This window comes from Ursus arctos, unplaced genomic scaffold (genome assembly GCF_023065955.2).
Source record: "Ursus arctos isolate Adak ecotype North America unplaced genomic scaffold, UrsArc2.0 scaffold_16, whole genome shotgun sequence".
Classification (NCBI taxonomy): domain Eukaryota; kingdom Metazoa; phylum Chordata; class Mammalia; order Carnivora; family Ursidae; genus Ursus; species Ursus arctos.
The window spans coordinates 30,958,553-31,030,641 of NW_026622830.1; the positions used below are offsets into that span (position 1 = coordinate 30,958,553).

The following is a 72,089-nucleotide window of genomic DNA, read 5'->3' on the forward strand; positions in this document are numbered from 1 at the left end:
CCCCCGCCTGTGGGTATGTCTTTGCTCTCTGGTGCTTTTTCTAAAAGGTAGACCTGGGGAAAAAGAGCTCATGATGTCAGGAAATCTAGGGACCTTCAATGGGAAAGGAGTTGAAGCCAACGGTTAAATGAGGTTTCTAAGTCAATCTCACTGGGAAGAATGAGCTCAGATCTTGGAATTGTGAGGGAAAGTATGCCTTAAACCTGAAAGTTGCATTCCTTTTTCATGGGGGAGAAAATATTCACCTTTTTAGAGACAGCAGAGTGGAGAGGACACAACCAGACCACACTCAAATCCATATAAAGCTTTTAATTTAAAAAGTCCTATAAAATAATAATAAATGCAGATTTCCCCATCGAGTGTAGATAGGAAAGGATATGAGGCCGAAAGGTACGCATTAATTTAAAATTTCATCACAGGAAGTCAGATGACCTTTTGCACCCAATATGAAAAAAAGTCCTTAAGTTGCTCTTTGGAATAGCAGCATTTATGGTTTTCTGGTCACACTTGTTTATTCCTTTGGGATGTGGTAGTGCAGATGGGGAAGAAACGTTCCCTGGAAAGTTTGGTTGAAACCAGTTAATTCTTTTGACAAAGTGTTTTCATGGAAATGTCAGAACCATGAAAAGCTAAGGAAGAGGGTCACACTGAAGGCCTAGCTTTGGTTAAATGATGCAGAACGGTACTGGGCAGCAGACGGGTAAAATGTGGCATCGAGGAGCATTATTTTCACGTAGGGCCTGACATACTCTTAAAGACCTGACTTAGGTTCTTTTTTTTTTTTTTTTTTTAAAGATTTTATTTATTTGACAGAGAGAGAGACAGCCAGCAAGAGAGGGAACACAAGCAGGGGGAGTGGGAGAGGAAGAAGCAGGCTCATAGTGGAGGAGCCTGATGTGGGGCTCGATCCCATAACGCCGGGATCACGCCCTGAGCCGAAGGCAGATGCTTAACCGCTGTGCCACCCAGGCGCCCCCTGACTTAGGTTCTAAAATAACAGAGCGCAAGACGACACAGAAATGACCACCACCAAGCTGAACAGTAAAGCTCAGCACTAGTTTCTATACAAAACATTTCAAACCAAGGTCTTTATGATGGGGACCAAGAGCTTCCAAGTGCCCAAGCCACCTCCAAGCTTTAAGCTAGGGCTCGGAAGTTCACCTGGTGAACTGGGGGGGTGGAGGAGGGTTCATGAAACTTCACCTCTAAGAAGAGGCTGAAAGAGGAATTTCCAGCAATAGCTTCCAGCTCAGGGCCTGGGGTTGCCTCGACAAGGCTGTCCTAATGTGGCTCCTAGAGTTATGGAGATCTCTATTCTCAAAAGAAAGTGACAGGTGATGTTCTGGGCCACAGAGCTCTGGCCAGGCCCCCAGAGTTTTGCATCCTAAAAGAATTTCAACAAGGAAACGCAGCCTCTGCTTTACCCTTGCAGCCCAAGGCCTTTCTGTGACAGCAGAACATTTATCAAAACATAATTAAACACCTTCTGATAGTTCCCCCTACCCCGGATATCCCTTCTTTCCTTCCAAAACCCATGCCTCCCAACGCTGACAAACCAAAGCAGAAAGTGACAGCTGAGGCAGCGATGACCTGGCTCAGGTCCATGTCTTGAGGCAGAGATGACAGAGCAAAAAGCAGAGAAACATAAGTCTGTTATTGGCTCCTGATTTACAAACTGGACACAGAAGCCAGTGGGGAGGCCATAGGCCCTTGAACTTGGTGGTCTTTGAGAATGGGCTTGTCCTTCTTTCCCTGACCAGCTGGGAGGCAGTCCCCATGGGAAACCCGGATGTGGGGAGGTGGTTTTTATAAACAGAGAGAACTGTAGCCATCTTCCTCAGCCCCAGCTTAGAGGAGCAGCTGTTGAGACCCGCAGCTAGGTTGAGGAATGGGTTTTCCTGGACCTCTGTGTCACCCCTGTCATCGAGAAACACTTTGGCTGAGGGATCCCTAGGAATGGAACAGGACTTGCAGGTGGCAGAAGCGGGACCTGAGGGGACCAATGTCCGAGACCAGATGGGTCAGTAGTCACCTCTGCAGAAGTCACTGTGAACTGATGACCTTGCAGGTCACTGCTCTGACCCCTTGTCACCAACTAGTACCAGGGAGCTCCACCTCTCCCCTCCCCACCCCCAGGCCTTGACCTATAGGGAAAACGTCTATGGGCATGTGGGCATTCCCTCTGCCATTTTCACAGGATGGGAGCTCAAAGTGGTTCTGTTAGGAAAGACAAATTACTTTTTATACCTGAGTTATGGAATAAAATCTCTCCTTGGCTACCTATGCTTTCGACCTTTCTGTCTTTTGCTGACTTAACGATGAAGCAGAGAAGCACACCGGTGACTTCTAGCCACAGACTTGCATAACTGTGGCTACATGCTGGGCCATAGCGTCGTCGTTGAGTACTAGCCTGTCTCCCTCCCACCCATTTTACAGAAAAGGCAACTGAGGCCTCTTCATCACTGGTAGGACAGGGTGAAGAGAGGAAAAGGACATGCTAGGCAGTGTGTCTGAAATGAGATGAGAACCCTCATCTGAGTGACCAGTGGGGAAGTATGGGTTGTCCGTCAGTCTGCAGCGAACACACTGTGAGAGCCAAGGATCCCATCTGTCCAGGGAGGACCATCCTTGGCTCACTCTCTGTGCGTAGGCAGGTCAGCTCTGCTTCATTCCTGACCACCCGTCAGCTTGTGGAACAGGTCCTCGTCAAGGGTCTCATTCTGGTCCTTAGACCGAGTGGACAAGAAAATGTAGCCACCGATGTATTCATGCACGATCTTGCAGTCCGCACTCAGGCAGGTGAACGCAATGGAGACGTTCTGGTCAAATTCGATTGCCACCTGGAAGAGGAAGGCACAGGTAAGCTTAAACTCTGACAGGGAAAATGGGGAAAAAACTGCCTTGTATTGGCCCCAGAGCTGAGGACTGCTTAGGTGGCTTACAGATGATTTCCCTCCCCCTCCTCCCCCCAAAATCCACAAAAAACCCAACCAAACAACAACAACAAAAACCCCAATCACCACGTCCACTAAATGCTTACAGAATCTTTGCTCTCTGTGCGCCCTCTTGTGGTAGCAACTTTGCCACACACCTGGCAAAGCATTCCAACTTCCAAGGCACATAGTTTTTTGGGTCACTCTTGTTTACGTATAAGAACTTCCTAAGCACTCCCTCTGTCAAGGGGCAGGGTGCTTTGCAGACTTTTTAATGGAGAATAAAAGGGCTTACCTGAATTCTCCTACACCCAACAGCCCTGCACCCCTTCCTAGCTGAAAGTCATAAACTCTAAACACCAGAAGAAACAAACGTCACTGGTTCTCAACCTTAGCTGCCCCTTGGAATCACCAGTGGACCTTCACAGATTGCTGCCAGGCTCCCACTCCCAGAGACTGTGATTTGATGGGTCCAGGGTGTGGCCCGGGCCGTGGTGTGTTTGAGCTCCCAGGGGACCCTAACATGCAACAAGGGTTTAGAGCCGCTGCCTTAGAGGTCACCTAATCTCAAACTTTTATTCCATAAATGAGTGAACAGCCCTGCCAAGAGGAATCCATGGTTCTTTAAAAAAAAAAAAAAAGTGTGTGGGCACCTGGGTGGCTCAATCAGTTGACTGGCTGCCTTCAGCTCAGGTCATGTTCCCAGGTTCAGGGATCGAGTCCTGCCTCGGGCTTCCTGCTCAGTGAGGCGTCTGCTTCTCCCTCTCCCTCTGCTGCTCCCCCTGCTTCTCTCACTCACACACTCTCTCAAATAAATACATAAAATCTTTTTAAAAAATTAAAAAATTAAAATAAAAAAGGGGGGTTTCCTCCCATCCCTCTCGTGGAGATTTTTCCTCTACGGGAAAAATGAGAAAACGAAGGAGGAAAGATTCTATGTTGGCAACACCAGGATGTTTTAAATCCTCTGAATGCTAAGGTGCCTCTGACTTGATTGAGAATTTCCCATGCTATAGCCTTGGCTTGAACTTAGCTCCCGGGGTGCAACTATTGATGGGAGACAGAGGGTCTGGGGGCTCCTAACCCAGGAGGCCAAGCTTTTCTCAGTCATCCCTGCTCATATCACTTCCTTCTCTGGCAGTTTTTCCCTTTGGGGACCGGAATGCTCTCCAGGTGGGCAGCTGGGCCTCTGAGGCCTCCGCCAGTTAGACCTCTTGGCAGCCAAGCAGATGAAACATTTTTGGATTCATTTCGCAATTTCTGCAAAGCAGTTATCAGTGTCTCTGTAATCCTATGCTGAATTCGAGGAGGCTAATCAGAGTGCTCAGCAATTTTAGAATCTGTATGGAAAGTCCAGAGGGAGGCGAAGCCAGCTTGTGGTGTTAATTCAAAACCATTTGGACTGTCCCTGTTAGTAAACGGCCCAGAGCTGCGTGTGATTTTAGCAGACAAGTAGCACGCGCTTGTGGTTTCTGAGTTCTAAAAATATGAACGGAGTAATCTACAATTCTGATGGATCACTCATGTACAGCCTCAACACTGAATGTACCAAGAACTTTTACCGTACCTGCCGGATTTCCCAGTTTACGTTCCACTGTTTCATGTTTGTGAATCTCCATGTTGTAATTGGAATCCCAGTGGCTGCCTCGATTCTAATCAACCTATTATATGAAACTCCCAGAATATCATCTTTCTTGCTTCCTTTAAATCTAAAAAGAAATTAATATGAATTAAAAGAAGTAACTGCTTCCTAGAATATGATGTTCATTCATACACAACTTCTAAAAGAGAATAGGAACATTTCTAAATGATATCCAAAGAACGGACAGTGAGGGATTAAGTGTTCTACAGAAGGGCATTTTTATTGTGATAGGAAGAGAATATGAAGAAAGGAGAGACTTAAGGCTGTCCTATGTGAAATTGACATCAGAGGAAAGCAAAGTAAGAGAGGGTCAAGTCAATGATTTTAAAATAAACTGTGTCGGCCAGGCACCCTTCTAGGCACAGGGAATACATTAGTGACCTAATTGGATAGAAAATGTCTGACTTCATGAAGCTTGTATTCTGCGGATCGGGGGACAGGGTCATGAGTAAGTGAAATATAGATGGAAGATAAGATCATGAAGGAAAATAAAGCATAGAAGGGGGTCAGGGAATACTGGCAATGAGGTGGTTACAGTTTTCAAGAGAGTAGGGAAGATAGCAGCGAGAGAAGACATTTGATTAAAGATGTTTGTGAGGGAATGAGCCACATGGGCTTCTGGGGAAAGAGTACTGTAGGAAGAGGGCACAGCCAGTGCAAGCCTGCAGCTTTCTTTTTTTTTTTTTTTTCTTTTTTTGGGGGGCATGCTCAAGGACCTGCCAGGAGGCCAGTATGGCTGGGCACAGTGAAGGAGGGGCAGAGGATGTGAAATCCCAGAGCTAAGGTCTTATAGGGCCATTGTAAGGATTTGGCTTATACACTGAGTGAGCTAGAAGGCCTTCAGATGGCTCTGGGCAGATGCCTGCTATGGTTTGACTCAGATCTTAAAAGGAGCACTCTAGCAGACAACTTGAAAACTTAGGGGCAACAAGGGGAGAAGCAGGGAGCCCAGGTAAGTATTGTGAAGAGAAGGTATGGAAATTGTTGTGAACAGCCAACATGTGTGGGCCATTTGTGAGAGGACAGTATTTTTTTTTTTTTTTAAGATTTTATTTATTTATTTGAGAGACAGAGAGAGCACAAGCTGCAGGGAGGAGCAGAGCGAGAGGGAGAAGCAGGCTCCCCACTGAGCAGGGAGCCCAATGTGGGACTCGATCCCAGGACCCTGGGATCATGACCTGAGCCAAAGGCAGATGCTCAACCGACTGAGCCACCCAGGCGCCCGGGAGGACAGTATTCTAAAATTAAAAAGAGTTCTATATTCTAGACTGAGAATAAACTGGGCTCCAAGAAAGGCACTTAGAAACAAACAGGAAGTGAGAGAGGCAAGTGAACACCGTAATCACCTGACAAGGTAGTAGGTGAGGCCAAATTCAGGTAGAGATTGCCATGCCTGGATGAACCGCAGCTTGGCTTCGACCAGCGGCATCTGGGCCACATTCTGGTGGGCTTCTAGAATCCGGGCTGCCAGCTAAGCAGAAGTGGAAAACATTGAGCCACCCTTAGCATACACTTAGTATTCTGTAATCATCCCTTTAGCTCAGATCCCCAGTGAGAAAAATAAATGCCAGGCCCAACTGCAACTCTACAAAGACAATTCATTCCCGTTCATTCATCCTCTGTTCCTCTCTGTAAAACACGTCAGTCACTGGGGAGAAGAAGGAACAACAGCAGCCAACACATAAACTCTAAGATTCATGGAGATGGAGAGTTCTGGGTCCCTCTTTCTGGGATCTGTACGGTGTCCGTGGACAATGATTCCTCTTGTATCAGTTGATCTGTGTAACTTTAAACTCCCTCTAATGCAAGCATAGTTTAAATTTTTAATTTGTGGGGACTAAATAACTTTAATGAAATCTGGGAATATCTCTATGTTCAGTTAGCAGTAGTCAGCTCTAACAAAAGGAACAATAATTTCTTAACATCGTCTAATACCGAAAATCCCCATCAGCCGATTTTTCATGATGATGGCCTCGATCATTTTATTTCCTCATATTACCCCAGAAAATACAGAGTTTACTGCAAACAGTCACACCCACAAGATTAGCAGTACCTGCTTTGACTTGTGTTTTTTTGCACACCGAGGTGACACAAAACATTCAGGGTTCATGTCCATGGTTTCAAGATTGGAAGCCACCTGAGATGCCGAGTTCCGGTTTTTCATCCTCAGAAATGAAAGGATGTTGAGGACCTCTGGCTGATAGGAGCTGTCTGCCATGGTTTTGCCCTTCGATGCCAGGATGCAGGCAGCCATCCACTGGGCATACTGCTTCTCCTGCAGCAAACATCAGAGGGCTGAGACACACATTCAAGTGCAAAGCCACCCTGCTGGGAACAGAACAGGATGTGGGCTGGGCTTTCATCTCTATAATACACAAAATTGTCACCCACCGAGCAAGGAACTGAACGATGTGAAGTGCCACATGTTCTGAGTGACTGTCAATCACCTAATTCAACACCCAACAAGAGCTCTTGAGTCCCGTGTTGAGTTTCTCTACGCTAAGGGGCTAGAGAATAGGAATGTCAGTTGCGATCCATTCCATGCAGAGAACTTTGCATTGAAAGATGAACCAAGGACACCTGAGCACCATGGAGGACAGACAGGTGAAAACCCAAGCTACCTGACAGCCTTCCTTGATACCTATTTCTATTTTCATATCATGTCTGATCTCTGTGACAGAAGGAAAGGAGGAAAAAGATCATGAACTGATTTCCCATATTATGTCTACTCTGGCCCATGCTTAGTAAAGATTCTCATCCCAAGGGAGGAATCAGGTCCACCGATGGGCTCTGAACCAGTCAGTGGTGGCCTCTATTGCTCTTGAATGTTGGTGTTTATTTTTTTTACCTCAGGGAGCCAACAGGTGTGGTCCTAGCAGCTGAGGGGATGCGGTTGAAGAGGAATTCTTCAGGGGCAACTGTTGGTGTGGTGCACTGAATTACTGGCCTCAGTCTTCATCCCCCTGGTATCCACACTTTCTGCCATGTAATTTGACAGTCTGTCTCATTGGAGCCAGAGTGTAATTTCCCACCTCTTGACTTTGAACCCCACCATGGACTTGCTTTAGCCAATGGAATGTGGGTGGAAATAACAGTGTACAACTTGCTGGCCCGAGCTTTCGGAGGTCTGCCATGTCTGTCATGCCTCTCTTGCCTTTCTGCCATCGCTACAAGCAGAACCTTCCCAGGCAGCCTGGCACCCATAATAAATACAGTGAGCTTACCTTCCAGCCGGGAGCCAAGCCTAGCCAGACCTACCGCTAGAAGCAGATCTGTCTAGATGACGCGAGGCTGGATCATCCGAGCCCCAGCCTACCCGCCGATGTTTCAGAGGCAAGTGTTTATTGGTACATGTCATTTGATTTTGTGGTTGTTTGTTACAAAGCAATAACTGACTGATGAGTGCTCTGATTGGGAAACTAAACATCTCAGCTGCTTTGTCCTTAGGCTTAGGGAAGGTAAAGGGACTTAGCATTTTTTTTGGATTTACTTACATGGTCACATCTCAGATACACTTCATTCATACCATCGGCAACAGGGATTAGTAACTTGATTCCAAATTTTCTCCCTGCTACATTGACGTCTGGCACAACTTCACAGCCTGAATGATAAAAGGCAGGGACAAAACTGAGTTCGGAGAAATCTGTCCTATAAATCAGACATGCATCTAAAAAAAAACACTTTGAACATAAGCCCTTCAGATTTGAAAAATTGAGGAGCAAGTGGACAACATTAATTAAAGGGCAACTAAAGAAGATTCATGAACAACTCATATGGATAACAAAAAATATCTTCTGTTAGGATTTTCTTAAATATGTCATCGATTCAATTCATTTTCCAGGTCGATTTGGCTATGCTAACTCATAGTAACATGGAGTTATGAATATGAACTTTTAAATAAACCAAAGTAGAGGGAATTCTCTTACTGCCACAACGATAAGGGAACTGAGTGCACTGGTTAATTAAATATTTCAGTTAATGGAGTTGCCAGTACACTCACAGCCACTTTCAGAAATTAGAACAGAAACTAAAGTGACACTGAATTAAACATAACCGTTCTGGAATTTAGAAAGCTTTTCAGGACCCTACAATGCTTCATGTACTACATGGATGACACCAATTACCACCACTTCCTAGACTTGGACACACAGGGGAAGAAGGGACAGCAGACTGCAAATAATCACCTTTATCGCACCACATTGCAGGCCCATGCTCTGTGGGGAAGAGGAGCTGCAGGCAGGCTACCCTAGACAGGCTCCTCCGGAAGTAAGCCCTGCTTTGTTGGGCGGGAGGGGGGGTTTGGCTTTCACAGCTGGGTCATGAGAAGCCATACCCAGATGTGGGACCCTCTTACCTCTGAGATTTAGTTTTTCTACTGGTTCTCCTTGCTCAAGTTCCTTATTTTTAAAGTAGGCTATAGATGTGTCTTTAAAGATGAACCAATATTGTTTGAAAGCCTTTAATATTAGCTTCTTGGGCCTGCAAATTAAAGTACAGTAAGCATTGTAACAGCCATCCAGAAATGTAGGGACACATTGCAAATTTCAAGTGGCCCAGACGGTCTGGAAAACCTGTTCAAACAACATAGTCTCTATTGTTGAAACCAATTTTCCCATTGCTAACTCGTTTCTAAAAACTGAAAATGGGGTTTTTGGCAGGAGATGTAGAAGGTAATGCAGAATCCCAGGATTTAGACCACTTTGGCCTTGCTACTGCCCTAAGATGTGACCCTGGGGAAGACTTCCTCTGCCTGGGCCACATGTACTGCTTCTGTGTGACGGGGACAGTACCAGCCTCCAACTCACGAGGCTTCTGTGACGATGGGAAGAGATTACCTCTGAGAGCGCTGATTGCAGGACCTGGCATAACTCAAGTGCTCAATAAATTATTACTATTATTTGAGAAACATCCATGAATCTGAGGACATCTGTCATTTCAGTATATGTCTTGGAACTGAAAAAGCTGTCCAGATGGACAGCACAGCTTTTAATGGAATCAGGCATAAACACTAGGTCTAAAAGTAAGCAACCTTTTCTGTAGTTTCCTCTTGATCCTTAAGAGAAACCACCAAAGAATTCCCAGTGAGTCATGGAAATCACAAAAACCTACAGCTAATCTATACAGACTCTACTGTTACTAAAAAAACAAACAAACAAACAAAAACAAAAAACCACGTTTTGGGGGGAAGATCTCCAAAAGTGAGATGTGTGGGGGCTAGAACACTTTGTACTCTGGTCTGGACAAGGCTGGTAGTGCCAATGGCAGGTCTCAGTTGGGTCATTCAAAATAGAAAACCTGAGAAAGAGCTGGGGAGTAGGAAAGGGGGTACAGCTGGGCAGAGAAAGGATAATATGAGCTGTCCAAGGTTCCATGGAACAGTGCTGGCCGTGGGGGTGAATCAGGGTCTCTCCTGTTAGAGCAGTGGATTTCTGCATTCAAGAATGAGAGAAAGAGAGGAAGCCTGGTGTTAACCCCACTTATACATAATTTGAGGCAATTTTTTTTTAACATGTCAGTCCTAGACTTTCCTTGGCTAAAAATGTGTTATCCTTAACACAAGGATAAGGGAGAAGATGGTCGTTTAAAAATCGGGGTATTACACGCAAAGTATAAAACAAAATTGGTAAACATTATATGCAGTTAACATTTCCAAGATTTAGAAAACCACTGCATTAAAATCATATTTGTCATGTTGACAGTTGCAGTTATAATTCTAAGGAACATATTTAGAAGGTTATCTGAGAATCAGATTCTCCAAAATTAATAGTATTTTCAAAATAGAGTCTAAAGATAAGCCTAAAACCAAAAGATAGTAAGGTCTTGGTTTAATCCTAGGCATTTAATATTTCTATATAGAATTAAGAATGAAGCTCTGCGTCTCCATTTCAACTGGACTTCGAGAGTATGGAAAGATTCCCTCTGCTCTCGTCTACCAGTTGAGTTCATCCTTCAGGCTGTTTCCATTCCTTCCCAAAGCTAAGGACTATTGCTCCTATGCTATGTCAGAGGCTGGGGCAGGACAGGGTCGGGGAAGAAGTGGAGATGGTGGCCAGCTGGAGCATGACAGACACAGAAGGAGGCCGTTATCTGAATCCTTGGGGAGCCCATAAGGTCAAGAGGGAGATGCACCCATGAATAGGTAATATATGCTAAGGCACTTAACCAGGACATGTAGCACGGTGAGTTACAGAGGACACAGCAGTTAAACAGAGAATGAAGGCTGGATAAGGATCTGGAGGAAAGGGAAGAGCATTTTCAGCAGGTGGCAGCTGCACAGGCCAAAGGTAGAGGTGAGTCAGAGCTGGGCCCTCTGTGAACAAGAGTTGGGTCAAACATTTCTTGAATACCTACCTCCTGCTGGGCACTGGGCTGAGCAATGGAAATGGGGGAGGGGGGTTTCTGTAGCTACAACATTTCCACAGGTGGGGGATGATGGAGACAGGAGAGGCAAGATAGGTTGGGGCGAGGGTGGGACTTCGAATGCTCGGCTAAGGGGTTAGACTTTATTTTCTAGAGTGATGGTCCTCACACTCTGCTGTTCATCAGAACTGGAAGGGAACTTGTTAGATAGAGATACCTAAGCATGGCCCTAGTCGCAGAGACTAATAGTCAGCAAGTCCAGGTAGGGCCCAAGGTTTGCATTTCAACTAAGCTTTCCAAAGGTGATTCCTAAGTTTGAGAAAAACGAGTCTAGGCCAGTAATCTCCACTCTAAAACTGGGTACACTCCATCTTTAAAATATTTTCACTATTTTAATATATGATGTTACCCATATACATTATGTGAATATAATAAATACCCACCCCCAAGATATTTATAATTATTTATGTGTAATATTTGTAATATATATACATTATAAGACCTATACAAATATATAAATTAAAAATGAACATGAAAAGTTCAATTTGTTTCAAAAAGGGAGGCGTTACTCAGTGACATAAATCCCAGTTGGGGAAATACACTATTGGCTGTGCTCACTAAATCACAATGTCCACAACAGAGTGCCATCTACCTAGTTTTGAAGGTTTTTGGTACAACAAATCTACTGAGTTCCATCTTCCCTGATGTCAATCACTCACTTATGCAAATTAATCAGAATAGGCTGCATTTTTAGATTTTTAATAAGTGGGTTTTAAACACACTATATCTTCATTTAGAGGATGTTTAACACAGAAAAACTCTGTTTCTGAGTTTTAAAGGTGTACACACAACATTGTTTTATTTTATTATTTTTTCAACTTTGAAGATCTAATTGGCTTTATTAAGTGATTCATAAATTGGGCAGCATCCAACCTGGCAAGTAGTGGGGAGCTCTGAGGAGGGGGACAAAATGGAAGGTCATAAGAAGGAAGGTGGGGCAAGAAAGTTATTAGCAAAAGAAAGGACTGGTCCAGGCAAGGTCACCTTCCTTCTGGGGAAGGGCAGGAGGTCTTATTAGGCGATTACCTCATCTTCTGGGAGATGGGAGGGCCCATGTGACAGATGACCTCATTGGTGCTGATCAGAAAATTCCCTTCTGACTGGTTAAGACTCATTTCTGGGGGAAGCTGCAATTGTAATTAGGTTAGGTGTTAAGCCCTAGTTTGGGCACTTGGTCTAAGTGATGCTGTTTTGGGCTTAGGTTTTTCTTTTTAACAGTTTCCCTGTTTTGAACAGACTCTCAACTTAGCTGAGAGATGTGATCAAAATTGAGGGCAAGAGAATATTGTTTTAATAGGCAGTATCATTATTGGCAACACTGACAGTGGAAACATTTCTAAATTAGTGCTTTCAAAATGCTCTCCTCACAGCACTAATCTCTTTCAAATGCCAATTGCGTTCTCACTCATTTCACAATCACCTTTTTCTTAAAGGAGACGTGAAGTGTGTTTATTATTTTGAAAGCATCTGCAGGCTGACCACTGATGGCCACTTGTCATCACTGAGAGGTCATAAATTCAGAACACATTCTTTTGAAAAAACAAGAGTGCATAACTCCACTTAGAAGTATTTTTCCATGTGTTAACAGGGTGTCTTAGTGGGACCAAAGATTTTCATGGTCACTCTCTCTTTATGAAGTATTATAAGGATTCCACTGTATTTTAGGGGTCTTAATATTTATAACTTGGATCTCACTGATAATCTCCCATAGCACATTGTGTAAGTCAGCCTGGAACTTCTTTGCTACAGTAACTTGCCTACTTGACTACAGAACTTGTCTGTGAATGAGGCAATGAATGAATTTTATGTGTGGCTTCTCTCTCTGTAATCCTCTAGTGGAGACATTTATTCCAAAGTAGTCTCTCCAGCAGTGGCCACACCTTACAGTTTGGACTTAAATAACTGTTTTTATGAAGTATGTAACTTAGTAGTAGGATTGTATCTTGTCTGGTTTGTATTTAGGGGTTTGCATAAAGTAGAATCTTGAAAGGCTGGTTGGGCAGAAAGTTCTAGATTGACTGTTATTTCCTCTTAGCACTTTTAAGAGATTTCCTAGCCAAGGAGAAGTCTGCTGCCCCTTAACTGTTTTTTCTTGTTAGGAAATCTGTCTTTTCTCTCTGATTTAAAGACATTCTCTTATCAATGATTGGCCTTATTAAGATGTGCATTTATAGTGATTTATTTTGCTTGGGATTTATGATTCCTGAATTTAAGGATTTTTGTCTTCAACAATTATGGAACATTCTTAAGCATTCTTTTTTGAATACTTGTCTCTTTCCCATATATTCTTCTAGAACTCCTAGTGGATGTACATTGAAACTTGTCATTCTACCTATAAAATTTTCCATTTCTACCTTTCTGTGTTCTCTATTCAACTGTGTTTTTATCTTATTATTTATTTCAACTATTATTTTTTTTTAAGAGAGAGAGAGAGAGAATGCACATGTGTGTGAGTGGTGGCGGGGGAGGGGCAGAGAGAGAGAGAGGGAGAGACAGAATCTTAAGCAGGCTCCAGGCTCAGGGTGTAGCCTGAGGTGGGGCTCCATCTCACAACCCTGAGCTGAAATCAGGAGTCAGAGGCTTAACCTACCGAGCCACTCAGGCGCCCCTCAGCTGTGTTTTTAAACTTCCGACATTCAGTGCACCTATTCAATTTTAAATTTCTAAGACTAAATTTTTCATTTCCAGAGTTTCTATTTGGTTCCTTTTCAATACTGCCTCTTCTCTTTCATGATAATTTTTATCTTTTAGTTCCCTTAAGGATTCTAAACATACTCATTTTATGTGTTTTTTTTTTTTAAGATTTTGTTTATTTATTCGACAGAGATAGAGACAGCCAGCGAGAGAGGGAACACAAGCAGGGGGAGTGGGAGAGGAAGAAGCAGGCTCATAGCGGAGGAGCCTGATGTGGGGCTCGATCCCATAACGCCGGGACCACACCCTGAGCCGAAGGCAGACGCTTAACCGCCGTGCCACCCAGGCGCCCCTCATTTTATGTTTTTTTCCGATTGCTCTATTACCTAAAATTACTGAAACTCCTAATCTTCCTGTTTGTTGGGTCTGCTGTCTTTCCTTGATGGTGGTTCATGAACTCACATGGTTAGTAGTTTTTATCGGGAGCTCAGTTTTTAGGGGGTTATCGTTTCCTCTGGAAGGCCCATGCATGCTAGATTATGGATATTTCCCTCCAGGTATTTCTGTAATTACATTTGCTAGGGCTTCACAGGCTTTGTGGTCCTGGGCCAGTTTCTATTTTATTTTTTTCAGAACTCACTTATCATAGAAGACATTTAAATTTAGATCTACACCCATGTGTGGCACAGGACTCGGCTCCAATTTCTCCAGAGAGACTTTTCATCTCCCCACATAGGACCCCGTGCAAGGATGAACTTCCTCACTGCTTCCTGTGGTAGATGGACAGCTCTTCTCGTCCCTGTTAAACAGAGAAGGCCGCCCTTGCAAGTTTCTGCCTTTAGGCACGGGCTTCCTGCCTGTGTCAGTCCCTTACGAGAGGCCTACAGCGTCATCTCCTGTCTCTCACAGGGATTACAATCCCAGCCCCAAACCATGAGTATCTATGTCGTGGCCCAGATCCCTCTCTGCAGTTGTAGAACTAGATTCCCTCTGCATTTCCTGCAAGCTGGACTTCCCCAGTCTCACCTCAGCCGTATTTACAATTCTTCTATTTGTACTCTGTCCAGCACTGAGGCATATTTATAGCAAGACTGCAGTTCTTCTATTTGTACTCTGTCCAGCACTCACGCATATTTATAGCAAGACTGCAGTTTGCATTAGATCGGATGCATTTAAATTAGTTACTGGAAACTGAAGTCCACTGTTTATATAGTGGGTTCAGTTGATTTTGTTTAGGAAAAAAAAGAGCTTCACTGTTAAAAGAAAAAAAAAAACAATTAAAAATGGTCCCCAGGACTAGCTCAATGCTCTTCTACTGATAAGGAAAGGAAGCCCAAGGAAATGAAGGGCCTTTAAGGGTCACCCGTGCTAACAGGAGGAGTGGAGCTCCACTCTCCATTCTCCTTCCCCCTTTTCTGTCTCCTTTCTCCTTTGCTTCTTCCCTCCTTCTCCTCCTCCTTCATTTCTTCCTTCCACAAACTATTTCATCTATTAAAGTCACCATCTTCAGACCTTTGGTAGATATGGTGATTGCTGTGAAGACAATTTTGTGTGTTTGAGCAAAGCATTCACACTAAAGTGAACTGGATCGAGGGCTTAACCCTGGAATGTCCTCTCCTTCGCTGAAAACGTCTATAGAAAGGGAGGGGTCATTACGTGGTTTGTGAAGAGCTGAATTTGCTCTACACAGAGAATATGGCAACTTACTTTCTTCACAGAATGATTATTAACAAATCATAAAGATGTATTCATGGATTTAAATTATTACATTTTTTCTGTAGCTCTGACTATAACTATATGCGTGGTTGCAACCATTTATGCCACAGAAGTTAAATTAATGATCCTATTGTTTGAGACCACATTAAAAAAAAAAAAAAAAAAAGCAACCGGTAGAAACCCAGTGACAAAAATTGTTACCTTTGGTTGCTTCTCATTTATCTCTGATTCACTGTTCACTCTTTCTAAGTCTGTCTTTGCATCATGTGTTCCCCAAACAACTTGTGTTTCTTTTCAAGCCAACTGACCCAGTGAAGTGTCCGTGTGTTAAGAAAAGTCAACGAACCATAAAGTGACATGAGTAACTGCCAGAACATCAAAGGGGCCTTATTCTTTTCATCTTAACACACCCTGGCACCATCATAAATGTTTTATTTCTTTCCACAAAATAAAAAACTCCTCTGCCTTTTTAACAGTTTCAGATTGATCTGAGGTAACTAGGGAGTTATTTAGAAACACTTTAACAGGCAAAGGTAGATAAACCGAGGTGACTACTCTGCATAAGCCCAGGACCAAAGTTCTAGAGACAAAGGATTTTTAAACCATGAAAGAACCTTCGAATGGTGTCCAGTCCCGAGCCTCGCGGATGACCAGTCTAGCGTATACATTCACTCACTGTCGACACTGGCTGTGTTCAGACCACCGTTTATTGGGCACGTACTATGAGCCAAGTATCATGTTCCATGCTTCATACAGGTTATCTTATTCAATCCCCCCAATAAAACCAAGAGGAGGTATGTCCCCATTTTATAGAACAGGAAACTGAGGCTCAGGCACATGACAATGCCCGAGGTACCCCAGCTAGTATGTGTTGTCGAGCTGGGATTCAGCCCATTGTCTGTCTGAGGCCAAAGCTCATGCTCTTACCTTTGAACCAGGAACCTGCCTAGTGAGGGTTCAATTTAAATTCCTGGACTCTTTACCTGTGAGGCTTTGTGAGGAGTAATCCTTTTCCCCTTTAAGGGTGACTTACCTAAATAATCTGAGATTATCTGCAAGTTTAGGGATATCAGTAATGTCCTCCTAAGGAAAAGCAGATAACATTTCATAAGTAGTTAATTAGGTGGTGTTCAAACTCTATACCTGTACCGTCCAACACCGTAGCCACTCACCACATGGGGTTATTCAAATGTGAATTAATTAAAATGAAATTAAATGAGAAACTCAGTTCCTCAGTCACACTAGCCACATTTCTAGTAGTGACCTCAGCAGGTAGGGAGGGTGAGGGAGGGGGATGGGATGGGGCACATGCAGGGGCTTCTGGGTGGCTGGCAAAGTTCTAGTTCTTCATCTGGGTGGTGACTTGGGTGATAGTACAAATTTGTTAAGCTGTATATTTTTTTCCACTTTTCTGTATGTGTCGTGTCACACAAATGAAAAAAGAGATTAAAAAAATTAACCAAGCACTACCATTCAAGTTAAAAATTTGAGTTAGAAACTGCTATTTTTTATGTACAAACAAAATATTTTACAAATTTTACCTGGAGTGGGTAAATCTAGCTACGTCTAGTTCACTGATTAATTTCTCGAAAGGAACCTGGTTCAAAGTTCATTCTGCGGTGTAGGCTGGTGCCTGCTTTCTAAATGAAAAGCCCTATTGTTTAGCATCACATGAGAATATTGAGGGAGGGAGGAGGGAATTTTTCATTTATTCTGAGAAGGATCAGAGGAAGTCGACAAAAAAGAACTCTAATTCAATGAGCCCCGTGTCTCCTATAAATGTGAGACAGGGCTCTGAATCTCGACAGAATCTTGGCATTAAGTTTGTATGAAGTATTTGCTTTTGCATGATACCAACTTCCCATTTTAAGGAAATTAATCATAAGGAGATATGCATTAAATCCATAAGAATATAGTGACTCATTTTTCTCTCTTACTGTTTATATCCAATTACAATAGATCCACCTCTCTGATTCAATGTGCATTAAACGAATAATTACTCCCATGACTGGAGTAGTCAGTTAAACAAGAGGGTGGCACTCAACGGGTGAGTCAAACGGGGGAGGTATTCCGGTTATAAAGCCGCCACGCGGCCACATTGCACGGAAAAGAAGATGATAAAAGAGTTGTATTAGTTTATGTCTCACCGGAAGGTTTTTGTCTATTTCCTGAAGTCAAAAGGGTTCAGGGGCTTTTTAGAGTGTCCCAGAATAAAGGCTCTCACGGTGTCAACCTTGCCCAGTTTGCAGTGCATGACTAGGGAAATAGACAATGGCTTTCTATCTGCAAAGCATCTTCTCCCTTCTCATAGCTTTACAACAGACGGGGTGGTTCTCCCTAGACCTGAGGGGAGGGACCTCTTCCCTACTCCCCGTGCGGGAAGACAAGCTCGTAGCGGTGGCAGTCTTTGCCTCATACCCCACAGCTTCTCCTTAAGAAATACATATAAAAGTACTGCCATTAACAGCACGGAACATATCTCATTGTCCCTTCCAGAACTGACCTGAGGAAAGCCAGTCCGGTCTTGCTAGCTTTAAGCTTGTGACAAGTACGTTTTCTTTTTTCAAAATCAGACACAAGATTCTCTTCTTTCTCATAAAAAAGAGCTCGTTTACATGTGTCGGTTCATCAGAACACAGCCACGGTTCTGAGTTACCAGAAAAGTTCATACCAAAGTGTTGTCCGCTTTTCCGCCTTCTAGGGTCACTTCCAAATTAGAGAGCGCAGCTTCTACCTCGTCGACCTCCGACTCATTTGTAAAATCTTGTGTCTCAGCTGACAGCGACAGTTTGCTAATGTGATACTGCGATGCAAACAGAGGTTTTAGAAATGTTATAAACACACAGGCATCCATCGGCCCTTTCCTCTTTTTGGAGACAATCCCCCCTGTAGTTCCGAACGTCTCCTGGAAAGAGGTCTCCCTCCTCTGAAGGAAAAATGACATTTTAATCTGAATTATTTTGAGAGGTATGGTTAGTCACAGTCAAACTTGATTCTTCTCCATCACTGGTCGAACGTGCAGTGGGGAGGAGCTAGGAATTGTGAGACGAATGCCTTACGTAAGTTGGGCACGTGTGGGGATTATGAGGACTATTTTAAGTTGAAATGGACTCCCCCCACTTTCAGTTCTTTCTTCAAAGAAAAGAAACAGTATGAAGAAAATGACACTTGAAGGAAACAAATTTGCTTTGTTTTCTTCCAGAGAGAAGGTTCTGGAGTACCCATACCTGTAATGCTGCAAAGATCAACATTTCTTCTTCCGTGCAGTCGATTTCTTCCAAGAGAACGGCCCACCTGGCTTGTTCATAGAGCTGGTTGATTCGGACAGCATCGTACTGAAGAAAGAAACAGGTAGGTGTGTATCTGTTGGACGGGGCACATATTCCTTAGGACAAAAACTCTGGAGACACGGAGGTCATTCGTTGTTAATGCAATAAACTTTCGCTCAGGTAAATGAAAGAAATACCTATCTTTCCACTGCCCCAGCTCTTATTTTACTTCTGAACTTAGGACTTGCTTTGTCAAAATATTTTCTAGAGCTTCTTCAAGGGGCCAAACTGATCCATCTCAGATTCCATTATTTCTCCCTCTCTTTTATCACATTTCCATTGCTAGGAGAAACCGCTGTCACCACCCATCTCCAGGACTCTCTTCATCTGGCAAAACTGCAACTCTGTACCCATTAAACCACAACTCCTATTTTTCTACCCTTCCCCGCCTGGGTGTACAATTTACTATATCCTTAAAGAAGAAAGGTGAGGAAAATATGCAGGAGGAATAGAAAGGTAGAGCGCCCAAACAGATTTATCACAGGTTGATTAGCATTTGTTTATTTTTCCTTTTGCATTAATCTTAGACACACTAGAAAAAAAGGGGATAAGGGATGTAAAAATCCACAGCAAGCCCAAACCAGCGAACAGCATTGCTATCAGGTCAGCGGGAGAGGGAACCCATCGCCCAGGCATGCTCCTTCTCAGCAGTGCTGAAGCTGCTGGCAGGGCCAGACCAGTGTGAACCCGCATGTGTGGCCCTCGGGAAGCTGGAGGACTGAGAACATTAAGAGAGTCTGTCTGTGCTCTGTGAACTTTGCCAGGTGGCAGGGCACACCTCAGGAGCTAGCCCCAGGACCCTCCCCAAACAAACCAAAACAGAACGCATGTGAGAATAATCACAGCAGCGTTGTTCATAACAACTCTGAAAGGGAAGCATTCGAGGGTCCTCGGTGAATGGATAAACAAAACGTGGGCCACGGGCACAGGGGAATGGCACTCAGCAGTGAGACGGAACATGCTTCTGATACATACAAAAACACACAAAAAGTACATGCAAAAACTCAGAAACACGCTGAGCGAAAGATCCAGGTGCACAAGATGACATACTGTGTGAGTCCATCTCTAGGAAACTTCTAGAAAAGGCAAACCTGGAGACAGAACGCGGACCAGTGGTGCGCTGGGGCTGGGAGCCAGGACTGACCACAGATGGGGTATGAGGAAACTTTTGGGTGATGCAAGTGCTTTACAACTGGATTGTGGTGATGGTTGCACAACCATATGAATGTACCACAATCATTATAATAGAATTTTATGGCGTGTAAATGATAAAGCAATCAAGATACAACAACTAAAAAAACACACACCACGCACACCGAAAACCAAGCAACCCGTCCCCCTCCCCCACAAAAAGAAGACCCCTGCTTCATGAACAGTTTAAAGACAAAATCTAAATAGTAGGTGTAACCACTAAAATTTGAATTGGACTGTCCTGTCTGTCTGTCTTTGTCCACTAGTCAGTCACAGAGTCTACAATCCTAATGCTGTAGGAGTTTTAGCCAAAGTTAAATCACCCGATAAGGCTTTTCTCTCAAATGCAGTCAGTAAAGACTTCCAAAAATTAATCAAAGCTTCCACACCTGAACAAACCTAATTCCCTGCCACCCCCTCAAAGCCAAATAGAACAATTCCTTGAAAGAACGTTGGTTAAACAAAAGTTGGCCTCCATTTGCAAACTGACATTAGGAGAACAGGCTCGAGTACAAGATGTTCTGAAGGACGGGATAAGGTCTGGCTCCCACTGAGGAACACTGGATTTCTCTGGGGCAGCCAGCAGAGCTCCGGATTTCCTTCTCTGGAGTCCTGTTCACATTCCCCCTGAGGCTCTAGAACAGCACAAGGTCCCAGGTTTTTGTGGGTCATTTATTAACAGCCCAAGAGGTCTTTTTCTCTCTGAGAACTCTGTCAGTGGTTTGTTTCCCCGACTCAGAGACAAATTCTTCCCCTTGGTGGGGACTGGTTACTCTTACCCTTCCTTGGCTCTCGGTTTCCTTTGTCTTCCAGTTTACTGAAAATAGAAACCCATAGACCAATGGAACAGAAGAGAGAACCCAGAAATGGACCCTTGGCTCTTTGGGCAACTAATCTTTGACAAAGCAGGAAAAAACATCTGGTGGAAAAAAGACAGTTTCTTCAATAAATGGTGCTGGGAACACTGGACAGCTACATGCACAAGAATGAAACTTGACCACTCTCTCACACCATACACAAAGATAAACTCCAAATGGATGAAAGACCTCGATGTGAGACAGGAATCCATCAAAATCCTAGAGGAGAACATAGGCAGCAACCTCTTTGACATCGGCCACAGCAACTTTTTTCATGACACATCTCCAAAGGCAAGAGAAACAAAAGAAAAAATGAACTTGTGGGACTTCATCAAGATAAAAAGCTTCTGCACAGCCAAGAAAACAGTCAAAAAAGCTAAGAGGCAGCCCACGGAATGGGAGAAGATATTTGCAAATGACACTACAGATAAAAGACTGGTATCCAAGATCTACAAAAAACTTCGCAAACTCAATACACAAGAAACAATAAACAAATCAAAAAATGGGCAGAAGATATGAACAGACACTTTTCCAATGAAGACATACAAATGGCTAACAGACACATGAAAAAATGTTCAAAATCATTAGCCATCAGGGAAATTCAAATCAAAACCACAATGAGATACCACCTTACGCCAGTTAGAATGGCAAAAATAGACAAGGCAAGAAACAACAAATGTTGGAGAAGATGTGGAGAAAGGGGATCCTTCCTACATTGTTGGTGGGAATGCAGGTTGGTACAGCCACTCTGGAAAACAGTGTGGAGGTCCCTTAAAAAGTTATAAATTGAGCTACCCTATGATCCAGCAATTGCACTACTGGGTATTTACCCCAAAGATACAGACATAGTGAAGAGAAGGGCCATATGCACCCCAATGTTCACAGCAGCATTGTCCACAATAGCTAAATTGTGGAAGGAGCCAAGATGCCCTTCAACAGATGACTGGATTAAGAAGATGTGGTCCATATATATAATGGAATATTACTCAGCCATCAAAAAGAATGATTTCTCAACCAACATTTGATGCAACATGGACGGGACTGGAGGAGATAATGCTAAGTGAAATAAGTCAAACAGAGAAGGAAAATTATCATATGGTTTCACTCATTTATGGAACATAAAAAGTAGGAAGATCGGTAGGAGAAGAAAGGGAAGAATGAAGGGGGGGTAAACAGAAGGGGGAATGAACCATGAGAGACTATGGACTCTGGGAAACAAACTGAGGGTGTCAGAGAGGAGGGGGGTGGGGGATTGGGATAGGCTGGTGGTGAGTATTAAGGAGGGCACGTATTGCCTGGTGCACTGGGTGTTATATGCAAGTAATGAATCATGGAACTTTACATAAAAAACTAGGGGTGTACTGTATGGCAACTAACATAATATAATAAAAAAATATTATTAAAAAAAAAATCCCAGACTGGGGAGCACATGGTGTCTGCCCCTCCATTGCCTGAATCCCTGTTTCTCCTCATCCAGGCAATTTAGTTAACCGTTCTTTCCTTCCACCAACCACCAATACAAACAGATAACAAGACCTGCTTCCCGGAGTTTCGCTCTCTCAAGAAAGGGTGATTATTGAGATCTAATCACTGAGGATTCCCAATTAGCTGGGAGGCAGCTTTCAGTATCCTCTAGGACTCTTATGAAAACTGATGTGCCTTTTCTCTACTGAACGTTAAAAAAAAATACTATGAATTACTGGAGTTGTAACAGTTTTTTAATTCACATATTAAAGTGGGGAAAAGTAATAGATAACAAAGGAATTCAAGGGGCGCCTGGGTGGCACAGCGGTTAAGCGTCTGCCTTCAGCTCAGGGCGTGATCCCGGCGTTACGGGATCGAGCCCCACATCAGGCTCTTCCGCTATGGGCCTGCTTCTTCCTCTCCCACTCCCCCTGCTTGTGTTCCCTCTCTCGCTGGCTGTCTCTCTCTGTCGAATAAATAAATAAAATCTTTAAAAAAAAAAAAAAACCCAAAGGAATTCAATATGAATGAATTCGAAATGGACAAAAGAACGTGAAATAAAAAGTTAGTCTCCTTCTCTTCCTTGTCCCTACAAGTGGTAGTTACTCTACAGACTGTTTTGTACCTTGTTCTTCTTCATTTGCTAATATACCTTGGATAAGTTCTACATCAAAAGAAAGCTGATTCATTCTTCTTAGCAACACAATATGGATGTATCATAATGTATTTAACCACTTCCCTATTGATGGATGTTTAGGTAGTTTCCAATTTTCTTTCTCAAATAATGTAGCAATAACTTGTGGGCAGACATATTAATTCACATATTTGAGTATAACTGTGGCATAAATACCAAGGAGCAGATTTGCGGGGTCAAAGCTACGTAGAATTGTAACTCTGAGAGAAATTGCCAAATGGCCTTCCAGAAGGATCAGATTAATTTGTACTTTGATCTACAAGCATGGTATGAGAGAGTCATTTTCCCCGCACTCTTGCTAAGATAGTATGTGAAACTTTTTGATCTTCGCCAATACAAGGCTAAAAGCCAGTCTAGTTCCTTTTCCATGAACTATGTGTTCATATCCTTTGCTCATTAGGTTACTGGGTTGTTGGTCTTTTTTTTTTGATTGATTTCTGGGAGCTCTTAGGGAGATTAGCCTTTTGTTTGTAGTATGTGTTGCAAAGACTTTTTCACTTTTTATATAGTTTTTTGGCATACGTAAAATTTTAATTTATGAAAATATACAAATCTTTTTTTTTGGATTCTGGATTTTGTATTTTTAAAGTATATTATTTTTGAAATTTTGTATATTCTAGTATTTTTGTATATCTGAGATTTTAATCAGTACTTGTAACCCTGGTGCCACCATCTGCCTGCATCTCTCTTCTGAAAGCTGGAGAGGAGAAGCTCCTTGATTCTACGCTACAACCTGGTTTCCATCTGTAGGATGCCTTGTCGGCTTTACAGTGGTTTCATGGGTGCTATTTTTGCTCTTCTTGATTTGACTGTAGAGTCTATGAAAACATGAACCGCATCTTAAGTTTCTGTATCCCCCTATCTACTCAGCACCTAGTAGAAACTTGGAACTAAACGTGGTTCTATTTATAGCATTCCATACTTTTGAAGGGGGGAGAAGGGAGCTCTAAAGTGGTTGAGGATCATTTTTTTCTGTGCCCCAAAGCCTGAGTCTTCCGGTCACCTTTGGGTTGACAGCTTCTCTTTGGCTGTTAGATTCAGATAGGTTTCGTTCATGAGCCATGTGGAGAGAACTCCTTACCAATTAAGCAAATGCGATCATTCACAGCACCCTTGAAAAAAATCAAAAGAAAACAAAAAACCCCTCCCTTTTGGGAGAAGCTCTAGTTTCTACTGAAGGTTTTATCAAAGAACCAAAATTTGCTCGTTTGCCCTAATTCAGTGGAAGTTAGGCACTCCAGACACAGGCTAGGTCCAGGGGCATTAAGTTGGATGTAAACCAAAGACTGCCCAGGAATTAAGGCTTATTTTGAAGAAGATGCCAGTTAAGGAAACAGTGGGACCCGAGATGCACCTTTGAAGACCAGACTTAACATCAGCATCAAGGAGAAGACAGGGCCATGAGAGGCAGAATCACCGCTGTGGGTGACAAAGGGGTCTACCCAGAAGAGGTGGCCTGAGGCGGTCTCCTCCGACAAGTGCCCGCCAATGAATGGAAAAGAGCAACAAGCACGACACTGGGATAAAATCACCCTGTGCACTTGGAGGGCCCGTGACTCAGTTTCTATTCCCGACATCTGGCAGGTTAAGTGCTGACTCGCAACTCCACGAACAGGCCAAGCAGGGCGAAGGAAGGGGCAGAAATTCAGAGGACTTATTTCGCCACTCAGTTGTCCCAGTAAACTTCGGGTGGCAGATGGGCACTTACTGGGAGTTGCTGACCAGCTGGGGTCTTTATTTATGCAGATGGTCCCTCTTTCTCATCAGCAAAGACTTATTCAGCCCTGCAGTAGGGAGTGCGGGGTGCAACATCCTGGGGTCCCGGGTTATTCATGAGAACCTGCTCTGAACCTTGGCTCGGACGCTCCTTCCTTCCTAAGCATTGAGGATTCCAACTCTGTGAGCCACTCTCCTCTTGTTCCTTATTCGTGTGAAAGGAGAGGGGCGGCACACACCATGCTGGGCGGGAAGACCCCGAGAGACTCCTGCTAACTCAGGGGCAGCTGACCATGCTTGTTAGAAACTAAAAGGTGAAAATCCAAGGACAGTATACATTCATTGGTCTAACCCTGTGGAGCTAAACAGATTATATAAATTAACCCTCATTCTGAGAACTAAATGACTCAGTTCTCCACTTCCAGGACTTCACATTGAAAACAGGAGAGAAAGAAGAGCCTTGGTGGCTCAGTCGGTTAAGCGTCTGCCTTCGGCTCAGGTCATGATCCTGGGGTCCTGGGATGGAGCCTGCATCTAGCTCCCTGCTCGGTGGGGAGCCTGCTTCTCCCTCAGCCTCTGCCTCTACCCGGCTCCCCTGCCCCCCGCACATTCTCTCTCTCTAATAAATAAATAAAATCTTAAAAAAAAAAGAAGAGTAAATGTATCTTACTTTGGGATTCAAGTCAAAGAAGGTGTAGTATTTAAATCGTAAGAGCAGCTGCTCTTCCTCCTGGATGCCCTGTTCCATAAGGGAGCGTGAGGAGTCCAGCCAACTAGAAAACAATGGGATGAGTTTTAAAAGTTAATCAATTTGACACACATATATTATAGTACTACCTAATATGTTCATATACATATTTACATTTATATACATGTATTTACATTTATATACATATAGATGCAGATGTACACATGTGTGTGTGTGTGTATTTCCTTGAACAAAGTCCGAGTAAGTAATATAACCAAAAACCTGTAAGGGAGAGGACTTGATAATACCTTATATCTGCATTTTATTTTATAGCTTTTATAACTTTCCAAGTGCTTTTTGTACGTATATTTTGTTTTCACTGATACTTTAAAGTAACCCCGTGAAGGAGTCAAGGCAGTTTGTATTTTCTCAGTTTTATGGGTGAGAAAATGGTGTCTTAGGGACATTAAGTTCTGTGTTCAAGGTCATGTGCTTTGTCGTGGAACCAGAATGAAAACCTGTACTTGCTGACTTCCCCACACCCCCTCTCCTCCCCACCGGCAGGTCTGACTCAATGCTGGGACTGTCTTATTGGCTAGAACTTCTGTCGCGATGGAAATATTCTCTACTGCCCTGTCCGACAGAGTACCCCCTAGTCACACGTGGCTACTGAAGATTGAAATGTGGCTAGTGCCACACTTTAATTTTAATTAAATTCAAATTTAAATGGAACTGTGCACCTGTGGCTAGTGACTCCTGCACCGGCGGGTACGGTTCTAGAGGTGAAAAATGAAGGCTGGGCAGTGGTGAGGGGCGGAGGGGTGCAGAATAAAAGTGAGCCCCAGAATGAGGCAGGGATGAATGCCATCCAGTCCCATGGAGTGAAGATGCTTGAATGTCTATTACACCAGGCCTTGGGGGGAAATAAGGGTGGCTGAAATACAACCTCTGGACAGTCCCGTGGGGGACAGTGAGCCTCATGATAGAGGAACATGGTGAGAGAAAAGCGAAACAGAGCCAAGTCCTTACCCTGCGTTAAGCTTGGCTTTGTCAACCAGAGACCGAGGCTGGTACATATCAGCCAGCGCTTCTGGTGACTGGGGGGGTTGGCTGAATGCGAGGATGCTGCAGTTTTGTTCCGTCAAAGGGCTGTCGCTGAACCAAGTCATGGTGGAGGACGCCGGCGTTCCGCTGACGGGGTCGTACGTGGGGGTCATGGTTTTACTGTATAAGCCAGGACTTACTGCAAGGCAAAGGGAAGCGTGCACTAGGATATGAGATTCAGGGGGTGGGATCTTTGGAAAAATAGGTAATAATATTGCTTATACTAAAATGGATTTTGAATTTAGATATTTGTAACATTTAAATGAGTTATGACTGATGGGAGAGGAGTTTTTAGCTCCTGGGAAGGCAGAGAACTCATAGGCCGCAAAAGCTCCGAAAACCAACCCAGACAAACGTTGGGGACTATCTCCTTGTCAATAATTCAAAATTCTATTTCAGCAGTGAGCTTTGGCACTGTCAGAAAACAGAAGCTCTCACAACAGTGCATGTGCAGACTCTATTTTGGGGCAAATCCTTTAAACAAATAAGAATACTTGCCAATTTTAAGAACCCAGCTAGTTGCTGGTTTATAAATCACCTGGTCTGTGTAAGGAAATGCAAAAAATGCCTTTTATTCTTTGCACTGGAATCTACTATGCAAGAAGACATTGTTGCAAGTAAGCTAGAGACTGATTTGCTTTTATATAAAAAGATAAGGATAATGTCTTTCCAGATTTTTTACCTGCCCTCCTGTTACATGCCCGACGCAAAATTTAAATTGAATTCAGGCAAGAGTCACATGAAGATAGAATCAGGAAGAGAAAAATATTATGTGAGTGATCCAACTAATGTCTTTTCCTCCCAAATTCACAGCCGATTCCCCTAAAGTTTTGCGTTCGTCAGCAACATAATATACACAGTTAAAACGTCAGTAGAACATGTGATTCTTGATCTCAGGGTCGTGAGTTCAAGCCCCACGCTGGGCATGGAGCCTACTTAAAAAAAATAATGAGCTCTAAAACAAACCTTATTAAAAAAATTCTGTGAGTCCTAAAATTAATTGCATATCCTTTCTTCATCACAGGAATCCTGCAATTTTAGTCCTTTGGGGGCAAGGGGAGAGGAGGGAAGGGAAGACAAGGGAAAGAGGAGCAGAAGGAGGGAGATTTCTTGGGATTTAAGAAATCCTTGGATTCAAGAATGAAACACAATAATAAAACGCCTGTCACAAATCATACCTGTTGGACCTGAAGTCGTTGGGGAACCCTCCAGGTTTAATATATCTTCAATTATGGGCTCCTTGTTACTTTTGTCTTTTTTTTTCTTCTTTTTAAAATAGTCACCAGAAGGCTTTAACAAGGAAAGTTCTTCTGATCTTCTAATATCTAACAAATAAATATAAAGAGCAATGAAAAACTACCAAAGAGTAAAAAGAGGGGGCGCCTGGCTGGCTCAGCTGGAGGGGCATGCCACTCTTGACCTTAGGGTTGTGAGTTCGAGCCCCACGTTGGGCATAGAGATTACCAAAAATTAAATAAAATAAAACTTAAAAAAAAAGGTAAAAAGAAAATTCCTTCTAAGACTCAGAGTCATGCTGGGCATCTGAAATCATTTCTCAGGAAATTCCTGAGAAGTTAACAGAACTAAATTATACCCGTTTGGAAGAAACAGAAGGGGACTAGAGACTCCTAAAATGGGTATGTGTGTGTGTGGGGGGGTGTCAAAGAGTGGAGGGAGATTTAGTCTAATAAAATTCCTCATTGTTTTTTTATTTTTATTTATTTATTTTTAAAGATTTTATTTATTTATTTGACAGAGATAGAGACAGCCAGCGAGAGAGGGAACACAAGCAGGGGGAGTGGGAGAGGAAGAGCAGGCTCCCAGCAGAGGAGCCTGATGTGGGGCTCGATCCCATAACACCGGGATCACGCCCTGAGCTGAAGGCAGGCGCTTAACCGCTGTGCCACCCAGGCGCCCCCCTCATTGTTTTTTTAATTTATTATGAAAATATTTCAAAGATATCCAAAGCAAAGAGAATTGTATAATGGCCCCCTTATGTTTCCATGAGCCAGCTTCAACCACTACCAGCACCTAGCTGTTCCTGTGTTATCTATTTACTACCAATTTTTCCCTCCCTCTCTTTTTCTCTTCTTTCAGTTTTTAAAAAATACATTTTTTTAAAGATTTTATTTATTTATTTGAGAGAGAGAGAGAGTGAGAAAGAGCACAAGAGTCGGGTGAGGGGCAAAGGGAGAAGCAGATTCCCCCTGAGCAGGAATCGATCCTAGAACTCTTGGGATCGTGACCTGAGCCGAAGGCAGACGCTTAAACGACTGAGCCACTGAGGCACCCTTCAGTTTTGTTTTGTTTTGTTTTGTTTCCAAATAACAACCAAGAACCCCACTTTTCTCTTTATAGAACATAGATCCTGAAAGCCTTTCTTTTACACTGCGCCCAGTCGCTAATTTCATCCCTACAGCAGACAGCATCGGTACCCTGACTCTTCGTGGCCCTCACCACTTCTTTGCACTCTGAGGCAACTTCCCGTGGCAGCTAGGACAAGGGTCTCTCTGCCTGAGGGCTTGCTCTGACTGCCGCAGTCCGCACTGCCCAAATGCCGATGTAACAGGCCACACAAGTTCAGAGAATTAACACTCCCCAAGAGCAGCCCTCAGCGACTGACAGGAGTGGTATAGTAACACTCCTGCTCCCGCACCCCTTGGGCGGACTAGTTCTGAGGCACGTTGACGTTGTCTCCCAGAAGCCCCCAAATGCAACTGGATTGGTGACACTCTCTTATGGGTGGCCTTCTCCTTCCAGTCTTAACTTCCTCACCTCCAACCAGTGTTTTCTGGAATCACCTCCCCCCCCCAAAATAAATGTTTGTCCTTGAATTCTTATCTCAGGGTCTGCCTCTGGAGCACTTAAACCAAGGTGATTCCCAGTTTTCTCTATTAGTCAAATACAATTAAACCCGCATTGCCGATCAGAACTCCTGATAACCATTAACCACACGGAGCTGCTCTGTGATTCCAAGTAGGAGCCAAGGAATGTGGATGTTAGAGTCTGAAAGCAGCTTTCCTGGAGGCAAATGCACCGATTCCATAGGTGCTGCCATTTTCCAGTTCAAACACTGCTTCGTGCTGAGGCTGAGCCCAGCAGTTCAGCTCCATCCTCTTCCCCGTAACCAAGGATGCTTGGTTGTCAGGTTGCAAACACACCTGTGCCCATTCCAAATGCATAATTTATACGTGAGACCAGGAGATGAATCAGAATTTACAGTAGGAGCCTTAGAAACAAAACAACAAAACCAAACCAAACCTCCATTTCCAAGTCCAAGATTGGTGTCTTGTCTTTTCTTTGTGAGAAAACCCATCATATTGCTAAATTTGATTTAGTTTCAGTTGAACAGATATAAAAAAAAAAAACAATGATTAGAAATGCCAGGTTGAGCCCTTTAGAACAACTATCAAGATATGATCTGGAAAAGAGAAGAATTCTGTCTGACTGCTTCTATATATTTTGTAGCCTCAAGCTTTTGGTCCCGGCCACGTTGTGTGTTTCCAGTCTACTGTGGACTGGGTTTTATTTAATTGTTTCCTTTGTTTTCCAATCCTCGTTGGAATATTACTGGAATTGTGTCTCGGTGCTTGCCATTTGCCCTCCATGCACCAGGGGCAACTGCTGGTGAGCTGTGTAATGGAAGGTTCCATTTACTTGTTCACTTTACAGTTAATGAGCAGCGAACATGTGCCAGGCGTTGTGCTATGTTTTAGGAACCCGGGCATGCTCAAGTAATGGTTTTTTCTTCACCCTATATAATACCTAGCAGTCCCCACCGCCCAACATTGGGCATATACTGTTAGCGCTTTTCTTTTTTTCTCTACCAAATATCTCCTTTTAACATCTTATTTTTAAATTCTTTTTACATTCACTCTTTCTTTTATGTCTCTGTATCCCAGAATGTAAGTTCAAGAAGGGAAGGGGTTTTGGACTATTTTTATTGCTAACCAATAATACCTAGTAATAATAACCTAGTACTAACCACCTAATAATAATAGTAATAATAACTTGGTACCAATAATAACCTAGTACTCGCCACAATGCCTGCCTAATCGGTACATATTTATTGAAGGAATTAATGAACGGTTTAATGAGGAAGATAGAGTTTAATGGGGAAGACAGATCACTCAATCATATACTGTAAACACTGTATTCAAATGCCAAATCTTAGCCTTGGAACCAAAGAATGTAACTACACACTTTCAAAAAAATATAAAACAATAAAGCCTTCATGACGCAGAGTTCGCTTCCATTATGGAAGTTCCCCAAATACATGGTTTGGGCAGTGTTGTCCCTAATGATTGTCAATACCATAAGAATTAGTTTTCAATCCATAATTAAGTGTACCTTCCTGCTTAAAATAAATTCCACAAATACAGATATTTACTGTAGTGAACTGTTAGTAAAGCAATTAAGACATTGCAACACCATTATGTCAAAAACAATAAAGATACATCAGCTCTTTGGTGATGATGATTGGAACTCTTTCTTGTTTGTCTTAAATATAATGATGATATTAGTATGGCTTAGAGGAATGGATTTTTGGGGGGGAATCTTAACGGGTTTGTTTCTTCTGTTTACAGCTCTATTTGAAATAGTGTTAAGCTCTGTGGAAATGCATCTGATTTACTACAATAATGTCCCATTTGGTTTAACTCTACTTACATGGCTTAAGTTCCCAGAAAAAGCTTGTAAAGTATGCCTCCTAGTAAGGGAAGTGTTCTGTAAAGCCAACCGCTTGTAGGCAGAAAGCACACATAATTTTCCTGTCCTCCTTTACCAACAGTCCAAAGGGCACGGGGCCCTCCAGGGTACTCACTCAGGATTTTGCAGATATCACTGACGGCTTTAAAGACCACAGCCGAGAAGCTGACTCGCAATCTCACCGTCTTCACATTGGGCAGGCGGAGGCGAAGCATTTTGTGCTGAGGGGTGAAGAGAAGCTTTGCATCTGCCTGGACTCCATACTTGTCCAGAGTCCAGTGCGTTTTCAGAAGCCAGCAATGTTTCTGTTCCCACCAAAGGGCAAAGTCTGACCAGTCTTGGGCTATGTCTGCAAAAATGGAAAATACAATGAAGTGAAATGAGCGAGAGCGGAAACATACAAATGGTCTTCAGCTCCGCATCTCCTTTTACAACCCAAGGCTCACCAAGCCTTGGACTCTCTTCAAAGTCTCTAAGGTGGGGCAGGTAGAAAACAGAGACTGAACCTTATCATGATTATATTTGAACACAGTGAAAGGAACAGAATCACACACATTTTGTTCTTGATAAAATAGCTGGAGTTCTTTTCCCTAAAGTCCCTTCAGTGCCATGGTCCTTTCTGGGAAAGCCAGGACCATTTGACTTTAATCAAGATTATTTCCCTACTAGAAATGAATCTTTACACCGTTGGATCACAAAGGAATATCATTTACTCCCAAAGTCTGTACAGAAGGACTATAAAGTCGACATACCCCCCCCACTCTATAATGTCCAGCTCTCTTATCAACACCACCAGATTCCCAGTTTCCAAAGTATCTACACTGAGATCAGCTGAATATTTTCTCTCTCCCAATGTCAGCGTCAACATGGACTCTGTTCCCTCCTTCCATGCTGACATCAAAGTTGAATCTTTTCCCTTTGTCAATGTTGGAATCAATATTCAATCTTTCATTTGTTTTTTAAAAAATGTTTCTTTTTCTCTCATTCTCTCACTTTATGTTAGAAAACCTTTCTTCCAACGCTGTTAGAAGTATAAATGGTGTAACTATTTTAGAAAGTCTATTACGCAGTAATTCCTCTCTGAGCTATACTCCAACAGAAATGCCTCTATGTACTCATGAAATACATGTACCATAGCAGCCCTATCTGTAAGAGGCTGAAAATGGAAACAACCCAAATGCCCATCCATAGGTAAATGGATAAATTGTGGCATCATCATATGACGGAATATCAGACAGTCATGAGAGTAAATTAACCAAAACTATATGCAACAATATGGGTAAATCTCACAGATACAACCTTAAGTGAAAGAAAGCACATGCGTAAGAGTATGTCCTACATGAGTGCACCTATGTACAGTTTAAAAACATGGAAAATTATTCCTATGGTGTTGGAAGTCAGGATAGTGGTTTCCCTTCGTGGGGCAGTGACGGGGCGGGGGTGGGGGTCAGGCATGATACTTGGGTGGGGGGAGTCAGTAACATTCTATTTCTTGATCTGAGTGGAAGTTACATGACAGTGAAAATTCGTTGAGCAGTACATTTAATGATAATTGCACTTTTCTGTGTACATAATATACTTTAATGAAGACTTACTTTAAAAAGTCTCTATCTCATCAGGGTAATGAAAAGCCAACATCTGGCCAAACTTGGATAGAAGGTAAAAACAAGTAAGAGAAAATAGAACACTATTAAGTTCTAGGTTGATCATGTTGATTCCTGATATGAAGACTGACACTTACGACTTCTCTTTCTTTGCTTAAACAGGGAGAGTCACAAATGGTGGGTATGTGTTAAAAGACACATTAGCACTGAGCTGACTTCATCACTGAGCAAGCAAACAATAACAAAGAGAATCAACACAGTAATCTAATGCCATGCCACCTAAAGTCGCCTTAGATGCCACCAGTGGGATGAGCCTGTGGAAACATGGTTTCATACCTACTGGGGAGCTTTCGCTTGCCACCAAAGACTCCAGTTTGTACAAGAGTGGTTAGGGGGTTCAGTTTATTGCTTTTGCAGGATGCTCAATTTCTCTTCTTCCTGTGGGAAGGGGCTTGTTCTCTGAGCCATTACAAGATAAATAAGCAGAAAAACTTAGATGAGCAGACAACCTAGATGAGCCATTTACTGTTAATGCAATAGACAGGGTTTCAAATACAGGGAAACCGTAAAGAAGCAGTAACTTACTGATCTGTTCTACTAACTTGAGCATCACCCCCCCAATGTGCAGGTCTCCGGACACTCTCAGGGTGACATCTTTCTGCTCCTCCTCGTTTGGATGGTCAACTCTGACGACAAGCTCCCAAGAACCAGATGCAAAGTCGCTGGATGAGAGCATCATGGCAAAGGCAGGCGTCTGCCGCACAAAAAGGCAGACAGAGATCAGAATGTGAGCAGGAAGCTGGAACTTGCCAGTAGACCCTGCGGGGCAAAACGTTTCCTCATTTTAGCCTCTTCTTCCAAAACTCTGCGGGGTTCCCAGGGCTCCATATTAAATTCAACATCTTAACTTAAAGACAGAAAGTCCTATAAAAATGGTCTCGAGCCTTCCAAACTTATGTAACTTTATCTTTTCACAGCCACTTGCCTATTTATTTTCTGTGCCTACCCAATACATTCATCTTCACTTTCTGTCTCTATTGACTTCTCTCGACTTTCTCTGAACGATTGTGTCAATAGGCAACAAATCATGGGAATCCTTGAGATCTTAAAAAAAAACCAAACCAACTTCATTGAAGTGTAATTTGCATATAACAAAATGCATAGATCTTTTTTTAAGTAGGTTCCATGCCCAGCATGGAGCCAAACATGGGGCTTGAACTCACGACTCTGAGATCAAGACCTGAGCTGAGATCAACAGTCAGACGCTCAACCAACTGAGCCACCCAGGCGCCTCTGCATAGATTCTTTTTTGAGTATAGTTGACACGCAATGTTACATTAGTTTCAGGTGTACAATATGATGGTTCAGCAACTCTATATGTCATGCTGTGCTCACCACAAAAATGCACAGATTTTAAATATACAGTTTGATGCCTTTGTTATATGCAAATTACTCATTGATAAAGTTTTAGACAAGGACGCTGTTAAAATTTTCCTCTATCTATATTATTACATTCCTCCCATAAATATTGATGACATCTTCTGGCATGAAAATTCAAAAAATGGAAGTAGAGCAAAATAGTTTCTATTTCAGTCATATATAGTTTTGCCTTGAATGCATATGAAGATACACATCGTTAATTACTGTCGTGTATTTGACTCCTTGAGCTACCATTTAATATAAAAGTTGATAAGTTAAATGCATCAGTTTAAGTTTTCGGACATACCTCTGGCAAAAGATTTAAAAAGGAGTGACAGACATACAAAGCCCACTCTTCAAAATACAGACGGGGTGAGAACTTCAAAATCCAAGTTTTCCTCTTATTGGAGGAAGGAGTATTAAGTAAGCTACGCACTATTGAGGCTGAAATGTGTCAGGGGGTAATAAGAACACAGGAATCTGAAATTGGCAGAACTTTAAATGATGGCTCTGTCTTACTTTTAAACAGAAAACACATGACACTACCACTCCTGACTATTTTAATATTTAAAAGAAAAATCAGTCATTTAAACGTTAACACATCTTTTTCACTTCACTATGTAAAGACAGTGTATGAGACGTCCATGTTTTCATAAGGCCTATTTTTGAGAAACATCAGTGCACTCAAAAATCCTAGCGAGGGGCTTCTCCAAGGGAAAGTGCATGAGTCCCCTGGGGTCTTATTCACCCCAGGTTCTGTTCAGCAAGGTGTGTGTGGGGGTGGGGTGGGGAGGTGGAGACCCTGCACTGATAACAAGCTCCAGGTAGCACTGGTCTGTGGCTCACACTTCGGAGTCCAAACAGCTATGTGAAAAATTAGCTTCAGGACTCCGTTCTGCCCTTCAGTCTACCCAAGTCAATATTAAGCCAGGGGCTGTGGTGACACCTGAGGAACATTATTTTTAATGATCCATAATTACACCACCAGTGACATACCAGTGTTGTGTGCATTTGAAACTGTCCACATGTGAAAGCATAAGAGAATCTCAAAATACACAAAAAAGATACACTGCAAATCTGGACGGGTTTAGGGCAAATTTTATTTGTTCAAGTCAAATTCAAGAGTTCAGAAGTCGCTCCTTGTGTCTGTATGACCAGAAGGATATAATGCTTGTACCTCCCCATGCACAAAGCCACACGTGGAGACCTCCCACGTGGGCAGTGAATGCTGTGTAATGACTATACTGGGCCTAACCACTTGCTTCACTGTCATCATCAGCCTCAAGTATCATTTGTTATATACCTAACCCAGTGATATACTCTGTGTGAACCACTATTTTGTGTTATCTCCTTCATCTGCTCAGCAGTCCCATTAGAAATGAGGAAACTCGGGCTCAGAGAAGTTAGGCAACTTGTTGGAAGCCACACAGCAAGTTAGATGGTGGAGCCCAGACAGAAATCCACGTCTAACTCCAAATTCTTAACCATTACTTTGGGCCCATCCTTGATAAAGTTGCAACACCAACGTGAAATAAAACTCTTAAAACCACATTAGCTAAACTCTCAGGAGGCTTCACTGAGCATTTCTAGTCACATCTTTCCCAGTGAGGAAGCAATAAAGATAACTCCGTAACATGGCATTGAATTATTTGACTTTAAGACCCTCACAATTTCTAAACTGCTATGGTTAGAGGTGTAGTTGTTTTAAAAGTTTATACTTTAAAGTGACTCCTTACTGCTTGTTTCATGAGTATCAGACATTAGTCTTTTCCTAACTTGGGCAATCAAAACACTTCTCAAAAAACAAACAAAAAAAGAAAACCCACTTCTCATACAGGCAATCTCTGGTGATTCCCTCACAACGAAATCCAGGCTAAAACTGGACAATCTGGTTTCCCCGCATTCCTCTCCTATCTTTCTGCACCTTCATTTTTGACTGAGCTTCTCATTCGCAGCAAGCTGCTACTTGCAGAGGGGAGCAGCAAACTCCAACCGGGAAAGCACATCGAAGGAGACCAGAACAGAAAGCAAAGCGCGCCGCTGACCTGCCTTCCCTGGGTGAAGCCCAGCTGTCCCCCTCCTGTCCTCCTTGACTACAGAAAATGCAACAACGTACAGACAAACAGGCAGACAGCCAACCAGACAGAAAGATGAGGGAAATAGCCCCTGACGCTTCCCCTGGAAGATCAGAGAGTGTGCCTGTCCAAAGGCCACTCCGCCTGTCGGTTGCCAGTCCTGCAGGGTCCTGGGACCAGGGGGAGTGGGGTGGGTGGAAAGAAACCTGCCCCTTGACCCATAGGGCAGCCCCCGCGGCTAAACGGAGAGTTTATTTGGCCAGGCCAGAGAGGCAAGGCCGGAGAAAGTGGCCACACGCCGGGGGGCGTTATTTTTAATTCAGCAGCTATTTATGTGCAGGGGGCTGAAGAAAGGAAGGGGCAGGGGTCTCCAGCCTGGGCGGTGCCCATCACAGCCTCCCCGCTCCCCGCCCCCAGCCCTAGCCCTCGGCACCCACCTGCTTTCCCGGCGCGGGTGGCGTGCAGTCTCGCCGACGCGCACGTGGACGCCTGCGCCCCCGAGGCCGGGCGGAGGCGCCCCAGGCCGGGCGGGCGCGCGAAGCGGCAAGAGGGGTGTCGGGGTCCGCGCTCCCGGCGGCCGCTCCGCTAGGCTGGGCCGGCCGCTACGGGGAAGCCGCCCGGGACCTCCCGACGAGGCTCGGCGCCCGCCCCCAGCGGGACGCGGGGCGCGGGGTGCGCGGTCTCCGCCCTGCGCGGCCCCCGGAGGCCCGGCCGAGGCCGGCGCGCGGCGGGCAGGTGAGGGCACGCCCAGCCCGGGGCCTGCCGGGTCTCGCTCCGGGAGGGGAGACGCGCTCCGCAGAGCGGGAAGGGCTGAGGGTGGCCGAAGGGCTGCGGCGCGGCGGGAGGGCGGGGAGAACCGGGGAGGACGCACACCGCCTGCGCCCCTCTGGCGAACTCTCAGGCGGCCCCTCGGAGGCCGCCTGCAGTTTCTCCGGTTCCCCGAGGCCCTTCGGGGACTGGCCCAGGTGCTTGAAATCCGGCTACGTGCCCTGCTCTCCTGGTGTAGCCATCACTCACACCTCGGGGTGGGTCCAGGTCCGGAGACTCCCTTCTCCGCTTTAAAGAGCCTGGGGGACCTGCGACCGTCGGCTAGAAGAAACGAGAGCGGCTCATCTCTGAGTAATAGGATGATGTAAACCCCCGACGAGGGCGTGGCGCCCAAAGTATGCACGATGCAAGACCCCGAGGCAACTCAAGGCCACGCCGCCGGCCGGAATTGGGTGGCTCACCTCAGATTCACCACCTGGTCTCGCCGGGCACCTTCCTGTAGGATTTACTCCGGAGGAAGCCTGGGCCACCCTGGAAGGGTGGGTGACTTTGGGCAATGTACACAACTTGTCCAAGCCTCCTGGGTTCATATTACACACATCTATTGCTTACTACATGCCAGATATGGGGCTGAGCTCTAAGGATGCAGTGGTTTAATGAGACAGTCAAGGCAATGATAGTTTCCTCATCTGTAAAATGGGTAGAGATGGAATGTCCGCCACCATTCCAGGGTGGGATTTCATTCAGTCCATGGCAGAATTTCATGCGGTATAATATAGGCTTTAGCGATTTACACCAAGTACATAAGGCGTGTAACAACTTAATTTAAAATGCTATCAAATTTAGAAGTGGGATCCTTGTTTTTGCTGGCACATTACTATATTCAGCCGTTATAATGGTTTTGAAAGTATTTTACATTTAATTTTAAAAAGGTCAGTTGACTTTGATTTCGGGGCTGTAAATTCAAGCCCCTACTGGGTGTAGAGATTACTTTAAAAAAAAAATCTTTAAAAAGATCAGTTGAGGGGTGCTTGGGTGGCTCAGTGGGTCTTAAGCATCTGCCTTCAGGGCAGGTCATGATCCCAGGGTCTGGGATGGAGCCCCCCCCCCCCCCCCCCCCCCCCCGGCATTGGGCTCTCTGCGGGGGGGGGGGTTGCTTCTCCCTCTACCCCTCCCCCCTGCTCGTGTGCTCTCTCTTTCTCGATCTCTCCCTCTCAAATAAAATCTTTTTTAAAATGTGGGATTTTATAATTAAAAGAAACTAATTGAAACGTGAAACTGAATTTCCTAATTTGGTAAAGTTTGTGCATTGTGGGAATGGCATCAACTGTCATCTGGTCCCACTTCCCTATGGGCACAATTATGTTATCTTGGGCAGAAGGTGTCTAAAGGCTTGCTTTGTGACGACTGTTCATGACTGCTTAGAACATAGACATTCTTTAATATGTCCTGTGTGAACTTGTAGTAGTAATGGTTTTATTTATACCAAATTGGTGTCTCATAGTAGTTGAAAATATCTGGATTCTGCTGAAGAATTTAACTGGCTTTAAGCTTTCTGCTTGGTCTACATTGTTTTTTCAGCTTTTCATTAAAATATTATATATTTTAAATTTATATGCAAGAGCACAAATCATGAATATATAGCTGATGAGTTTTCACATACTGAACACACCTGTGTAATGAGCATCCAGATCAAGAAACAGAACTTATCGGTCCCCAGAAGTTCCCTAGTCCCCCCTTTTAGTTACTACCACCCCCACCAGCATAAACACTTCCTGACTGTTAACTCCTTACCTGGGTTTTGTTAATCTCTGTACTGTATATAAAAGGTACCAGATGGTATGTGCTATTTAATGTCTGGTTTCTTTTGTTCAACATTATGTTTTCGAGTGTCATCCATATTGTGTGTCCTGAGGTTTTTTGTTTTTACTACCTAGTTATTATCATTCTTTTTTTGTGTGTGTGAGAGAGAGGGAGAGAGGGCGAGAGAGGGAGGGGGGAGGGGCAGGGGAGAGGGAATCCCAAGCAGACTCCCTGCTCAGCATGGAGCCCATCCCAGGACCCCGAGGCCATGACCTGAGTGAAAAGCAAGAATCAGCTTAACCAACTGAGCCACCCAGAACCGCTGGTTATTATTATTCTTGTGAAACAGGTCTAACACATTCCTTAAGATCCTGGGTTAGAAATGAATTAAAAACTGTGTTCTGGACTTTAAAATTTCATATGTCAATATATATATTATATACATATATATATAAACAAGCAATATTCACCCTTTCTCTCTCTTAAAAAGCAAGCAGAATCAACATTTTGAATCAGTTATTTAATTAATTTACACATATCAATCAAGTAATGATTTAGTTTATTAATTCATTCAGCCATTGTATTACTGTGTGCTAGACACTGTGATATGTGCTGAAAATACTCAGATTATCTTGGTATGGACTTTATCTTCAGATCATAGTTATGATGCTGGGGAATACAGATGTGGGGTATTTACTTCAGCCAACTTCGCGGAGTTGGGAGAAGTGTGAGAAAAGATTTTGGAAAGCAGATGATTTTTGAGATGGATTTTGAAGCTTTGGGTAAGAGCTTGATAGTTACCTATAATAATCTGTAGTCTCTAGAAAACTGTTTTAAGATTTTTAAAAATATTTTATTTATTTATTTATTTGAGAGAGAGTGAGAGTGAGCGAGTGAGAGAGAACACAAGCAGTGGTAGGGGCAGAGGGAGCTGACTTGGGGCTCGATCCCGGGACTCCGGGACCATGACATGCACCGAAGGCAGACGCTTAACTGAGCCACCCAGGCGACCTGTTTTAGGTTGTTTTTAAATTAGCAAGTAGTTGTTGTTAGCTTCAGTTGGCAGAAGGTGGAGGATAAAGAGGAGCTGTATCTCCTGGCTCAACATGTTATGTGTTCATGGTACAAATAAATATTGAAACAGTAACTGTTATCAGACACCCATATGCTGAAAAACTGACGTGAGGATTAGTATCCTCCAGTTGTAAGTTAGTCATGTCTGCATTATTGCATGGGATATGAGTGGATTGGACTGGTTGGAGCTGTGACCACATTCTTACTCACTGAACAGGAAGGGGAAGTAAACAAGTAGAGGCCCTCTGAAGGTCCTGGTTGTCTTGTTAAACACTAGCAACTTCCTTCCTCTAGCACCTTACCACTTCCACTAGATGAGCCTTCAGAGCTTAAAAAAATTCTCTATAATTAATTGAGAGAGAATGAGAAAAAGCTGAGAGAAGGAGAAAGGGGTGGGTTTTTCCCCCCTGGATTGATGATTTTATTTGACCAGACAGGATGTTGTCCAATGTAAACTTCTTTATTAAGTATTTAAGTATTAAATGTCTAGCAACCAAGAAATGACAACGGACACCTAAAATGCATTTTTATTTTCACCCAGTCATTGGGACTCAGGAGCTGTGTTCATATTTGTGGTGAATATGTTCTGTTCAGCGCAAAGAAGCCGAATGTGCCTATTAAAGCTACACCCTCCTTTCCAGCTGGATGGATAATGAGCACCTTCTATGCCCAGGCAAGTTCTATAATTTTCTCCTTGTGAGGGTGGAGAGGGTGTGTCCTGATGTATCTATAGGCACAAGATGGAGAAAGAAAATAAGCAGGCCTTGCTGGAGGCCGCACTAGAGCCCACCATCAAGGATGAGAGGAGCAAGGAAGATGGTCACTCCCTCCCTCGTTCCCTCCCTTCCTCCCCCTTCTTTCTTTCTCCTTCCTTCCTTCACATCATCTCAGTCAAAGGGTACAAAAGATTATATACTGATAATCAAGTCTTCCTCCTCTTTGATGATAAAGTTCCCTTCCCCAGAGACAATGGACACCTATTTCCTCTAGAACCTTCCAGAGATAGTCTATGCATGTAGACTATTTTTGCTTTTTTACAAATGATTGTATCCTATACATATTGTCCTTTTTTTGCGTTTTTTTTTTTTTTCACTTAAAATAGCTTGGTGATTATAGTGGGCATCATGACTACCTACCACCCTTGGAAAGTCCTCTTTCTGTTTGTAGAAATCCTTATGTTAGTATCCCAGTCTAGAAATCGGAACTCAAATTCTCAACCTCCCCGGCAGCTGGGGCACAGGCCTACAGCCTGGATTCTGTCACTCAGATACAGTCAGACTTTAATTGGGAAGTGAGCGAGATGTGGAAACAGGATGCATTTGGGGTTTCCATCAAATCATCGCAGCCCAGAATCATTGATAGATTTAAAAATTAGTGAGTAAAAATATGACGAGAAACAGGATATTTGTAGTTTCAAAGTATCTTCCTGCAAAGTATTTGTCAATGACCTAGAGAAAGATAGGAACATTAGTGTGGAAAAAACTGGCAGATATCCCCTTAACCAAGTGATCAAAAATGAACATGATTGGTGATAATGCATAATGATCTCGCAGGCCTCCTGATATGATACACGGAGGGGGGCACAGCATCACTTCCACGGTATTCTTGCCCCAAACGTTATGACTTCAGTTGAATCATGAGAAAATATCAGACTGACTCAAATGGGAGGACAGTCTACAAACTAAATTGCTAATACTCTTCAAGAGTATCAGGGTCATGAGAGCAGGTACCCTGAGAAACTGTCTCAGATCAGAGGAGACTGAAGAGACGTGGGAACTGAATGCCATGTGAGACCCTGGACTGAATCCTGGAGGAGAGAGAGGACATCAGACTTTTGGAAACTGACAAATCTGGGTTTACCTGCTTGCACTGCTGACACTAAAGAGATCAGAGGGCTCGCGCATATTTTAGTTTGTTTCTCTGAGCCTCAGTTTCTGCTTCTGTAAAATGGGAGTAGTAATACCCACTTCAGAGGATGCTATGAAATGAGAGAATGTTTGTAAAGCACTGAGCACAGAGCCTGAAACATGGCATATGTTCAATAAGTTTATTTAGAGAAGTCAGTGGATAAGAAAGAGTGAGGGTGTTCTCAGGGAAAGGGGAGGAACTGGAGACTCCTGGGGGGTTGTATCTCATGTCAGGGAGGTAGGACTGTGCTCACCTCTCCTCTTTTCCTGCTCACATGTACGGGATCAAAGAAGGGGAGGAACAGTCATTTAGGTGAACCCATGTAAATTTATTGACTTTCTCAGACTGCACCGCAGGAAAACTGTGACAGTTTACACCCAGGTTAGTAGGAAAAGGGTCACAGTAAACTCTTTCCAAATCCCAGTGCAGTTGCAGGGTGCACCAGAAACGTAGGAATGGCTATGTGTTACTTTCTGGTAATGGATGTTCGATAAGCACTGGTTACTGTTATGGTAGCAGCTATGATTTCAAAAAAATCTAGAATGCTGAGTGTGAGAATGCTCATCTTTCTTTTTTTTGAATCTAACTTAATCTGATTGATTTTTGGTTAAAGGTGGTTGATTGGCTACTCCTATTTATCATTTCTCCCTATTGAGCTCCCTGCTAAAATAGTAGTATCGGAATAAAAAGGTATAAACCTACCATGACAAAGGTTAACAGAAGAAAGGTCATCAGTCAATGAGAGATTTCAAGGATTTTCTATAGGATAGAAAATTGAAGGAGGAGTGGTTGGTAATGAAGAAGGGTAGTAAAATCTGTGTCTAGGAGTTTGTGAAAATGGGGATGTCCCCGAGGCTTTCCAGAATATTTTCGGAAGCATTTAGGTTAGGTGTGTGAATGCCAGATCTCCACTGCGCTAGCCCAAATCCAGAGGGCTCTACTCTGTAGAAATTAACTGTCTCTTTTGAAGGGTTACCTGGTTTAAAGACTAACTCTCCACTCATCAACCCTAAAGAAAACCTTATCAGTAGAACCTTGAACACTGAGCTCCCAAACAGATTAAAAAAAAAACCCTTCCCATTCTCAAACATTATCAACCATTTAAGGAAATCCTCCAATATGCAAGAGAGACAAAAAAATTCCTTTGAATCTTTGTTTTACTTTTTTTTCAGTTTTATGAACTATAATTAACATGACAAAATTTAACATGGAAACAAATGAACAAAAAGATAAGAAACCTGGAAGATTAATACAAGGGAAGAGCAAAAATTGAGTGGAATTAATTATCACAGAAATAATATGAGAAACTGCTCAGAGATAAGGAATGTGAACCTCTTTTAAAGAGTCTACTGGACACCTAACAAATGAATAAGTAATTACACCAAAGAACAGCATTATGAAATGTAAGACCACCATGGGAAAAAAAAATTCAAAAGCTTTTAGTAAGAAAAACCAGGTTAATAATTCAATTCTCATATAACTTGCCTTAGAGATGTTTTCAAGGATGAGCTCTAGAAAGCAAAAGCGAATGAATCAAGAAAGGGGAATACCCAGGATGCAGAAAACAGCGAATCCAATCCAAAAAGACTAGACAGGGAGAATTGAGGGCCCTGGAAAGAGGTCTCTGTGGCAAATAAAGACCTCATAGAAAATCTGGTATTATGAGAAGTTTGGAAAAAAACCTGGGATATGGTGAAAAGAAAATATGGCAAAAAAATAAGGTCAGTTAGAAAATTCAGGAAAGCAAATGGCTGTAGAAAAGGAAATAAAATGATACCTCTTTCAGTTTCAAAAAGTAATCTATAAACAAAGCAAATATGAATTATAGTTATGAAACAATGTAAACATTGTCATTGTGGTATAATAAGGAAGATACTTGGTCTTCACCTGGCTCCTGACACACATCTCCTAAAACCCGTGGAATTTCTCATATGATAAAAGTGACAGGAGTGTCTCTTGTTCTAAGGTGGTGACTCTTGGTGGGGCTCTAGATAGCTTCAAGATGGGGGTTGGTGGCCAGAAGGACCAGACCTTGATTAAAATCTTGGAACTTTCAGCACCACTCTCTAATCTCCGGGGAGGGGAGAGGGGCTGGTCATTGAGTTAATCACTAACTGCTATAATCCCGCCTATGTTAAGAAATCACCATAAAACCCCTTAAACTGTGGGTTTTGGAGAACTTCTGAATTAGTGAACACATCCACATGCCAGAAGGGGGGTGCACCCTAACCCCAAGGGAACAACCCCAAAGGGGACAACCCTTTGGGACCCTTCTGGACCTCACTCTAAAAGGACTTTCTTCATCCGCCTGTTCACTAGTATCCTTACTAATTAGCTGACAGAGTAAAAACACCATTATTCTGAGTTCTGTGAGTTGTTCTAGCAAATTATCAAGCCTTGAGTCTCGGCAAACCCCTGACTTTGTAGCCAAATCAGACAGAGTATAGGTAACCTGGGGACACAATTCTTGCAAATGGCATCTGAATAAATTCAGCAGTGAGTGAAACCAAGCCCTGGCCTTTGTGGAACTTGTCTTCTAGTGGAGAAGACTGACAGTGGGTCCGTAAATACATACAGATAAAACATAATTTCAGGTTAGAGAGGAAATTAAAGCAGGATAAGGGATTGATTTTTAACTGACGGAGTCTTTTCAATCTGAAGTTTACTGCTTGATACTCCTCATTTGAAGATATGGGCCTTCATGATGGTGTCACACTTTGTAGTTCCTGTTTTTCTTTCAAATCTGTTTCCCCTTTCTATCTATCTATCTATCTATCTATCTATCTATCTATCTATCTATCTATCTATCTGACAGAGAGAGACAGCCAGCGAGAGAGGGAACACAAGCAGGGGGAGTGGGAGAGGAAGAAGCAGGCTCCCAGTGGAACAGGGAGCCCGATGCGGGGCTCAATCCCAGGACCCTGGGATCACACCCTGGGCCAAAGGCAGATGCTTAATGACTGAGCCACCCAGGCGTCCCTGTTTCCCCTTTTTAATTGTCACAATAGCCCTGTAATAAGCTTAGGCAAGAATTCAACATAATCTAGCTGGGGAACCATCCAAGCTTCTTGAACTAAAATACAGAGGGAAGAGGTACCCTTGTGAAATAAAAAGTCACTTGAAAAGTCTTTCTGTTTTCTTTTTTTTTTAAGTGTTTAAATTTATTTAAGTAATCTCTACACCCAATGTGGGGCTCAAACTCACAACCCAAGATTAAGAGTTGCATGCTCCTCTGACTGAGCCAGCCAGGCGCCCCAATGTTTTGTTTTCATTTAAGTTGACAAAGGAACCCCTTGGCCTCGTCTTGCCAAGCTCACTCTTCAAGGTCCAAAGGGAAGGGAGATGGGAGAGATGATCCTGTGTGTGTGTGTGTGTGTGTGTGTGCGTGCGTGTGTGTGTCTGTGTGCGCGCGCGCGTGTGTGTGTGCACCACACTCAGCCCTTTTGTGTTGAAGGACTGAGTTTAGCTGTTAGGACACTTTGGTTGTAGGCAGCATGAATAGATTCTGTCTTAAAAGGGTAAAAAGAAAAATTAAAAAGAGTTTATGGTAAGAATATGAAGGTATAGTTCATTGAATCAAGGAAAATCTCCCCATTAGACTTTGGAAAACATAGGGACCAAAGCACACCAGGGATCCTGGGAGTCTCTTCAGGCTCCTCTCTTCAGATGAATGAATTCCATATGGTTTTAGACTTCCTGTCTATTATGGGTTGGACTCTGTCCTCCCCCAAAATATATGTTGAAGTTTCAGCCTTCCATACCTGTGAATGGGATCTTACTGGGAAGAAGGATCTTGGCAGACGTACTCAAGATGAGGTCCTGCTCATCCAGTGGCGATCCAGTATAACTGGTGTGCATCGAAGAGGAGAGTCAATGACATACGAGGGGAAGATGATGTGACGATGGGGGCAGAGACTGGGTTGATGCATCCAAGACCTAAGGCATGACGAGGATTGCCAGCAAACACCAGATGCCAGGAGAGGCAAGGAAGGGTTCTTTCCTACAGATTTCAGAGAGAGCATGTGGGCCCTGCCAGCTACTTGATTCTGGAATTGTAGCTTCCAGAATTGTGAGACAAAAAGTTTCTGTTGTTTTAAGCCACCACTTTGTAGTGTTTGATTATGGCAGCTCTAGGAAGTGATTAGTGTTCTTCTGCTCCAGGTTCAAATCCCAAGGGGCAAATATCTGGGTAGCGCAGCTTATGTCATGTGCCCACCCATGAGATGATATTTGGAAGAAGTAGTTCTTCCAAGGGTGAAGAGATGCTATTGTCAGGAGTAGGGAAAATGGTGAAGATAGCAAAACCAGGAGGTGTTCCTGGCACTGGCCCACATGTGTGCCTGGACCGTCATGACGTGGGATGACGATTCAGCAGTGTGCAGGCCACTTCCTGGCCATGGGCTGCTCCAAACCCAGTGGTGTTTCTGTGATATCTTCCTGACTGGAGCAAATTCAAACCTCTCCAAACTGAACATTATCATAAGTATCCCGGTCACTGCACTGAAACTTGCAATTTTAAAAATCACGCACCCACATAAGCACTAACCCAGCCATGCAGCTATTCATCTGCTCGTTCCTGTCCCATTAACCTACCCCACCTTCTACCTGTCCATCCATCATTAACTCACCTATACGCTTACCCACTGATCTACTCTACCACCTGTTCACCCATTTCACTATCCACAAATGAGCCGGCAATTTTGCCCGGCAATATTTCTAGGTTCATTCATTTCTTCATTCATTCAATAAATTAATATTTGTTGAGTGTCTCCTAGGTGCCAGGCATTGTCCTAGGTGCTGGAGTTAAAGCAGTGAATAAAAAGATATGGCCCTAGGGTGCCTGGGTGGCTCAGTCGGTTTAGCTTCTGCCTTCAGCTCAGGTCATGATCTCAGGGTCCTAGGATCGAGTCCCATGTCCAGCTCCCTGCTTAGTGGAGAGCCTGCTTCTCCCTCTCCCTCTGCCTGCCACTCTGTCTGCTTGTGCTCTCTATCAAATAAATAAGTAAAATCTTTAAAAAAAAAAGATATAGCCCCTGTTCTTATTGCAAAGGCAGATTTTAGACCAATAATTAGGAAGATAAAATGTGAAGCAACTTCTTTTCTCCTAATGCCTTTCCCCCTGGTGCCTCTCTCTCTTCAATTTGCATGGGAAGCTTTGATTTTGGAAAACTTGCAGAGGATTTAGCATAGAAAGATGGCAAAAGGAAATCACTTCTAGAGGTGAGTGGGATTTAAGTCTACTAGATTCTAAGCTCCTGTAGGGCAGAAAGAGTGTATGTTTTAATTCATCACCTTACCCCCAGGGTCTGTCACATATAAGGCACTGAACAAATATTTGCTAAATGATAAAGAGGGGTCAGATTTGAGTTTTTACCCATTGAACTGTTTAAAGACTTAAAATTTTTTTTTTTTTAGAAATTAGGGAAGATCTTAAGTAATATCTTTATAGATTTCACTGCTGTTCTGTGCCAGCCATTGTGGAGGTAGGAAATCAGCCAGGAAACTGAGAGGATGTGTAGACTAAAGAATCCAAATGGATGATTCAAAGTTGATTGAATTTTAAGGACTCCCAAAGAGCAAAAACAAATGCTAAGGAAAAAATATTCTCAGCACTATGAAGCTTGGCAGGATGCAAACCACTTCTTCCAGTATATTTCCAACATATGTTTTAATGCTTTTATGGAACAAATATTTGCTTTTAAAAATGCATTTTTTCTCTATTATAAGATGCATGTTGGTGGTAGAAGATGTAGAAAGGAGAGCCCCTACGTGGAACCTCACCCTTTTCACCTCAGAGGACCACATGAGTTCTTCCACACGGAAGAGCTGCCAAGTGAGCGCTAACCTTTGAGGGCCCCTCTGACCATACTTGACTGAGAAGACACCAGATGGAAGGAAGAGGGAATTTTACGGCACCATGGGGAGCCTTCACTCAAGCAACTTGGGACCCACTGGGGAACACTGGGACAGGGCGCCACACCGAGGGGTATTAGCAAATGTAGATTCTAGATTCGAGAAGATTCCCTCAGTCTGTTTCCAGTTGAGGTGATTCCTGGGAGCCTGACAGCTCTCCAGTAATGGGGGGTGGGGAAGGATGGAGACGAGCGAACCCTCGCGCCTCACATCTGCCAACTATTGAGTCTTTGGAAGTCTCAATTAAAATCCCAGACACACGTACAAAGGTTATCCATCGGCTTCCATTCAGAAATGATAACCTTGTTAATATTTGGGTATAAATTTCTTCAGTCATTTTTTTCTGTCTACCTGTAGAAAGATGTATACAGAGAACTATTTTTGACAACAACAGGATTTCATATATATGCTGTTTTGTATTGGTATAGCAATAAGATAGTTAAATAACACAAGATAGCATTAGAAGAATCCACATTACAGTTTGAGGAAGAATGTTGACATTATCTCAGTACTGTTGTTCATTAAATGATTCTGTCTTACAATCATTTTCTGTCTCCTCATCTACAAAATGGGAATGAAGATAAAAATAATAGCTTCCCTGAGAGGTTGTCTTGGGGATAAAATAATAAAAAAAAATAATGATAGTCACGGTAATAGTAGGCGCTTCTGTGGATCCTGCCATGCGCAGGGCACTGTTGTCAGAATTTAACATATGTTAGTCAAACATCACAGCAGCCCCATGAGTCAGGAACTATAATTATCCCCATTTTACAGATGAGGAAATGGAAGCACAGGGAAGCTAAGTAACTGGCCCAATATCATACAGCTAAGAAGTGTCGAAGGTGGGATTAGAACTCAGGCAGTTTAGCTCTTGTCTTGACTGTGTATCTGAAGGAGGCTTTGCAACTGAGAAGTCTAGAGGTGTGGCTAGATGCAGGATTTCACCAGAGCCCTGCCTCTTTCTCATCATGTCTTGGCTATGTTTTCTTCTGCGATGGTGTCATTCTCAAGCTGACTCAACATGGTGAAAGGATGACCTTCACCATGTTCATTATAAATGCGCACTTGGCAATGCCCAAGAGTTCTGACAATGTCCTGGGAAGGCTTCCCAGGCCTGGCTTGGGGCATGTGCCTGCTCTTGGGAGGGTAGACCCAGCTTCAAGTGAATCACTTGGAATGAGGAGGATTCCTATGAAACGGGAGTGGGATGGGCTCTCCAAGAAAATGCAATACCAGGCAGATGGAAATTATGTCTCCTATAGCCTTGCTCCTCAAAGTGTGCCCACAGATCATCAGCAGCAGCAGCCCCTGGGAGTTGTTAGAGATGCGTGTTCTTACTCTCCCTCTAGACCCACTGAATCAGAATCTGCATTCTGACAAGGTGCCAGGTGATTCCTGCACACAGTGAAGTATGAGAAGAGCTGCACTCCATAGGGCTTTTAGGAAGAGAGGTGTGGTTGATCTCTCCCCCTCCTCTTCCACATTGACTGTATGAGTGCTTGAACAGTTGCTGCAGTCATGATAATGGCCCCAACTGGGAAATGCGAATGTAAGAGTAATAGTACCCTTAAATCTTGGCAAGAGCTCCCTTCCCTCCTCCTTGGTTCTCCCTTGGCTTCTCACTGGTTGACGAGTCCATGGAGGCTAAGAGGAGTGTCCACTTGGAGTCCACCTCTGCCCTTGTAGACCTTGCTTTGGGTACCCGAGAGTCAGGAATTCCTTGTACAAATGGTCCCAAGCATATCTCTGCTTGGGCCTCTCCTCCAGCCATTGGACTCTGAACACCCGGGTTCCAATGGATCTCCAGTCCGCCGTGCGGTATAGACCTCGGCACAGAGAGGAACAGTGCCTGGGGCTGCCCTTCCTCTGCAGAGTGGATCTGCCATGAGTGTGTGTACCTTTAGGTCCAAGGGCCAAAGAACCTTACTTTCCTCCAAGCCCTGTCTATTTACTTCTTCCCCTTCCTTTCTTCTCTCACAGCCCTTGCATTATCTCTAAGGCCCTTTGAGTTTGTTGGAGGAAGGAAACAGGAATGATCACAGGGGACAGAACATGGAAGTAGTTTGTGAAGTGTTGAATGACCCCACCCCTAGGGTCAACATCATAACCTACCTGAGCGCACATGTTTTTCTTTGTCCCCATGAACAAATATCCGTTGCCTAGATTTGGTAGTTTCATACCTGCGTGAGTTTTTACTTCGGCACTGAATCTCCAGTCAGTATGTTTTAGAAGGTTTCGAATCGCCAGAATCATTTTCTTTACCTACTCTGTGTCTGGGACTTGGCTGAGGTATGTACATGTGAGGCTATTATGGTGTGGAATAGAGCCGGGGGCGGGAAGAGAACACGAGTGGGCTGCTGGCCTGGGCCTAATGAGATAGTAATCTGTAATAGGTGCTCAATAAATGTTTGATGAGTGTGGCTCTCTGCTTGCTTCCATCTGCAGCATTTCTTGGTAGGTACTTGGGGTGCTTTAGCATATGGTACCCACTAGATGTCACTGTTGTCATGTATGCAAATCCTATCCCTCTGGGTTCCTCCTACCCCTCCCCCACCCGGGTCTGATTTCATTAGATTGAGAACACAAATATGCCCATTTTTAAGTTAGAAGGCAGATTTTCCTCTATAAATTACCAGAATCCTTGCTTTATTTGCATCTCGTCACTGACTTTGCATTACGTTTGTTGTTTTTCTTGCTTATATTGGGTATATGAAGGTCTCTGTACACAGTAGGTGCTAAATAAAATTTGAATTGAATTGAAAAGGACAGTTTCCAGAAATTTGAGGAGAGAGTGTCCTTCTACTTTAACTTACTGAAGTACTATTTATTTATTAAAAAGATTTAATTTATTTATTTATGAGGGGTGGGGGAGGAGCAGAGGGAGAGGGACAAGCAGACTCTGCTGAGCTCAGAGCTGAAGAGGGTCTGGATCCAAGGGCCCTGAAATCATGACCTGAGCTGAAATCAAGAGTCAGATGCTTAACCAACTGAGCCCCCCCAGGTGCCCCCTATTTATTTCTTTTAAATTAAGTAAATTCCTGATCCTACCCGGGTTCTTAAACAGAGCTCAAGCCAAATTTGGTGTGAATTTGAGTAGGAAAAAAAAAATCACTCACCTCTAACAGAAAAGTAGCCTTTCCTTTGAGTATAAATGTCGGCATAAGTGTAGGTAGTAGTTGTACCACCTAGGACCATGCCACCAACAGAAAGCACAGATTTTATAATACATGATTGCGGATGATTTTGAAGTAGCGTATATACCTCATCTCCACTTTGAAATTAAGATAGTGACTAGATTCACCGTTAGATCTTCTGTGTTAGAAGAGAAGCGCACGTATTCCTATATCCCACATTTGTTTTTAAAGTATTTTGATAACCATATTTAGTGGGGTTAGTTTCCTTGGTAGTCATATGCGTATTGTTGAATGTCTAAAAGCATCATCCCGAGAGGGCCTCCATAGATTTCACCAGACTGACTCATGGTAGGCAGAATAATGGCTCCCCAAAGACAGTCACAACCTGCTCCCTAGAACCTGTGAAATGTCATGTTACATGGCAAAGGGGGAATTAAGGTTGCAGGTAGAATAAAGGTGGCGAATGTTCTGACCTTAAAATAGGGAGATTATCCTGGAGAGTCCAGGTGGACCCAATGTAATCACAAAGGTCTTTATAAGTGAAAGAGGAAGGCAGAGTTGGAATCAAAGTCAGAGGGGAAATGATTTTGTGACGATTGAAACAGATTAAAGGGATTGCTTTGAAGATGGAAGGGGCCACGAGCTGAAGAATGTGAATAGCCTCTAGAAACTGGAAAAGTCAAGGAAACAGAGTCTCCCCTGGAGCCTCTAGAAGGAAACACCCCTGCCAACACCTTGGGTTTAGCCTCGTGAGTTCCATATGAACTTTTGACCTCCAGAGCTTTGAGACAATGCATTTGTGTTGTTTTAAGCGATTAGGTTCATAGTCATCTGTTACAGCAGGAATAGGATGGGAATACAGTAACAAAGAGGTCTATGGCACAAAAAAATCTAGGACACCCTGTGTCTAGACTAAGGATCAGTTAAGGACAGTTCTTTCTTTGGTGGAGGTAGGTGGTGAACTATGGAGTTGTCTATTGCTACATAACAAATTACCCAAACCATAGCAGCTTAAACAACAAACATCTATTATCTTATAGTTTCTGTGGGTGAGGAATTTGGGGGTGAGTTAGCTGGGTGGTTCTGGCTCTGAGCCTTTCAGGAATACTGTGGTCAAGATATTGGCAGGGGCTGTAGTTGGCTGAAAGCCGAACTGGGAATCTTCTAGATGGTGCACTCACATTGCTGTGGGTGGGAGGCCTCAGTCTCTTGCTGCATGGACCTGTTCATGGGGCCTCTGGGGTATCCTCCCAACATGGGGGCTGGCTGCCTTGAGAGTGGGTCATTTAAGAGAGAGAGAGAGAGAGAGGAAGGTAGAAGCTGCATGCCTTTTACAACCTGATCTCTGAAGTCACACCATCACACTTGTCACATTTATATGTTAGGAGTGAAGGGACAGGAATTAGCTCCACCTCAAGTAGCAAAGAACTTTAAACAACTTCCATGAACAGATCTGTACCAAGAGCTGAAACCAAGAAAATTGGGATAAGGAAGGTAAATGACAGACAAAACTATGTATTGAAAATTTTATTCTTAATTTAATTCATTAAAGCCCTCATTTAATCGTATTAATGGTTGAAGTCTTTTTTTTTTTTTTAAGATTTTATTTATTTATTCGACAGAGATAGAGACAGCCAGCGAGAGAGGGAACACAAGCAGGGGGAGTGGGAGAGGAAGAAGCAGGCTCATAGTGGAAGAGCCTGATGTGGGGCTCGATCCCATAACGCCGGGATCATGCCCTGAGCTGAAGGCAGACGCTTAACCGCTGTGCCACCCAGGTGCCCCTAATGGTTGAAGTCTTAAGCCAAAGAAATAGTGTCCTTCCTTGTAGAAATTCTGTGATTACCAACTTGGCCTGGAATAGTATGTTTTTTAAAAAAATAAATTTTCTGTTTTGGAATAGTTCTATGATTACAGAAAAGTTGCCAAGATAGCATAGAGAGATCTTGTATACCCTGCAGTCAGTTTCCCCTATTGTTAATATCTTACATTACTGAGGTACATTCATCACAACTAATGAATGAATATTGGTTCTATTGGTTCAATACTATTATTAACTAAAGTCTATAGTTTATTTTTGTTTTGGATTTCCTTTGTTTTGACTTAATGCCTTTTTCTCTGAGCAGTACATTTTTGTGTAGGTTTCTCCCATGTGTCTCTGGTATCTTCCTGGTACCAGCCCTTTTGGAAATGGCTACAGAAACAAGTAGGTATGATGAAGAGGACAGAAATTCTGGAAATGGACTTGGATTTGAATCTTGCCTTATTACTTACTGGCCCATGGTCTCATCAAATTTTTCTTCATGACCTCAGTTTCCTCATCTGTAAAACTGGAATGCTGATCCATCATAGGAATGTTGTGAAAATTAAACAAATCCATTTATGTAAAGCACTTGGATAACACTGGGTGCATTAGCCATTTGGGGAGAGCTGTTTCTATTGTTACGATCATTACTATTGTTACCTCAGCATCTTGTGAGGTAATCTGACCCAGAAGAAGACACTTCCTATACAGCATGGGAAGTGCAGAGTCCCCGTTAGTGTTTGGAGATGATTATAATGTCTCCTGCAGAAGTGACATGAATTGAGGCTTGAAGAATGGAGGGGTGTTGGTGGAGGAAGGGCCCACGGGATAGGAAGGAGGATTTTGAGGAAGAAGGGTGGTGGTGTGATCCTTGCTGAAATGGTGTGAGTCAGCTGGGGAGCTCTAGAGAAGGCGAGCAGCTCTGTGTGTGAGGTATGAATGGTCAGGAGCTGGGCCAGAGAGACTCATAGGCTGTGGTGGGGAATGTGGACTTTTCTCTTTCCTGGGGACAATGGGGAGCAATGGAAGGGTTTTCAGCAGGGGAGTCCCTCAGATTAGGGTCTTCTAGAAATGGGTTTGATGGGGAAGCAAATCGGAGATAGGCCATCTACACCTTTTATGTATCACCATGGTTTTTTTTTGTTTTTTCTTTCTAGTAGACTGGCTGGAGTGGCGACCACCCCCAAATAACTTTTAGAGACTAGATGTTGAAGACGGCAGAGATGAAAATGCCTGACCCCTACCTCTCCCCTGCCCGGGAATCGTTGCTTGGAGTAGAGATGCTTAATGATAGGAAACACCTGTTTTGGAGTTTACATAAATGAGAGATACTTCTATTGTGTTCTGGCACTGATCCTTAGGCTTATTTGTTATAGCCATTAGCCTACCCTGAGAAATACAGCTGCTATGGATTGATCATGTGGCAGGAGAGAGTTTTGAACACTAATGGATTTGGGGTTTTAAACTTCTGATGTAAATTTATAAAACCTTGGGAGGTAGCTTTACCTGGCCTGTTATGAAGGTCTCTAAAACAAGACATGGTAGCTGCAGGGATCACTGCTGGGTCATTCTAAAGCATTTTCAATGGTTCACAAGTAGAGAGAAATGAAATGCAGAGGGTTCATGGTCAAGCCTAATATAGTTCATCAAAAAAGACTTTAAGTACGTGAAGTTTTCCTTGAAAAGAAATTGAAGTATAGAAAGAGCCCACTTCCTCATGATGCATAATAAACTTAAGAAAGACCACATAAAGAGACCAAAAAAGACTTTTTTTATCAGACCAAGTCACTTCTTAATGCTCAACTTTGCTTGTCACAAGTGGACAGGTACATATGGTTTTATTGAGCTTTCTTGAGAGAGCTTCCAAGAACGCTTACTTGATTATTTATTTTCAAAGATTTTATTTATTTTTTTGAGAGAGAGAGAGTGCAGAGGTCAGAGGGAGATGGAGAAGCTGACTCCCCGCTGAGCAGGGAGCCCTTCAAGGGGCTCAGTCCCAGGGCCCTGAGATCATGACTTGAGCCAAAGTTGATGCTTAACTGACTGAGCCACCCAGGTGCCCCTCAAATCTTAATTTTTTTAAAGAGTAAGGAGACATTTTGTGTTTAGAAATGTATTAGATTAACTTAGATTAGATTAATTTAACTTAATATTTGGTGTCCTAATTCTAATCTCCTCTCCTTTGTATAAAGAAATTCTTTTTGTCCAGGATAAAATATAGAAACAGAGTATAGATAGTAAACTATACCATTAGTTAAAATATAAATATAAGTATAAAATATGCAATATAAAAATAAAATACAAACAATATTAATATACAAAAATAATAATATAAAATATATTTTAAATTGAGGTATAAAAATAGAATATATTTTTTCCTGGTCATGAAGTTATTCCATCATCCACTGAAGTAATAATTTAATAAATGCTTTCTAGGTGAACTGAGGGGAAAAAAAATGCTTTCCTAATCCTATGTCCCTTCTGATGGGGAAGTTCATTGAAATCTATTACTTCCTGTTTACTGACTTTTCAAAGCAGGAAACAAACTTCCTGACAAAACACATCCATAAAGACTGTAAATAATATATGTTAACTTTGTATATAATGGATCTTTTTTGGGATAACATACATAAAAATGAATGAACTGTGTAAAATTTTAACAAAAAGAATTTTTTTAAGGCTGTTTAAAAACTAACCTACCTGGGGCGCCTGGGTGGCTCAGTCGTTGAGCGTCTGCCTTCAGCTCAGGGCGTGATCCCGGCGTTCTGGGATCGAGCCCCACATCAGGCTCCTCCGCTATGAGCCTGCTTCTTCCTCTCCCACTCCCCCTGCTTGTGTTCCCTCTCTCGCTGGCTATCTCTATCTCTGTCAAATAAATAAATAAAAATCTTTAAAACAAAACAAAACAAAACAAAAAAACTAACCTACCTTATGCAATTCACAATTTTTTTCTGTGAAATTCAGAAGTTTTAGTTTCTGACCTTATTGTGTATTTTTTTAATTTCCCTTTTGAAAACTGATCTTGTGGAGAAGGTTTTAACTAAACCTTCCCTTGAAAAATACTTGAGCAAAATTTCCTTTTTAGTATCCTAAATTGTAATAACAACCAAAAAATAAAATAAATTGTAGTAACCAAATAATGTGGTGTAGGAAAAACCTGGAAAACTAATAAAAGGTACCTCCAGCCTTTATTGGCTGCTAAGACACCATACACCCCCATCACCTTTCTGAACTCGCCTACCACCTCCTCTGAAGTTCACTCCCATCTAGCCCATCCTGCCTTCCTTGCTTTTCTCTGAGCATACCAGTCCCACACTTGACTCTGGGCCCTGACTCTGCCTGGAAATCTTTCCCCCTTGTCTCCATATGACTGCCCCTATGAACTTTTTTTTTTTTTAAGATTTCATTTATTTGACACATAGGGAGAGAGAGATACACACAGAAAGTGAGAGAGAGAGCACAAGCAGGGGGAGCTGCTGGCTGAGGGAGAGGGAGAAGCAGGCTCTCTGCTGAGCAAGGAGCCCAATGTGGACCTGGATCCAGGACCTGAGCTGAAGGCAGACGCTAAAGCGACTGAGCCCCTCTGGGGCCGCAACCTCCCCAACCCCCCCCCCCCCCCCCGAACCTTTTTGTCTTCATCTGTAAAAGGCCTGTCAGATCTGTAAAGGCTTTTCCAGTTCCAAAGTGCTAGGATTTTGTGACGTTTCTGGCTGCCCTTGTAGCTTCTAGGGGACAAGTGATGAGAGAGGGGTCTTTGCTTGTTGTGATTGTATTTCACAAATCTGATACCTAAGAATTCTTTGGTAAGTACCTTTTAATGTACTTTTTCAGCTCTTGAGTATTATAGCCAGTGTTCCTTGGTTAAATGGTTTCCTGTACCCTTTCATTGGGGCATACTGATGCTGGTTTAATCCTTGGAGCTTTAGTGACCATGCTCTCCTCAGCTCTGCCCATTACGTACTGTGTGACCTTGGAAAAATCCATCTGACTTCTCTTCTGAACAATGAAGGGGTTATTTAGAGTTTTTCTTTTTCTTTTTTTTTTTTTAAAGATTTTATTTATTTATTTATTCAACAGAGATAGAGACAGCCAGCGAGAGAGGGAACACAAGCAGGGGGAGTGGGAGAGGAAGAAGCAGGCTCATAGCAGAGGAGCCTGATGTGGGGCTCGATCCCATAACGCCGGGATCACGCCCTGAGCCGAAGGCAGACGCTTAACCGCTGTGCCACCCAGGCGCCCCTAGAGTTTTTCTTTTTTTTAACAGGACCTGAATGGAGCTCCAGGGGTATTCAGGGGTGAATACCATAAGGACTAAAATTGTAAATTGTATGTTCTGCCTACCTCTCCCATGGTGGGAGCTGTTTTCAAGGACATGATCTTCAGAGAGCAATGTATTTGGTAGCCCCCAAAGTCTGTCTTTATTGAACCCTGAAACGTCTCCACTGAGAAAAGCTGTTCTCCAAAACGGAATGACCTTGGATGTTATTATTGCCTTGAGAGGAGGCCCGTGTGCTATTATCCAAATACAACATTGTGTGTTCATACCTGACAAGTCTCCTAGTGTATCATCTTTGTTAAATCACATGTGGACACAAGGGTCCGCTCTGAGGGATCCAATCCCCCGCCCAGGGGACCTAAGCAATCAGTGGTTCAGATCCTGGGGCCCTTGGTGGAAACATTGTTACTTATTTTAGGAAGCGTTATCTTAATCCGTGTTTTTACTCTGCACGTGCTCGTATTGTTGCTGGAGCATCCGCTTCCCGTGCAGCGCGATCGCTGCCGCCCAATGAACCACCTCCATGCTAACGAAACTCCAACCCACAGGGCACAATATTGAAGAGGGGGCATCTGAGATTGTAGGAGCTTGCCGCCAGGGGCGGAGCGTTGGAGGACTTCCTCGTGAGCACGTGACTGCTTGTTCTCCCTGGAGATCCGGGCACTTGGAGGCTCTTTGCCCCCGCCCCATGCTGGAGTGTATGTCCGGCTCACAGTGGGAGCCATTTTCCAGGACGCCGGTTTTAATTTTTTTTTTTTTAAAGATTTTATGTATTTGAGAGAGAGAGAGAAAAAGAGAGCATGCGCATGAGTGGGGGGAGGGGCAGAGGGAGAAGCGGACTTCTTGCGGAGCAGAGAGCGTGCCTCGCGATTCCAGGCCCCTGATATCAGGACCTGAGCCACCCAGGCGCCCCGAGGCCGCAGCTTTGAGAGCAGCGTGTTATTTGAGGACATCAGGACCACATATATGATTGAACCAAGGTAAGACCTCTGTATAAACTTTTAAGATTCCGGCGGCCGCTGAGGAGATCTGCTCTTCTGGCGGCTGCCTAGCCCAAGCCCCGGAGGGTCCCCCGCTTTTTTAACCTGGCACTTAACTGATCTGAAGGGTTGGCCCTCGTTTGGGGGCCAGTTCCAGATTAACCCCCAGGACGCTCCTGGGGTAATGCACTGACACTAGATATGGATGGGACACAGATCTTTTCTGCAGCAGTCGCAGGATGATGTTCACAGTCACGAAAGGCGGATTATGAAACATTTAAATAGCATCTAAGGCTATAAGCTAGAGGCATCGAATTTGTTCTTTGAAAACTTCTAGGATGCTGCGTCTTTGTTCCCCAACGTCCCATTTCTTTATCTTAGAAGGTAATAACTTGTTTATTGTATAGTAGCACTTAGCTTAATCCAGATAATTGAGACACAGGTATAGCATTATAATTTTATTTTGGTCACCGAGGTGGGGGGAAAAATAATCCAAAGATTAAAGTAGTCACTAATGGCTTCAAAGTGTTTTAGCCTTCCTCTCTCCCCCAGTCTACAGGGGTTGTATGACTTTCATGAAAGGTAAGGCTGCCTTCCATCTTCTGTGTCTGTCTGACATTGTTGTTGGTGAGGTTCTAAAAAGCCAAAAAGTAAGCCAAGAAAAGCAAAAGAAAAAACCTGGAAAGGCATGACCCGGGATATGCAATCAATTTAAAAAATCTCCTCCTGAACGCCTGGAAGTTGACTGTATTCACATCACTTTTGCATTGTGTAATGAAGCACTGCATTCTCCTTGGTTTTCTAAAGCACTGCTATTCAAAATGTGATTCCTAGACTAGCAGCATCAGGGTCACCTGAGAATGCCTTAGAGATGCAGAATTTGAGGCCCCATCCTAGATCTTCTGAATCCTAATTATTTATTTATTTAATTTTTCTAATAATATTTTTTTATTATATTATGTTAGTCACCATACAGTACATCCCTGGTTTTTGATGCAAAGCTCGATGATTCATTAGTTGCGCATAACACCCAGTGCACCATGCAATACGTGCCCTCCCTACTACCCACCACCAGCCCATCCCGTTCCCTCACCCCCCTCCCCTCTGAGGCCCTCTGTTTGTTTCTCAGAGTCCAAAGTCTCTCATGCTTCATTCCCCCTTCTGATTACCCCCCCTTTCTTTATCCCTTTCTTCCCCTACCGATCTTCCTAGTTCTTATGTTCCATAGATGAGAGAAACCATATGATAATTGTCTTTCTCTGCTTGACTTATTTCACTTAGCATTATCTCCTCCAGTGCCGTCCATGTTTCAGCAAATGTTGAGAAATCGTTCTTTCTGATAGCTGAGTAATATTCCATTGTATATATGGACCACATCTTCTTAATCCAGTCATCTGTTGAAGGGCATCTCAGCTCCTTCCACGATTTAGCTATTGCGGACAATGCTGCTATGAACATTGGGGTGCATATGGCCGTTCTCTTCACTATGTCTGTATCTTTGGGGTAAATACCCAGTAGTGCAATGGCTGATCAAGATTAGAGCAGAGATCAATGAATTAGAAACCAGGGGCACAGTAGAGCAGATTAATAGAACTAGAAGCTGGTTCTTTGAATGAATCCTAATTTTTATTTAAACAAGATGCATAGAGGACTTGTGGGTTCATCAAGATTTCAAGGAATCAGTTCATTTAATTCATCTAAGTTATCAAACTCGTGAGCATAGGGTTGTTTATAGTATTCCTTATTATCCTTTTGAAGTCTATGGGATCTATAAAGATGACCCCTTTTTAGTTTCTGATGTTGATAACCAGCTTTTGGTTTTGTTGATTTTCTTTTTTGTTTTCCTATTTTCAATTTTGTTGTTTTTTGCTCTAATATTAAAATTATCTCCTTGTTTTTATTTGCTTTAGTTTTAATTTGCTCTTCTTTTTCTAGTTTCCTAAGGTGGTTATTCATATTAGATTATTTGATTATTATTATTTATTATTTCATATTAGATTATTAGGTTATTCATATTAGATTGTTTGGCTTTCTACTGTGTGCATTTAAAGCTGTAAATTTCCTTCTAAGCTCTGCTTTAGCTGCATCCAGCACATTTTGATCAATTGCAGTTTAATTTTCACTTAATCATATTTGAAAATTTTCTCTTAAGACAGCTACTTGGGCTCATGAGTTATTTAGAAGTATGTTGTTTAATTTTCAAATATTTGGGAGATTTTCTGGCTATCTTTCTGTAATTGATTTATAATCTAATTCCATTGTGGTATGAGATCATATTTTGTATGACTTTTGTTCTTTTGAATTTGTTAAGGTATATTTTACGGCCCAGAATGTTCCATGTGAGCTTGAGAAGAATGTGTATTTTGCTCTCGTTGGATGGAGTATCTACAAATGTCAGTTAGTCCAAGTTGTTTGGTAGTGCTATTCAGGCCATCTATACTATTCTCACTGACTTTCCACCTGCTTGATATATCAATTGTTAACAGAGATATAACTAATTATAACTTTGGATTTATCTCTTTCTCCTTCCAGTTCTATCAGTTTTTGCCTCATTTTGATGCTCTCTTGGTAGGTACATACACATTCAGGATTGTTATGTCTTCTTGGAGAATTGATTTCTTTATCATTGTGTAATATCCCTCTTTATCCTTGATACTCTTCCTTGTTTCAAATCCTGCATTGTTTGAAATTAATAAGGTGAGTCCAGCTTTTTTTTGATAGTGATAGTATGGTGGATCTTTCTCCAAGCCTTTACTATTTATATACTATTTGACTTTGTGTTTAAAGTGGGTTTCTTGTAGAAAACATACAGTTGGGTTGTGTTTTTATATCTGCTGTGGCAATGTCTGTCTTTCAATAGGTATGTGTAAACCGTTCACAATGAAGTGATTATAGTTTAATATCTATAATCTTTGTAATATTTTCTGTTATTTACATGTGTTTTTTGTTTCTTTCCCCCTTCTCTTGTCTTTTCTGGTTTTAGCTGAGCATTTTATATGATTCCATTTTATCTTCTTAGCATATCTTTTATATTTCTTTAAAATTTTTTTTAGTAGTTGCCCTGGAGTTTGCAGTATATAGTTTTAAATAATTTAAGTACATTTTCAAATAGCATTATCCTACTTTACAGGTATTGCAAGTACCTTAGACTATCCCAGTTCCATTCTCTATCCCTTGCGATATTGCTGTCATTCATTTCTTTTCTCTACATGCTATGATTAACAAATATGTTGTTACCATTATTGCTTTGAACAAACAGCTATATTTTAGATCAATTAAGAGTGACAAAAATAAAATATTTTACTTTATTCCTTCTCCAACAGCTACCCACCCTTCCTCTTTTCCTCTTTCTTTCTTTCTTTCTCTCTTTCTTTCTTTCTTTCTTTCTTTCTCTCTCTCTCTCTCTGTCTTTTGAGAGAGAGCACGAGAGAGCAAACAGAAGGGAGGGGCAAAGGGAGATGGAGACAGAATCTTAAGCAGGCTCCACTCTCAGCAAGGAGCCCAGTGCAGGGCTCACTCTCACAACCTTGAGATCAAGATCTGAACTGAAATCAAGAGTTGGATGCTCAACCCACGGAGCCACCCAGGTGCCACCACTTTCTTTCTTTATGCAGTTTCTGACTGACCTAATTTTTCCTTTGCCTGAAGAATTCTTTTGTTAACATTTCTTGCAGGGAAGGTCTGCTGACAATAATAAATTTTTTCAGTTTTCTGTTTTCTATTCTTTTTTTTTGTCTGAGAATGCCTTCATTTCTTCTTGCTTTGGAAGGATAATTTTGCTGGATATAGAATTTTAGATTGGTGATTCTTTTCCCCCAGATTTAAAGATTTCACTCTTTTCTTGAATGTCTGACTTCTGACGGGAAGTCCGTAGTAATTCTTATCTGTATTCTTCTGTAGGTTAGGTTTTTTTTTCCCCTTCTGTCTTCCTTCAAGATTTTCTTTTTGTCTTTGTTTTATTTTTCATTTTGAAGGTTATATACTATAACATAATATATAATTTTTATTTTGTATTTATTTTATGTGGTATTCTCTGAGCTTCCTAGAGCTGTGGTTTGGCATCTGTCATTAATTTAGATAGTTCTTGGCCATTATAACTTCAGACATCTCATCTGCTCCATTCTCTTTTTCTTTTCCTTCTACCAGAATTGGAAGACCATTCCAATTACGTTAATGTTATACCTGTTGAAATTGTCCCATAGTCCTTGGATGTTTTGTCCTTTTTTTCTTCTTTCCATTTTTTTCCCTCTCTGCATTTCAGTTTGAGAAGTTTCTATTGATCTATGTTCAAGTTCACTGATTCTTGTCCCAGTTGATGCTCTTCTGTTGTTAGAGACATTCTTCATTTCTTTGACTGTGTTTTTGATTTTTAGCATTTTCTTTTGACTTTTTCCCAAGAGTTTCCATCTCTCTGCTTACTTGACCCATCTTGCATGCTGTCTTCTTCTTTTTTTCTTTTATTAAAGCCCTTAATGTATTAATCATAGCTATTTAAAATTCCCTGTCTGATAATTCCAACATCTGTGTTTTATCTGAATCTGGTTCTAATGATTGCTGTGTCTCTTTGGACTGTGTTTTTTCTTGTCTTTTGAATGCATTGTAGTTTTTATTGAAAGCTGGACATGTTGTATTGGGAAATAGGAACTGAAATAAACCTTTAGTATGAAGTTTTGTGTTAATTGGGCTTGGATTTGGCCTGTGTTGAATATTTGTTGTAGCTATAGGTACCAGAGGCTTCAGATTCTTCTAGTGTTTTTGTTTTGTCTTTTCTCTTGGCTTATGGCATGTCTACATTCATCCGGAAGGGATCCATGCCTTATGGCTCTCTTCGAGCTGTTACCCACTGTTTTTATCCTTGAGTCTTATAGTAAAAAGTTGTAGCAAGGGGGGTTTTCTATCATCTGCCAGGAAATCTCCATTGTTAGTGGACCTATGGCTTGTGGTCATGACCTCCACAGTGTGACCTCCTCCAGTGGCACAGCTCCCCCACCTACAACGTCCCCCATACCCTTCCAGGACTGCAGCATTCCCAGTCTATTTCCTTGAACCCGTATTCCCTGTTGAATATTTTTTTCCCCCTTTAGATGAGACAGGAGCAGGAGGGCCTGGAGTATGTTGGAAAAGGCTCTGAGTACATTTCCCTATCATGACTCTCCCCACCCCTGCAGGAGCCACAAGGAAGTCCTGCCCAGATCCTCAGTCTGAGACCCTGGTGGGGTTCCCGGAGAGAAACCTCATGGCAGTGTAGGGGTCCCCCTTGACTGCAGCCCCAGCGGTTTCCTGCTCTCATGCTGGTCCACACTCAGTCTCCAGGAATTCATCAAAACTGTCATTTCAGTATTCCTACCAGTTTCTGCCTCCGCTGGCTTCTGTTTCAGTTAAGCATCCCTCAGTTGCTATATTTCTCTGGATGTGTCTATCTCTTCTTTTTTTAAAAAAAAGACTTTATTTTTTTAAGTAATCTCTACGCCCAGCATGTGCTCGAACTTACAGCCCCGAGATCAAGAATTGCGTGCTCCACTGACTGAGCCAGCCAGGCACCCCCGTGTCTTCTTATTTTGAGGTGGTAGTTTGCCCTATGACTTCAGTTTCCTGATGAGTCTAAGAAAAGTGTCGACTTTCTGTTTATTCAGCTTTGTCTTATAAGAACAGCAGTGATGTCTTCCACGCTGTTTTCACGTCGGGGCCGAAATCAGAGCTGCGTTAAGATTGCAGTAGCACAGCGGCGTAGACGTTTAGGTCCGGGGACCCAGAGTGCGGTCTGATGCATGTGCTGGCACCATGTCAGGGGACTGGGGTCTGGCTTGCGGGAGCTCTTGCTGCTTCAGGGGCCGTGGTTTCCTTGTTTGTTAAATGGGAGCAGTTCCACCTGCCCCAGAGTGCTGGGTGGGGACAAATGTGACCCCTGAGAAGTGTTGCAAGGTCCTTCTGTCAGTGTTAAGACAGCCACAGTCCACTCCCCTAGAACCTGTGGCTCGAGCGTGGCAGAAAGGACACTCAGCTTTCTGGGCCATATGCTGTCTCTGATGTCCTTCTGTCTCTCCTGACGTGCCTTCTTGTCACATCATCAGCCCCATGTGCATAAAACATCAGCTTGGGACCTGGTTTCTCTCAGGCTGCTTCTCTCTCTCTCTCTCTCTCTCTCTCTCTCACACACACACACACACACACATACACACAGCTCCAGCATTGGCAGGCCTCCCGTCATCAGAAACATGCATCCTGTCAGTTTAAAGGGGAGTTGGCAGGAATCACTGGGAAAACACACTTGTTCTGGGATCTGGGCTCATTGGAATTTGCTCCTGCTGGACATTCCCTGGCCCTGGAGCGATGCCAACATAAGGCAGGGCCACAAGCCTCCCCTCTTTGCCTGACCTTTTCTCACTCCATGCCTGTGGGCCTGGGAGAGCAGCTGCAGGAGACTGGTTGACCTCCAGAGGCAGCTCCTGTGAGTCAGCTGCCAGGGAATTCTCTCAGATGGGGCCTTCCAAGGGATGGACATGTTTCTTGGTCCTAAAGCAGAGAAATTAGAAACAGAAAGAGACATGGAAAGATACTCTGTTTAAAATAAGCCCCCTCTGTCTCCCCAGGCAGTTGAATAAAAGTTCTTTCATTTGGGTATATTTTATTTTTAAAAGTTCAATTTAACAGTTTTTAAAAACAAAGTGGAATAGGTCAGAAATTTGGAGGGGGAAAAAAAAACAGTGGAATTTTCTTCTTTTTCTACAAGTCCCTCCTGGTGAGGCTGCTCTTTGAAACACGTACAGAGTTTCTCACAATTCTACTTGGACCATCTTTCCAAAAGCAATAGCCCCCAGCTGACCCAGTCACCCCCATCTCCTTTATTTTCTGCCTTTGTGTCATTTTCCCATGTCCGCCACCTCAAGGCAGAGTAAGGGCAGTAGGATGCCTCAACTGACACCATTTAGGTGACCAGCAGACTTCCTCAAGGTCCAGGCGAGAATCTGACATGGCCTGTTCATGTGGTTTGAGAATAGGTGTGGCCTCTTCAAGATGTTCTACTCTTGGGCGAGACTCTTTTTTTTTTTTTTTTAAAGATTTTATTTATTTATTTGACAGAGATAGAAACAGCCAGCGAGAGAGGGAACACAAGCAGGGGGAGTGGGAGAGGAAGAAGCAGGCTCACAGCGGAGGAGCCTGATGTGGGGCTCGATCCCATAACGCCGGGATCACGCCCTGAGCCGAAGGCAGACGCCCAACCGCTGTGCCACCCAGGCGCCCCTGGGCGAGACTCTTGACCAACTTTCTGGGAGGCGTTGGGATAAGAACAAATCGTGCGGTTGCTGATATGATCCATCCGCAATTATGGGCCCTACCGGCTTACTGCTTCTCCCAGAGAAAGCATCATATGGAAGGAAACATGGCTTTCTTGCTGCCTCTGCTTTGCACACATGTTCTAAAAGTTCACACTAGCATTTTTGTCCTTTTCACTCGCTTTGCCTTTCATGGAGATGAGTTGTCTTTGTACATTTCTTTATGTGATTATTTTTTTAGGGCTCATCTCTCTTGTTCTGGGCTCCACTGAGGTCACTCACCATTACTGAATTCTTAGGGCCTAGCACAGTCCCTGGCACAGAGTAAACTTAATACTTGGTGGCGTTATTATTTTTAAATTTTTAAAATTTATTTTTAAATTCAAGTTTAATTAACATACAGTGTTATGTTAGTTTCAAGTGCACAGTATAATGATTCAACAATTCTGTACCTCATGATAAGTGTACTCTTAATCTCCTTCACTTATTTCACACATCCCCCCTTCCCCCTCTCCTCTGGTAACCACTGGTTTGTCCTCTGTATTTAAGAGTCCGTTTTTTTGTTTGTCTTTTTTTTCTTTGTTCATGTGTTTTGTTTCTTAAATTCCACATATGAGTGAAATCGTATGGTATTTGTCTTTGTCTGATTATTCACATAGCATTATACCCTCTAGGTCCTTCCATGTTGTTGCAAATGGCAAGATTTCATTCTTCTTTATGGCAGAGTAATATTCCTGTGTGTGTGTGTGTGTGTGTGTGTGTGTGTGTGTGTGTATATATATATACCATACACATACATACATACATATATATTAGGTGATAGTTTGCCCTATGACTTCAGTTTCTTGATGAGTCTAAGAAAAGATACATATATATACACACACACACATACATACACACACACACCCTATCTTCTTTATTCATTCATCTATCGATGGACAGTTCCTTCCATAATTTAACTATTGTAAATAATACTGCAATAAACATGGGGGTGAATGTATCTTTTCAAATTTGTGTTTTCATATTCTTTGGGTAAATACTCAGTAGTCATATTACTGGGTCTTAACGGCAATTCTGTTTTTAACTTTTTGAGGAACCTCCATTCTGTTTTCCAGAGTGACTGCACCAAGTTGCATTCCCATCAGTAGTGCACAAGGGTTCCCTTTTCTCCACATTCTTGCCAACACTTTCTTGATGGCATTACTTTAACTTAATCATCACCACAGTCCTATGGATAAGATCTATTATTATACCCTTTTGGTGGAGAAAGAAACTGAGACTTGACACAACTCTCTCAAGTCCCCCAACTGGAAATCCGGATCTGAGTGATTGATTCTTAAGCCCGTGCCTTCAGCGGACATACTATAAATCATCCTGCTAGGTGCAGGAGTGAGAAAGAAAATGAACACACCATGCAATCTTATGAGAATTTAAAAAACAGAAAAAGAGGAAACATGCTTGAGGGACCTGTAAAAAGGAAGGTTAAAAAAAATGTTTCAGGCAAGAACTCTTTGGAAGGCAATTTTGAATGCCAGGCCCTGGCTCTGGAACATGTTTGGTTGGACCAGTCACATTAATGTTTGTTTGGCGAATCAGAGTCAGAAACTTTCTCTTTCACCAGTAATTGGAATTTGGAAAAAAAAAATTCTATAAATGGATCTAAAGTTTTGATAGTTTATTTCAATTAAATGACTTTTTTTGGTTAAAAATGTAAGTGAACAACCTATTTCAAACTTGTTTGACATTGCAATTGTTAAAATGATAATTCACCAGCTAGAATGTAATATTTTACCTGGAGGCAGGGTAGGCACTACCATTTTTTTGAGCATGCATTTTATGGAAGGTTCTTCACATTGAGTCATATGATAGCGTCTGTGAAGACAGGTTGTATCTCTTCCCTTGCTTTACTGTCTCCTATGGTGGCCAATAAATGGCTGGGGTTGGGAGGTCTAGGTTCTGTTCTGGGTCCTGCTTTTATGAATCTCAGGCAAAGACTATGATCTTCCTAGGACGCCATTTTGTCCTGACTTAAATGAAGGGGGATGGGTTAGATGGGTCATTAAGGACTTTTCTGGGTTAAAAGTTCAGTGAGTCCATGACTCCAGATGGGTGTTCTGGTCCTTCTTTTATAGCCCTCTCTTCTTTAGGAATAATGGGAGGGCCAGAGAGGCGAAGCCACTGTTCAGCCAACACCTGCACAGCCTGTCTGACAGGTGGGTTCTGAGAATAAGCAGTCTCTGTGTGGTGGCCAAGTGCTGAGCCTGCAGCCTGCACCTGGCCTCCTTGGCTTCTGTTGACCCCTTGGCTGCCGCCTCAGTCTTTGGAATCTCCAAGTCTCCGGCAACCGCTCAGTAGTTTGCTTTTTCTCCTCCTAAGAGACAGTCAAGGGCGTTAGGGGGCTTGTTACTTTGGGAAGTCTGCCACATAGACGAATGCCTTGCAACCCCTAATGAGTGACAGATTTATTTGACAATTTTTGATAAGTGGGTTGTTTGCGATTTGCTGACGGAAGGAATTATTTGTAATTTTGACTTGAAAGGCTGACCATCAGAGCCATGACTAAGTGAGTGTGCGTATTAAAAGGTCATTCATCGTTGCCTAACATCCTGTCATATATCATCTTCTGATCTTTCTGTTTTTATTGTTTTGATCTCAAAAAAATCATCTGTTTTAAATGTGAGAGCTGGAAATTGGGAAATGACAGAACTATTTATGGTACCCGTGAGCAGCCGGCCCATTTCAGTGACAAACGTAAACATGTTGTGTTAAAATCCCAATCCTTTGCTCTTGATTTTAATTGCTTGGAATTCATTGAACTTGAGGCACCCTGGATTCTGTTTCCTGCTGAGATTCGGGAATGGTGACATTCTGACTTGGCAGATGGAGCGTCGCTCTGCTGAGTCACGGTTCTCTTAACTCCGTCCAGGTCTCCAGGAACCGAAGAACGAGAGTGTGGTCACTCTGCAGGTGTATGGAACTGTTCCCAGTGTCTCTTGCCAAGTAAAGAGAATCACTGTCAACTTTTTGCTTTAAAGAAACGCAAAGCACTTTCTTTCCCACCAGGGCCGCACCTCTGATAACGCGCTTGTTTAAAGCCCCGTATTATTAAAAATGTGTTCTGTGACTCGTTGGTCCATTGAGCAGCCAGTCAAGCTCTCAGTACTTTATGTGAATTTTTCTCATTCAATCCTCACAATATCCTTAGGTAATTGCTGTCATTCTTCCTATTTTCAGGTGAGGACTGGTTCACAAACTTGGCTGTTGCCATTCAGCTAGTAAGTGGCAGAGCCAAGATGTGAACCCAGGGAGGTCTGACGCCAGGGCCTATGCTGTTATTATCCGTGATTCATTGTAAGTAAATGACTCTAGTTCTTGGCCACTTTTATCAGCAAGCCACCTGGGAGATGTGTAACACTGGTCATAGTAAGAGGAGGGGGAAGGTGTGGCAGGGACTGATCAGATGGTAGAAAGGGAGCTACCCAGAGCACATGCTTCCAAGTTCTAGAAAAAGAAACCAAATGACCTAAAAAAAAAAAAAAAAAAATCGGGGAGAGAAACTGACCAGTACATAGCATAATTTTTGCAAACAAAACACAACACTTTAGGGTTCAAAGACCCCAAAATAATGTGAGTATTTTGGTTTTTTTGTTTTCAAGATTTTATTTACTTACTTGACAGAGAGTGTGCACAAGCAGGGGGAAGTGGCAGGCAGAGGGAGAGGGAGAAGCAGGCTCTCTGCCGAGCAGGGAGCCCTATGCAGGGAGCCCAACGTGGGGGTGGACCCCGAGATCATGACTTGAGCCTAAAGCAGATGCTTAACCGACTGAGCCACCCAGGTTCCCCGATGAATATCTTTTTCTTAGGAACAAACGGACAGAGGAAAAGGATGAAATTTCAAAGGTGGAAATCAGGGCACAAAGACCAAAACTTTGAGAGACCATTGATATCAGTGGCTGATTCTCTTCTTAAAAGATATGAACTTCTATTGAAATATATTTTCAAAGTTCTAAGGCAAATAATGTCTGAGAAAGAAACAATGGAAAGGTGATGATGAAAAATAGCACATCAATTGGTGAGTTTACCAAAGGCAGCTAAAGGAATGATGTCTTGTGTATATACTTGCTTCAAAAGTGCAATATCTAAAAACACACCTATAGAGCAGGAAAATCATGACAGAAAGTTTACCTGTATTCTTAGACATGTAGTCATAAGGAATAAACCTTTCAGAATTAAAGCAGGGTCTTTTGTGGTCGCAGAAAAAAAAAGAGTTCTACAACTTACTATTTTTTACTCTGTGGAACCTCCTGAACATCTATCTATTCACGTTAGTACCAAAAAAAAAGTGTCCAGTTCCTTTTTTTTTTTTAAACATTTTATTTATTTATTTGGGAGAGAGAGAGAGGGCAACAGAGCAACAGAGGGGTGAAGAGCAGAGGGAGAAGCAGACTCCCCACTGAGCAGAGAACCTGATGCGGGGTTCAATCCCAGGACTCAGGGATCATGACCTGAGCCAAAGGCAGTTGCTTAACGGACTGAGCCACCCAGGTGCCCAGTCGGGTTCCTTCTAACTGCTATGAGGATATTCTACAATGTGGATATTTAGTTATCTTGTTACCTCCTTAGCAATAGACCATTGAGGCCGTTTACATTGTTTCTGGTGCAAATGAGGTCTCAAAGAGCATTCTTTGTGTATGCCCCTGTGGTGGCCATCACTCCTCAAGAGAGCCTACTTCTGGGGGCATCGCTGATTGTCACTTCCAGCTGCCACATCTCTGCTCCCATCACAGCCACACCACACTGCCACCAGGCTGCTTCCTGCCACTGAATATGGGAGGGATGTTGTATCTGCATGATATAGGATTCCAGGGTATCTTTGGCTAAGGGTCTCCCCAGTGACCTGGCTTAAATTTTCTTGGAATTGTATTGTGGTTTGAGGATCATTCTACCCAATCCTTCTTTCCTTTTCTCCTTTCATAGGTGTTTGAACTTTGTCATTGTCGGAAGGGTCTCCGTGCCTTCTGTCCCTTTCCCTTTTATTCTTTACAGGTGTTTCCCCTAATAGATCTCTTGCATGTCCAGTCTTGTCTTGGGATCTGATCCTCAGGGGACCCAAACTCACCTACACCTTGAATACCTTGGTAAGCATTTCTCTAGGAAAACCTCAGAGAAATAAAAACAGGGGGTGCCTGGGTGGCTCAGTGGGTTAAGCGTCTGCCGTCAGCTCAGGTCATGATCCTAGGATCCTGGGATCAAGTCCTGCATTGGGGGGGGGGGGGGGTCCCTGCTCTGCAGGGGGCCTGCTTCTCCTTCTGCCTCTGTGTCTCTCTCGCCCTCTATCTCTCATGAATAAATAAATAAAATCTTAAAAAAAATGACCAAAAATGGGGGCCTGCCATGAAATATGTGTATGTATTTGTATATCTGTCTGTGTATTTACTTTTTATTGTTATGGTATAAAGAAGGGCCCATAACATAACTAAGTAGCTTAAGGAACTTCACAAACTGAGCACATTCATGAAGCCAGTACCCATATTAGGAAATCAAGCATCATCAGCCCCTCAGAAGCCCTCTCACACTCCTTCTAGTCATTTCCTACCTCCTTAAGGCTAACCACTATCTGACTTCTGACACCAGAGATTGGTTTCAGCTATTGTTGAGTTTGGTTTTTTTTGTAAGTGGATTCATACAATATGCTTAGTGTCTGGCTTCTTTCTCTCCCTATTCTATTTGTGAGATTAATCCATGTTCATTTATTATCACTGCTGTATAAGATTCCATTTTATGACTAAACCACAATTTATTCATACATTTTATTACCGCCATAATTTCTAATTTTTGGCTACTAAAAGCAGCGCTGAAATGAAAAGTTTTGTACAAGTCTCCTGGTGAACAAATATAGGCATTTCTGTTAAGGGTATGTAGAAGTAGAGTCACTGGAACACAGGGTAGGCATAGGTATTGCCAAACAGTCGTCCAGAGTGGTTGTACCAGCTTATCCTGCCTCCAGCAATGTCTGTGAGTTCTGGTTGCCCCTCTTACTCTTCAACACTTGATGTTTTGGTCTTTTTTATTTTAGCCATTCTAGTGGGTATGTCATGGTATTGCATTATGGTTTCAGTATGCTTTGATCTGATGACTAATAAAATCGAGCACCTTTTAATATATTTGTTTGCCATTTTAGTATCCTTTTTCTGTAAAATGCTTGTTCAAGTCTTTTGCCAATTTTTCTATTAGAGTGCCTGATTTTTTGCATTGATTTTTAGGCATTCTTTAATTTTCCTAGAAATGAAAGTATGTATGTGTACTTTAATTTTAACTTTAATGTGACTATATACATTTCAGCATGATTGAAAAAGTTTAAATGCCAAGAGAGACACTTTCCATTGTATTGGAGGAAGGCCGTGGACCAAGTTACATTGAATTGATGTAGGTTGTAAAGGAAATCCCTCACTTGCATGGTTATCCCTACCATCACAGTTTCTTTCTTCTTCTGAGGGAGCCAATTCTTGTCCTCCTTCTTTCTGTGTTGTGAGCTTACAATAAAAAGAATTTTTGCTAAATCTTTCTGTCCGAGAATTGGAAACCAGCAATCTAAGCTGCTTACCCATATACATCTGGAGTTAGCCATCCCTTGTGACATCTAAGTAGGGCTCTCTTGTTCTCAGCTGGAACAGTGCCACGGTGATTTATACTTCGAGTTATTTTGCTCAATGAGCTAACATGGCAAACTTAGGAGCCTTCTTTTTTTTTTAGTGTTTGCTCATTTAAATTTCAGTACTACTTTGAAGGCACCAAAACATGTGTTACCAATAATAATCCAGAAGGTGACTGGGGTGACATGAATTGAACTTGCAGTTATGATGTTAGTGAGTCTGTTTCTAAGACAGTGATCCTCAATCTTAGTCACCTTTTAGAATCACCTGGGGAGCTTCTAGAAATCCTAATGGCAGGCCACAAGCCAG

The 72,089-nt window shown here is 42.8% G+C and overlaps 1 protein-coding gene across 3 annotated transcripts; it reads right to left on the reverse strand.

Annotated features, from left to right (window-relative positions):
- Positions 1-300: 300 nt before the first annotated feature.
- On the reverse strand, positions 301-36,880 carry FERMT1 (FERM domain containing kindlin 1). 3 transcript variants are annotated; one of them, XM_057312658.1, is made up of 15 exons: positions 36,631-36,880; positions 33,285-33,453; positions 31,211-31,444; positions 27,567-27,713; positions 26,314-26,527; positions 25,267-25,369; positions 18,573-18,680; positions 18,017-18,148; positions 16,379-16,428; positions 8,930-9,054; positions 8,070-8,176; positions 6,629-6,850; positions 5,922-6,046; positions 4,501-4,642; positions 301-2,840 (listed from the first exon to the last, which is right to left on the reverse strand). In XM_057312658.1, exons 2-15 carry the CDS (start codon positions 33,436-33,438, stop codon positions 2,667-2,669), a joined length of 2,037 nt encoding a protein of 678 aa, XP_057168641.1. In that variant the 5' UTR covers positions 33,439-33,453; positions 36,631-36,880; the 3' UTR covers positions 301-2,666. The 3 variants fall into 3 exon arrangements, with proteins under 3 accessions (XP_057168641.1, XP_057168640.1, XP_026358824.3); XM_057312657.1 differs by having other exon boundaries at positions 33,285-33,518; XM_026503039.4 differs by lacking the exon at positions 36,631-36,880 and having other exon boundaries at positions 33,285-33,601.
- Between the last annotated feature and the right edge of the window lie 35,209 nt (positions 36,881-72,089).

Coding starts and splice junctions, on each gene's coding strand:
- FERMT1 (XM_057312658.1), bottom strand. CDS start 33,438: ATGATGCTCTCATCCAGCGACTTTGCATCTGGTTCTTGGGAGCTTGTC. Junction 27,714..31,210: donor TGATATCTGCAAAATCCTGA/GTGAGTACCCTG, acceptor TTTATTTGTTAG/ATATTAGAAGATCAGAAGAA. Junction 18,149..18,572: donor TGATCTTTGCAGCATTACAG/GTATGGGTACTC, acceptor TTTGCATCGCAG/TATCACATTAGCAAACTGTC.